Raw genomic sequence first — 72,089 nt, 5'->3', positions numbered from 1 at the left:
TTCTGTGGCACAAGTATTTTTCTTTACAAAGTCTTTTCCCACCAGTGTCTTGCTCAGCATTTGTTTCTGAGCTGACAGAAATCTGTAAGTCCCAAATATTCTGGGGAGGAAAGGGGATATTTTCAACCCCTCAAGTCTTCCAGCTGAAGGTTCTAGATGAAGCCAAACTGAAGATTTCTTATAACACAGCTAAGTCTTGAAATATTTCCTTGCTCTTCTTTACTTATGAGAATTTGGGTCTCCAGATGGGCTAGAGGTTCACCCTTGCAAAAATCCTCTTTGCAAAGCACAGGATGAGTGCCATGGCTCATTTCTTATTCTAAAAATGCCTCTGAGCTTCTTAATTAATAAACCTTTTGGGGTCTGTGTCATGGTACCCAAGCACAGCATGCAGAGCAAGTCTGGGGATGGTCACCAGGCTGAGCCAAGAGCCCAGGTCACTGTATGAGTCCATGGTGATAATGCAGGTCCACAGCTGAGCCAGGACTTCTAGCCAAGGAATCGGGGATAGGGATATACGAGGCTGAGCATGGATGTACTGGCAACACAGCTCAGGCAGAGACCGGGGTGGGAGCCTGAGCCTCAGTGCAGCTTAGGAAGGAAGGGGAGACCTGCGGAGGCTTTTCAGGGCCAGACCCCCAGGATGGAGAAATGCACCCAAGGCTCTAGCATGGATACAGTCAAGTTGTGGACAGGTGTTTGCAGTCCTAAACCCTGGAGAGTACTCTCAGTACTATAAATCATTCAGGTATTCGTGTTCCTCAGTGATAGCAATCAATATGAACAACTTCAACATTCATTGCTGGTGCTCGGGCAGGACTTCATCTAACCTTAACCCCAGTCAGGCGGGGGAAAATGCCATTCATTAAATATTAACTTAATGGCATAGTTGGAATAAACGTATTGTCCTGGTTTCAGCTGGGATAGAGTTAATTTTCTTCCTAGTAGCTGGTATAGTGCTGTGTTTTGGATTTAGTAGGAGAATAACACTGATAACACACCGACGTTTTAGTTGTTGCTAAGTAGTGTTTACCCTAAGTCAAGGACTTTTCAGCTTCCCATGCTCTGCCCGGTGCACAAGAAGCTGGGAGGGAGCACAGCCAGGACAGCTGGCCCAGACTGGCCAAAGGGCTATGCCATACCGTATGATGTCACGCTCAGTATATGAACTGGGGGGAGTTGGCCAGGGGGCAGTGACCGCTGCTCGGGGACTGGCTGGGCATCTGTTGGCAGGTGTGAACAATTGCACTGTACATCATTTGCTTTGTATATTCTAGTATTTTTTTTTTTACTTTATTTTATTTCAATTATTAAACTGTTCTTATCTCAACCCATGAGTTTTCTCACTTTTACTCTTTCGATTCTCTCCCCCATCCCACCAGGGCCAGGGGGAGTGAGCAAGGGGCTCTGTGGTGCTTAGTTGCTGGCTGGGGTTAAACCACGACAGTCCAAATGTAAAAACTGCAGCACTCAAGTGAAGTAGAAGACACCCCAAGGGGCAAGTATTCTTCAGTACAAGTGAGACAAAAATTGGATACTTCAGAAATGGTGAGAATGTTCTTGAGTGTACAATCCTTTTTGCAGTGTCACACAACTAAGACTTTTATCAAACCAGTCTAGTGATAAAAGCCTGGAATTGAGAAAATCAAATGGAAAAAATAAAAGTGGGAGGAGGGTGCTAATAAAGTTTAATGTGTAATGTGCTGTGTATTAGTTTTTAATCACGTTCTATATGTGGCCACAGTAAAGAAATATGACGAGATTCCTCTGCTAATACTTCACATTCTTATTGGTGGTCTTATTTATTCACGCTGTGTTTTTCTGAATAAAAACACTGGGGGTGGGCGAGAAGAGGTGGGAAAAGCAGTGAGGAAAAAGCAGAAACCATGCTGGAAAACAAAAAACTCCTCTGAGTATTCATCCTTTATGGAGCTCATTCTGCATTTCATTCCATGTGTGAAAACAAAATGCAATTCTCCTGTTCCCCAGAGTATCAGTGGACAAAATGGGTTTGACTCCTTTAAATATAATGGAATGTGATCATTCATTTTTTCTTCTCTTTCACTGAATTTTTCAGTTTACTTGTACCCAGGTTAATTTATGCCTCTGTTTAGTTGTAGACAATTTGGCCATTAAATTTTGATCATCATGTAAACCTTTGACCCTTAATCTGTTTTGATATGTTTAAAGGGATATGGTCTAGCAGCTAGAGAAGGTGTTATTTTAATGAACAGCTGTATAAAAAGTTCTGAACCTCCCTAGCACAACAGTTGCAGGATTTGGACCACTGCTTCGTGGTTAGCTCTGCCAGCTAGAGTGCAACGCATACAGAAGGATGCATTTCACTAGCTAGCTCAGGCAGAAAGGGTTAAGCTCTAAATTAAGAGGAAATCCTTATGCTGGGGATGATTTTTGCAGTCTTAAGGATAGCAGATGAGACAAGTTGCATGTAGTATCTCAGCAATTAGGCTCCACAGCTTTGATCAGATACAGAGAGTGAGTGCAAAAAGAGAGATTTTACACTTTTGTGTGTTTCTTTGAGTGAATTCTCTCCTGTCATGTTAGGTGCTTTCTTGCAAAGGTTTCAGTGATGGAGTTTTACTGGTACACAGGTTTAAAGGAGGCAATTTGGGAATGACTTTGACGTGACTAAAGGGAAAATCCCTTTATGAAACGCTAGATATGCTTGCAAGTTAATTGTTCTAATAAGCAAAGATGCTACCGTGTGGCTCACCTGAACAGATTAACCCAAAAGCTTGTAATTTCTTCCACTTACGTTTGTTGGTCTGACAAAGGATAATATCTCCTCCTACAAAGATTGCCAAGTTAGTACAGTTCAGACACTGAATATCAAACACTGGCAAAGGACTTTGTGTTAACTGAGAGATAACCTTCTGGAAATAAAGGCAGCAACACAAAAGGTTGTTAGATTTTTCTTAAAGGACAGGTATTTTGAAGGACACTATAAATAACTGGCAAAACTAAACAGTTTTTTTCCATATTTGTTTCATTTGGATTTATTTCTCTATTAATCTGTATGATGTTTTAAAGGAAGGACGTCAAAGAATAGAGTGGTCTATAATACCACCTATAGATAAAACCACAGAACAGCCCTTTTGCTGCTCTGTGACCCTGCTTCAGCCCGGACTATCGTCCAGCATGTTAAATGCCATGTCACGGGCATGAGATCGTTTGTGGCACAGGGCACTTAGCTGCAGCATTTTTTTTGCATACCCTATCTATAATTATCTTTTTTGAATTTGGGTGTGACATTGCACAGGTAGGATACTTCATCACTCACAAACAGATGAAAATTATTATTAAAAGGTCCAAGTATACATTATTTGTCATTTTATCTAAGGGTGAGTGAAACAAATTACACAGAAACTTAGAGAAGAGTCCCTCTCTCCTTAAAAGCAGTTTGCACAAACATCTATCTATCTCCTCAGTTTCCTGGGAGGTCATCCCTATCTCACTGTTTGGAGAGGTGAAATAAGTGCAGCTCTTTCAGAAGGAAGAAATAAAGTCAGATTTTTTGGTTCCACAGACAAGTGTCCTCAATTAACACTGACAGCTATTTAATTTCATTTAAAGTAGGTTCATTTAAAATATGATTCTTATCTCTCCACTGCAGGACGGACTAAGTCTCTCTTTCAGAGTCACCCAGCAATGGGTATTAGGGGAACTCGGTTACATTTCTTTCTACGGAAACCTGAGCTCCATTAGCAAAATATAGATTTGAGCAGATACAGACCCAGCATCTGGCCTTTTAGAAATAAGATAAAACAGTGAGGAGGGAATTAGAGAAGATCCAAAGCCTCTTTAAATCAATAGGGAGGCTCCATAACCTTCAGCAGGTTTTGGATCCCTCTCTGAGAGAACAGAAGAACTTGTTTATCATAAAGGAAGAAATCATTGTTGGTTCATCGAGGCTTTGATTTTGTTTTTCTCTAAAATCTCTTATTTCTCTCTCTAACAGTAACTGGCTGTCTTAAAGAAAATGGGCAGCAAGTGATGCCATGGTGGAGAGGAGCGGATATTGTCCCCACTACAAGGGATGTGCCTCATCTTTTAACGTACTGGTCCCACCCCAAACGCTGCTCAAATTTTAGTTAAACAACGTGCTGCTCATCTAGAGTTGGTAGCATAATAAAATCAATTACTGAAAAAAAAAAAGTATCTATTTTGAAAATGTCATTTCAAAGTAATGGACGCTGATGTGCAGTGTTTTTGGTTAGTTCAGTTTTGTGGGCTTCTCATTTCTCAAACAGATTTTTTTAATTCTTTTTTCTTTCGTTTCAGAAATTCACTGATGTTATTGGTGGAGACTTTTTGTTAAAACACAAAAAAAAAAAATCTGAGGAAGCATAGAACAGAAAGAATGAGAAATACCTTTCTCAGCCAGCTCTAGACAGACCATTAAAAAACTTTAATTTAATGAAGTGAGAACAGCTGATGCTGAACTGGTTGCTAAGAAGGTGTCATGTAGCATATTAGGTTATATAAACTCGTTGTTTGTGGTGATTACAAAATAGCTTCTTATCTCTGGGGATGTTTAATTCCTGAAACCTAAAGCTTGAGGGCACAGCTACTAAATTAATGTTTATTGAAGTCTCCTGGGCAGCTTTACTGAACTTTGCTCAGCCAAAAGAAATGCTTAGGTCCTAGGCCACTGGTCACTATATGTGGTGGCTTCACAGCAGGCCCCTAAGACACCAGGAAAGGTATGAGAAACACAGTCTCGGTTTCTACCAAGATCTGGGCACCACCAGAGAGGGTTCCAAGCAAAATCCACGCGATGGTCTCAATCTAGACCACAGTTTGCCATTTGACTAATCCAGTTCTAGGTAGCAAAGAGATTTTTTCTCTATCACCAGTGAGGATACAGAAGAACAGCTACAGTACTTCTTCAGCTCTTCCGGATAAAAGCACGTGGTGAAGCTGCCTGCCACCATTCATGAAGAGCACCTACACAGAGCTTAAAATCAGTACCTGGCATCCCTCCACCAGGTGTGGAGCTACCACACCTGTATACAAAGGCACACCTCCCTGCATAGGAGAGCATATCTGGGGTGAGGAACCTACTCAGGGCTCCCAGGTGCTCCTGGTTTCCTTCTAGGTACCCTTGGCCAGGTGTTGACCTTGCTAAAACCAGCAGGGAAGAGTAAAACAGTTGAGGGATGTGACTCTTTCCTGGTTAGTGAGTGGACTGTTTTGCTCCTGTCCATCTGGAGGTCCTTGGGCTGAGAAACATCTATGTTGTCCATGGGGTTAGTGGTACCAAAGAGAGAAGGGCCATGCAAAACTACCACTTGCTAGTTGGAGCTTGCACTGGTGGATGGGGAAGCAAGCAAATTTGTGGAACAACAGTGAAGGCGGGGTGGGGGGGAGTGTAGCACTAATAACTCAGTGAAATATCTAACTTTTCTGCAAGCAGTCGTCTACTTCTACATCTATGCTTCTTGTATGCAACAGGCACCAGCATACAGATACTGCCGCAACACAGGTGTACACACAGAGCATCTGCAAGGACAGTTAAAGGCAGGTAACCCTTTTTTGCTACACTGTTTTTTCAAGCTGTTGCTGTGTTGGTGCTCCTTTTCTAACACTGTCCTCTTATCCCATGAGGTGCTTGCAAGCAGTGATGTTATGGTTTCTACAGCTGTGGTTAACAGGCTGTCTGGTGCTCCTGAGAAATGTTGGTTAAAACTGAAGTCAGTGCTGTATGTTTTAATGCAGACTCCCGTTACTTTAATGGAATTGAGTTGTCATTAACTGGAAGAGTAATAGATTTTTCCGGACCTCAGCGTTACAACTTTAATTATATTACAATGATAAAGTCATGCACCATTTAAGGTGTCTCTGCTTTCTAGTCAGTGTTGGTGTTATCCAGTATACTCATCTTAGCACTGAATTCGTCTCAGTTTGCTTTCCTTCCTCAGCTTTTGTGGAGGGGACTGAATACCCTCCTCTTTTTGCAGTACCACAGAATGGTTTGGGTTGGAAGGGACCTTAAAGGTCACTTAGTTCCACCCTCCCTGCTGCGGGCAGGGAAAGGGGAAGCCGTCCCTGGGTGGGCTCGAACCACCAGCCTTTCGGTTAACAGCCGAACGCGCTAACCCATTGCGCCACAGAGACTCGCAGTTGTCCCCATTCCTTCCTCATATTTTTATTAGGATATGTTTTTGGGTGAAAGAAGTGCTGCTGGAGATAGTCTTAAAAAGAGATTACTCTTGGGTTTTGGTCTGGTTTTTTTTTTTAGTTGCCAAGTCTTAAATTTTAAAAAAATTAAAACCTAAAACTACTAGTAGGAGTAAATTATTTCCAACTAGAGTATTAAAAGAGACAGTGACAAACACAAATGCTAAAGGACTGCAGCTGAATTGATATGCTGCAGAATTACTCTATGTGTCTAGTTTTAAAGGCTTTCCTTGTAATTGGTTTTATATCTATTTTTCATGCATTTAGTAATTATTAATATAGACAGTAGGGCACTACTTACAGGCTTTTTGTAGAATTATATTTAAACAGCTAGGTGGGGATGAAGAAATCAAAAAAATATATTGGTGAATAAGGGGTATAAAAGTGGTTTTTTTTTTTTTTTTTCGGACTCCTATAAGTATAAATACTGCTACAGTGAACCAGAACAGAAGATCCATGTAGGCCAATACTCTGTTCTGCTATCAGCTGGCTGAACAAATCGAGAGGGATCCTTTTTTTTCTGGTATATTTTTCCCAACTTGCAAGCGTTGAAGATTTAAGAACCGTTGTTTCTTTAAGGTGCACTGATAGATTTATCCTCTATGGAGTTGCCTAATTCCTCTCTGAACCTCTTTTCATGCTTCTGGCCTTCACAGCCTTCTGTGACAATAAGTCCCAGAATTTAACTATTTGTGTGGAAAAGTACTTCCTTTACTTCTAAGGCTGCTGCAGGATAACTTCATCAGGTGCTTCTTGGATTGTTTTGTGAAAAGCAAATACCATCACCCACTTGTTTTTGCTGTGATATCCACCATTTTTAGGCACAGTTACTCTCAGACATTATTTAAAATTCCTACTTTGTTGAAGAAAACTTTGTTTGATGCATCTCCGATAAGTGATTTTATAGGACTTAGTTTTACCTGTCTTTGTATGTGCTTAAAGTCAAATTGCAACCACACAGTTTTTCAAGTAAATTCTGCCTGGTTTGTTCCCAATATCATTGTTATTATTTTACTCAGTTTTCTGTTTATGCTGTGCTCTTCTACCTTACACCTTTTTTGAAACTTACCTTTGTATTAATGTTCCACATTTGTGAAAAATAGGACAATTTTGTGATGGAGACGGTGTCATTTGCCTTAGGACGCTACTTTATGGGAGGTCTGACTTAATAAGGCTGAAGGTAAAACTATTGTAGATCATAGCAGCAAATGAGCTGGCTCCCAGTACTTTATCTTTGGGGGGAGAAAAAACTATGAAAACTAATGAAATTTAGTTTTTGCACTTACAGAGATGAAATATCCTAGCTACCTCTACGTAAATTATTCCACTTGTTCCTTACTTGGGCCCCACCATAAATTATATTTAATGAATGCACGTTCCCAGTCTGTTACTTTTGTGGGGCAGCAATGCGTTCAGGGGGTATGAGGTTTTTTCGAGAGCTCGTTTGGAGCAGTTGTCATGTCGCACAGAGACTCACATAACACTGTGGTGCTGGGTTTAAAGGTGAACAGTGAAGAAATCTCTGCCTCTCTGAGACTTCTTCGTGAGCTCTGCACTGTACCAGGTGTCCCTCCACCTGCCCCAGCACCATCTCCAAAGCCAGTCACAGCCTGAGTTGAGGTAACCCACAGCCATTAGTTAGCACAGATTGTGCTGAAGCTCCCCAATCCCCTTTTCGCAGTGCGTTGCAACCTGTGTGTACCAGGGAGCCCCAGGATGGGCCTGGGGTTGTGGGGTGGCTCCTTGAGACCACAAGGGATGGGAGTGGGTGAAAATGAGTGTTCATCAGCACTTGCCTCATCACCAGCACTTGAAAACCCTTTTCTGCACTTGTTTAAAAAATAGTTCCTTGCATTTACTTTATGCTAGTCTTTACAATGTAAGGATGGCAGAAACGAGCCTTTACAAATAAATGATTTTGTACTTTCATGAACTACTTTGCCTTTTCCTACATGGAGATGTTCAGAAGGTCCTAAGGGCCTTGAGCATATTAAGTGGGAAATGTGAAGTGGCTTATTCTGATGTCACAGTAGTTGTTTGTGCTAGTGGAAGGTGGGGACCAAAAGAAACAAACAGAAAGCTAAGCAAAGCCCCAAAAAGTACTCCAGAAATTATTTTAATGATAGCCAGCACTGTTCTCAGGATTAAGTCATTAGTCCTTAATATGAAACAGCCAAAGAAGCTCTTTGACAAGACAGAGAGCACAACATGTTTAGGAAATTCTGACAGGTCTATCCTATGGCCAAGAGAGGTTGGAAAGGTTAGGGTATTTCCAGCTTGTTAGAGAGGGAGAGTGTCCCGGTAGTCCAGTGCAAGAAAAAACTAGATGGAGTTCTGTGTATCCTGGACTCCTAATGAGGGTCTCCTTATCACTATCTAAAGATAATACCATCTCCTCCTGATTTAGCATGAGAGACTGGGTGATGGGAACTCATAATCTTCTACTTCTCAACCCTCCTGTCCTAGAGTTCAAATACCCCCAGTGCTTCTAAGTTCTCTGACACTTTTCCAGCACATCGCTCCCATTCTTCAAGCTCCTTCCCCATTCCCAAACTGTTCCTTCCCTCAGAACTACAACGTTTCATCACCAGCTACCCCAAAGTCCCCTCAATCCTCCCAGCTCCCTTTTCTCACCATGCCTATTTCTTATTGTGGCAACTTTTGAATAAAATTGTGGGTAGCGCTGTGTATGGTGAGCTCTCCCGGTCTCTCCCACCCCCCAGCCCCCCCCAGTGATTATATCTGATGACTAGGTTTTCAAGTATTCACTCCCAGCTGTCTACAATGGGAGCTGTTATATGTTGAAATATTCCTATAAACCTAGTCCAAACAGGATCCTAGTCTAATGAACAAAGGAAAATGGTGTGAACGTCATAATAGACAAGAGATTGTGAGTTTGGGTGTGTGTACTCGTGAACATCTGGTAAAATGCGATTTGGTGATGAAAGCTTCCTTCATGTGGTCAAGTCCCAACAATATCACCCACTGTTTAGTCTAAACTTTTATTTCACCAAGTGCTACACTTTTGCTTTCAGTGACCTTGTACATCAGTCAGAGGGCATGCCCCACACACTGCTGTTTCCACTCTGAACAGGCAGGCTGAAGTTGAAAATTGCAGGTTGGAGACTCTACCACCCCGATGCTCTGTCCCCATAGTTGTGGCTAAGCTTGTTATTGTGGAATAATTATTGTTATGTTGACAAAACAAGCACTGGGACAACGACCTCTGCAATATCAAGAGCGCTATTTTCATGAGAATCATTTCAACAGACATTTGCAAGTGACCTCGAACTGCAGCAAAGATATCCTGCTGTTCTTTTGTGTTTTAGATGGTCTACATCTCACATGTGTGATGCTGAAATAGAGTCCTTCCACAATGATCTCTGGGAAACCTTGATTGTTGTGCATGTTCTGATGTGGCCTTAATGATGGGACCTAAACTGTTCTTCTCAAAGTGGTGTCAGAATTGTGCTTTATTTCCCCTTGCCTTGTTTTGTTTCATGTATGTGAAAGAGGAAGAAGCGGAGTGAGGCAGGGAAATACCATGCCACCTATACTCTGGTGTTTTTGTTTTAACTGTAATCTTGAACACTGGTACATGGAGAGTTGTTATTACAGATGTAGGAACTCTAAGGAGGATATCAGCATCCAGCACTCTGTCTTTTTGCATGTATGCTTGTGTGTTTCTGATCACTTGATGCAACAGGAGCTTTTACAACAACACAGTTGTAGCTGCACTCAAGTTAGCTGTACTATTCAATACATGCTGCTGGAACATTATCCAAACATATAAGAATAGGATGCAAGCAACTGTTCCTTCATAGATGGGTAGGACATTACCACTGTCTCTTAAAACTGCTTCAGAAGACTAAAAAACCCCACATTATTTGGTATTTAAAAGGAAAAGTTGAAGGGCCAAGACATAACACCTGATTCAAGGCTCCATAAGGGCTCCCTTTGACAGGCTTTGGAATAAGGTCTTTGATATGAATGCAGACTTGATGTAGGACAGTGTCTTCTGGCATTCTGCAAGTCCCCTCTTCTGTTAGCAAGCACTTCTTGAGGATATGTAGGGACAGATGTCACGGCTGAACAGGGGAGCCCGCTGCTTTGGTTTTGAAAGATTGCACGCCTAGAGGGAATAGGTACACCAGGCATGACACTTTGTGACCTCTACTTTGCGCCTAATAGTTTGGGGGTTTTTTTTAAATAATTTTCTGAAATATATTGCTAATGCAATAAAGTTCTGCAAGAAAGTATCTTGCCAGTTTGTACTGATGTGAATGTGAAGGAAGGTGTTGATGAGATAATATCCACCTATTTAGACAAAGTCTACACCACAGAAGGTTGAGAACCCATCATTTAGATGAAAACAGGGCCTACTGCAGGTGCAGTCAGTGAGAATGAGGCTGTTTTGCTGCTAATGTGCTAAAATAGAAACCCTGTGCTGTCGAAGTATGAAAGCGAGGATGTTTTGTTACTTCCAGTGTCATGTATGAAAGGTGCCTGAGGTGAATTTTCACTTGCGCTATTCCTTTTCATCGAATCATAGCATTGTTAAGGTTGGAAAAGACCCTTAAGATCATCGAGTCCAACTGTTAACTTATCGCTGCCAAGTCTACCACTAAACCACTGAACTTTTGTTCCAGACCAGACAATCATCCACAGCAGAGCTAGAGATGGTAGAAGGAGAAGGATTATACGATCTGCTACATGGCAGTCCTTAATATATATGCCCATAGCAAGTTTGAAAGAGTCTGCCATTACCTTGAATCCCCAAAGGTTGAAAGACGGATGACATTTTTCTCGTGCGGTATTGCAAGAAACCAGGACTGGAGTAGACAGTTACCATCTATTGCAGTGGTAGGCTATTAAAACCGCGATGCAAAATTCTTTTGAACTGCTCTAGAGAAGTATTAAGAAATGTTTGAGTTTTTTTTAATACACGTTAGCTTCTACCTATGTCACAGTTTTTAAATTGGTTTGGACCCGTGACAGTGCTTTGCTTGTCTGGACTCTCTCCTTTCTCTGGTTTCTCCCACCTGTTTGTGGAGGGCACTCTTTCTTTCTTCCTTACATGGACAATCTCACTGAGCAGTGAAGCATATCCTAAGCAGAAATTTTTTTTAAATGTCATATCTTGAAAGAAAACTTGAAAATCACATTATGAGTGCTGTGTAAAGCCCTAAACCCCTTGTAATTTAGTAGTGACTTTTATCAGAAAGCTGACGTTTAGCATACTGTACTGATTAGTACATGTTCTCCGTGTATCTCAAAGGCATTTCAAAGGCTGGAGTTTTATAGATCTTCAATAATTGCTTAGTTCTTGTCCAGCCAGTTGAACTTCTGCAGAATTAATTTCTTTGGAGGTTGAAATGCTCTATCTGTATCCCTCCCACTTGCTTGTATTTCCATGCCATAAGGTAGACAGAAATATTATCTGTGCTGTGTCCAGAAATAAGCTTTCCAGTTGCCCAAATTCTACTGAGCAGCAAATTAAGAACTGGAAGATATATAGGTGTGTGCATATGTACCTATGTAGAACATATATAATTGAAGGATGTTGGAGAAAGGGAGCTGAGCAGATGACAATCACTACTGAACGTTTCCTGTGAAGATCATTGCTTGGGTTTCTTTTCTTCTTGCTGTTAACATCACAGAGCCAGGTCTTGTTCACTCTTTATTTCTAAGATGCATTGGAGAGTTGAAGTCCTCCTGAGACCCATCGGGCCTGAAATCAGACCAAGAGAGTCCTCACTTGGCTGAAAACTCTCCTGTTTCCCTCAGATGTCTATGTACAGTGTGGAGGAAAATCTGTTAGTTAAAGTTACACAACGCCAGCTTTTTCAAGTCAGGTTCTGAGGATGCTCGTATACACACAGTGATTTCCAAGCTGTCTTCCCTTGAAATCGGAAAGCTATGGCTTTGCACTCCTGAACTCTTTAACTGAAATTAAAAGCATCAGAAAGAAAAGGGGAAAAAGCTCAAGCAGCAAAATCAAAATCCTTCTTCCCTCTTTTGCGGAGTTGTCATGCCTTGATTGTAAATTAGAATTTTAGGACTTTAGAGGGGAATGGAGCATTTGGCTGCCTCATTTCATGCTAAATCAGAAATAGCATAAGAGAGCATTTATTTTGCAAGGAACAGAATGGGGACTACTGCCCAGAAAACTACCACTTTTCTTCTGCCTTTGCAGCCAAGCCCTTGGGCCCCTTTCATCTCAGACCTGGCTATAATTGTAACACCTGCTCTGGAGCTACACTGAGAGCTGAGCCGATAAAGGTAGCAGTTTGCAGACCTGAGCATGCTGGAGCGCCTTAGCTTTTTGGAAGGCCCTGCTTTCTCTGGCCCAGATCCAATACACCACTTAGACATCTGCTTAACTTTAAGCATGTGAGTATCCCCTTTGAAGTCCTATGTATATTGTTTTGTTGGACTGAGGTCAATGAGCTCAGTACCTTGCAGGATTGAGCTCCTGAATGTCAGATTTGATTAAACGCTCCCCCTTTCTTCCCTCCTCCCCTCTCCTACCATGAAAGCCTGACCAGAGCTGAAACAGCCTCAGCAAGGAAAAAAAAAAAAAAAAAAAAAGCAGCTGGTGGGAAGTGAGCCTGGCTCAGCTGTGGTAGCTTGGTCTTGCAGATCTAACCAGAAGAAAAGCAGAGCAAAAAATCCAATTGGCAACCTAGTTAAAAATTAAACCATCTACACTTTCCTGAGGGAGCTGCAGAATCTCAGCTAGAAGTGACTGCTTATCGATCATGCTGACTCTTCCTTCTCAAACTCTTTGTGCTGTTGCTTCAGGGGTACGACCGCCTGTTTTATCTAACTGCTCCCAGTTAATTGTCCTCCTGCTTCTTTCTTCCTGCGACTCCAAACCATGCTCTCCGCAAACATGAACCCCGCTCTCTCTCCCAGTCTGTTCCTTGTCAATTCGCATCAGTTTAAGGTCAGGAAAGCTAACGGGGAACAAGGCACTGCAGCATTTGAACTCAACCTTGCTTTCCCAAGAAACAAACTGACAATTAGTACAGGGATCGGCATCAAAAAAGAGCAACCCAGCATGAAGCCTGTCTAATTAGTCATATGAACGGAGGGCTTCCCCTCCACTTCCTCGGGAACACATGCCTGTCAGATCTGATACAAAGAGACTTCTCTCCCTAACATAATACTGAAATTAGGTTGAGAACAGGTAGCCCTGGCTGAAACCTTGTTTAAGCAATGGGAGGCTTAACTGCAACATCTAGTTGCATGCCTGTATCCGCAGTTGCAGCGTGCTTATGAACATGTGCTTTGCAAGTGATTGCAGGATATTTCTTTCCTTGCAAAACACAGGAGAGAGAGAGAAAGAAAAAAAAAACGTTGATCTTGTTGCTAATCTTCTCGATTTAATAACAGTTCTTGTTTAGATGGAAAAATGAGCAAAGGGAAAAATTAAAGATGAAAGGTGAATGACAGTTTCCTAATCTCAGAGAATTGTGCTGGTTGAGAGACTCCATGTGTCTGACTTATCTTTTTTTTTCCTTCTTTTTTTTTTGCTTTATGAACCAAAACTTTCATTTATCTCCTACAATCTGCAAGACAAAATAAGTAGCAGTAAAACTTTGTAATTACTGTTAATTTTGCTGTAGTATCTGGATAGCAGCTAACACCTTGAGCTGAAATTAAGCTCCTGTTGCATTCACTCTGAACGAAGAAGATGACCAAAGCTCATGCAGTCTAACAGCTTGTCTATACAGGGACACACAGAAAAAAACAAGCCAAATGAACTAAAAGTGTATATTTTACGATTAGTTAAACTCCATTTAAATTCCTGAGGCAAACTCCTAATTTAGAGTTTGAAAGTCCTTAATCTGATTTTGTTGAATTTACTTTGGAAGTGAAGCAAATGAATTAAATAAAAGCCACTTTAAATGTGTACTGGAACTTTTCTGATGTGGGCTGCAGAATATATGTGGCATGCTAGCAATTCTAAATTTTCATTTTGTTCTTGAACATAAGGTATGTTTTATACTGGCATGGCTTATTTCTGGAAGGACAAAGGAATAAACTACTTAGACATGACAGGCTTTTGCATGAAGGTAAAGAAACATCTGTATAGGGGCTGCATGCATATAATAAGCAAAGAAAAAAGCCACTGCTGCCACTGCAACAGTTTTATCAGTGCATCTGATGGGTCTTCATGATGGTGACGTGTTGCAACAAGTCCCTCAGCACTGGTTTCCATATGGATCATAGCCTAGATTGGGTGCTTTTTTCTTTTTTTCTTTTTTTCTTTTTTTTCTTTTTTTTTTTTTTTTAAATTTTCTTACTGTAGCCTGAGTGCTGTATGCCTTGGTTTCACTGACATGACTGTCCCGTCAGACAGAAACTCTCTGCTCCTTCTCTAAGGGCTGCCAAACAGCCATCAGAGAAGCTTTGCTCCTGCAAGGTACCTCAGGCTGTTTGTTTCCGACAGGAGACTGACAGCTACATCTCCAGATGGTGGGAGAACACCGGTACCAGTCCAAGCATCTGTATTCAGGTAGCTCCTTTGTTTGTATACCAAAAAGGAGCGTAGATGTTTTCTGTTTGATATAGCACTGGGCTGAGTCTCAGGAGACATGCACGCACTTCTTACTGCGGCATTTACCTTCTGATACTTCAGAGGACAAAACTGAAACAATTTGTGTAGTTCTTCCTTTCCTACCTGTCACGATAATACCTTTATTTGCAAAGCGCTTGAGTTGTACCACTGAAAAGTGTGATAAAAGGCCTTTTCATCATTATTTATTGTTATTACTATTAATGCAGAAGCACTGGCAACTGTAGCTTGAGCTAAGCATGTGCTTACGAGGAGCACCACTGCACCGAAGCAGAAATGCTCAGGAACTGAGAATGTGCAACCGAGCTTTTTGTTTCCTCGCGTACCAGAAAGAGAAGAAAAAAAGAATTATTCTTCTGCTGTATACTGAGTGGTACAGAAGAAATGCCACGTGCTTGCTAGTGAAGCTGCATCTCTCTGGTACTCAGATGAGCGCGCTCTGCTTCCTTCATGCAGATTCTCCATGTATTAATTAACTGAAATCAGATGCTTGGTGCTTTTAGTAGCTTGTGTTTGAATAGACACTTGGTGGCACACTTTCTCTGAAGAGAGCTGTGGGATAATGTAGCTGTTTTGCTGGAGTCCCTTTTTGTTATCTTCCCTTGTCCTTGGCATGGTGTGTTCTTACAGGCTGCCAGCCTTGTCCTCTGGGTTTTGCAGCTTACCTGGAGAGCACAGGTTTTTAAGAAACAAACAAAACACTTCCCCACAGATCTCTCTTCAGCTCCCAAGAAAAAGAAGAGAATCAACAGCTACAATATTCTGCAGGTTTCAATGACCATCTGTGTGGTCCAAGCTCAGATGAATTTCCCTGTGTTCTGGGGGTGCTGGAAACAAAGTCCTTCTCTCATGGACTTCTTGGGCCTCCCTTCCTGCTCCTGCATGGCTGCTTTCTAGAAGACACAATACTATTCCGTATTTGCATATACTCAACTGAACACTATCAGCTTTTGCATCAACTAGTCCTGGTAATACATATTTCAGCTACACTCACAGGTAGGGAAGAATCTCACTGTATTTTTTTAAAAAAAAAGTATTTGTACAAGTAGTAAGGAGATAGTGTGCTTTATGACTTTTTCCTCAGGCTAATATTCATGGCTCATGAATGGTATTTACCCTGCTGCCCTTGTTATATGAATACTTGCCTAATACTATTGCTCGACCATAAAGCTTACATTTGCTTCCAGCGGAGTTCAGTGTTGAGAGCTGGCTAATACCGGCACCATCTCTCTGTGAACCTGCATTAATGTATCATTAAAAGAAGAATTGTGCGTACATTGCCCTGAAATTTTACAAGGCACGCCATTGCCTTCCTGAGCTGGTTGAAGACGTTGTTTGTAATGTGGAAAAAATATGTGCGGTACCCAATGTCTGTTCAGCTTATAGCCCTGATCGTCTTTTCTTCTTGCTGCTTCTACTAGCTGGTGCTCCAACAATGCAATGGATTGCACGAGACGGCACGGGGCTGTTATCAGCACTAACGAACACTGCCAAAATCTACTGCCATTAGAGCACAAATGTAGAGAAATGGCCACGGTGTTAACTCTTTCATATACTTAGCCATGGACAAGAACTGAGGGGTAAGGGAGGAGAGAACAGTGGGACAGCAGCGTGTTACATGTCAAAGATGCGTGTTGAGTGATGATGAACTGGTAACTGGTTCCCTGGTACTTTTTTGGCAGTTCCCTAGCCCTGCAAGCAGTACTTTAATTAACAGGCTAGTTATCCAAAGCCATCTTTACTTTTCTGCTCACTCTCCTTAGTCAGTGTATTACAGCATTTGCTGCTCCACAAAGCTCTGAGGACTTCTGTGAAGAGGAAAAGAAACAGCAGATTTTGTTCCCAAATGCTCTAAAGCTCCATTTGAAACCAGAGAACAAGTCGAGCCTTCCCATCATTTGCATGGGAAGGTTTCAGATGCTATAATAGTGTCTTTTTCATCCTTTACAGCTTTGGTTCAGGTCTGTTAGCCATTTCAGCAGTGTCCCTCTGAGGGAACACTAGCGATGCTGCTGCTGCTGACTCACAAAAGGCCCCACTTCCTTGACACATCACAGCGACTGCAAAGCAAGCCTTTCTCCATGTGAGCCATGCTGCCGCTCAGCCTGGTTCTCATTATGTCCCTCTCCGTACCATTATGCTTCTGCATAGGCGCAGTACCCACCCAACTGGGGTCATGTCTGCTGCTAACAATCTGCTGACATATTAGATAAGTTATATGGGTTTCCTCACTGCTGCCAAGGGCAAAATATTCCCACATCTACAGTATTTCATTATCTTTTTTTGGTGGTTTTTTTGTGTGTGTTTTTTTTTTTTTTTAACCAGATGCTGGTCAAGCTGCAAAAGCAGGGAAAGTTCCTGAAGTATTGTGCTCTTACCTTATTCATGCTGTCTGGTTTCCTCCCCAGAAGAGTAGGATACAAAACACCTGGGAAATAGCAGCCAGGATTTTTCCACTTGACCTGTCTGAGGGATCTTTTGCTTTTTGCTTCTTCCTACACTCACTTGATGTGGGTGCTGTGCAATTTGCTTTCAGTATCTCTTTTAATTGAAGGAGGTCTAATCTAATGAGTCATCTGCAGGAACTTCATCTTCAACACTGAACATAGGGGCAGTCTGCAAGGCAACTTAATGTCTCTCCCAGAGTTTTTGACCCAGAAACACTGTCTTTGTTTATATAACACAAAATAGATATGCTTCGTTGTTGTGATATTACCATGAGGGAACTATGCTTGTTGACTGTTTCTTGAAACTGGCTTCCTTAAGGAAACAAGGCTGAAACAATTCTGTCTGTCCATCCCACCCCTCCTCCAACAAAACTTCTGAACTACTTGGCTAATTTCAATTTAATTTGAAAATAAGGACAGGATGTCAATGATATTAAATGTATACTTGTTTTGTGACTATAGACAGACTAATATAGGAGGCAGAGATTCTCTTTATGCCTCCATTGACAGAAGAATTACAGCATGACTTGGTTCTCTTTATTATTAGATAATTATTGACACAGCAAACTTTATTACAAGACATAAATTCATAGGTGACCAGCGTTCATAGATTCTGCTACTTTAGGCAAAGTGTTTCTTTATGTCCCCTTCAGTAGCTGCTCCTGAGAAATTGTACCTAAATTTGCACATACTGCCTGCTCCACTGCATCATAGAAGAACAGCCTGGTCCATAGTAAACCCAGTATGGGGTAGATGTAGTAGTAGACTTGTTCCTCAAGCCTAGGAAGTGGGTCTTGTTTCCCAACATGAAGAGTTTTGTGAGATCTGACGTGTTCTTCCTTGCATTGATTACACAGGTTTATGCAATCGTTTCATTTGTTATAAGCTTCTGGAAAAAAAAAAAAAAAAATTTGGTAAATTCAAACTATACTAGAGGGGGTAAAATTAACCTTAGCTGTGTTGCATGTGCTACTATCTCATATAACGGTTTAAACCTCTTCCAGTCCCTAGCACTTGGATGACTAAACAAGCTTGTTAGGAGCTTCACCATAAGCCTTCAAACAGGACCACACCTAGACACGTCTAAAGCTATTTGGTATCAGTGTGGCATGTTAATATAAAGTCTGCTGAACAGATAGTAAATCTGGTTTCTGTCTTTCTTCTTAAGAAGATAACCCAGCTTTTGTAAAATCTGGGTTCCATATGCAGAGCCAGCTATGAAGTCTTTCCTTTCACAGGAAAAGCCTGCACCAGTGTCCTCAAGTTTCATCAGCTCTGTCATGTCTCTCATGTCCCTTCCTTCCCCCCAGGAGATTCAAAGTACCAGTGCTTTGGTCAGGCCTGCCTCTTCTTTACTAGAGACAGATGACAATAAGTAGGTTTCATGTCCCCCCTACCTGTTAATAAACAGAGGCTCAGGGATAAAAGCGATGGGCTTGTTGCAAGGACCTAGGTAAACAGCCTAGTGAGGAACCACAGCTTCTGGTGTCAGTCGTATGAGTCAATGAAGAAAGTGCGACTGGGTTGTGGACAGCCTACTAGTATAATTCACTCTTAGTTTGGCTGCAAAAGAGTTTGTTGCAATCCTTCCCCCTTGATTTATGGCTCTGAGGAGAGGTTATTTTAAGATACCAAGAACTCAGTTCAGGAATATGGTTAACTGCTGAAATGACCCCATCTTTGCTAGATTATGTACGGCATGCTTCCTGCGGATAGCTGAGCTAAGTTCACCAGTAACTCTGGGTGTTAGCAAAGCTGCAGCTAAATAGCAGCTTAAGAATATAAAATGGTGACACACCGCAGGAAGAATATTGCAGAATGATCACTGTTTATGAACTCCTCTGGATCTGGGGTTGAACGTGACGATGTTTCAGCTTTACCTCAAAGCTTATGTGCTCTGAGAGAGAGCTGGCATTTCACAGCAGAAACTGCTTTTCTTTAAAAAAAAATTAGAAGTAAAATGAGAACCAAAGTGAGTTACAGATGTCGAGGACTGTAGGCTGCCAGTGATGGCTATGAGATAGCACGCAGATGACCTAGGCAGTGCTTGAATAAACTGAGAATTCTTTTGTTTAAAAAAAAAAAAAAAAAAGACACAAAAGATAAAAGATGGCTTTCAAAAGGGGCTAACCCTTCCTTTCTCTCTCTGCCTGTGCGACCTCCCTTCTCTACCCCTGTAGCCCATGCAGTTCTCATTTATGTGCTTCAGATGCACTCAAAAGTTGGTTCTGTTTGGTTCTCGATTTTTTGTGAAAGCCCTCTCATTCCCATGACAGCTGGTTCTCCAGCCTCCAGCATGATGCAGCTTTAATAACACACACTTCTGTCAACAGAAAAACAACAGGGTAAGTGACAGGGATACATTAGAAATCCCACTCCGTGCAGTGTCTCCTTCTCCAGCCCCCATCACTGCCACCTACACCACTGTCAGTGGGACAAATGCATTCTGCTCCTCTAATTCCACCATTGCCACCATTGAAAGCACCAACCTGTAACAGACACAAATTTTCAGGCAAAAAAAACACAGTCTAGAGACTGACAAGAAATACCAAGGTTAATATGTTATTCAAAGCTGTATATACTCAGCTTTTAGTGGAGAAGATCAGCAAAATAACGGTGACCATTGTATTCTGCTTGTGACTGCAGTCTGTACCCATTCAGTCTTCCAGTGCTCAGGTCACACATTAGCGAGGGATCAGTCACTGTAGATTAGCACGTGTCATCCATTTTAGTGACAGCAGAACTAAGTAATACTCCCTTTCCTGCAGCAGTCGGTGGCTTCTCTAAAGACATTTCCAAATTCAATTGTTGTTGGGTTAATTCCTCTTCTCTTATATCATACTGCAAACTGGACAGCTGCCTCAGCTGGTGTCTGAATCTTCAATAGAGAAGAGGTCAGCGAAACTATTTTTCAACATTTAGCAGAAATCTACTGAAACTGTCAATTTTAGAAAGCTGATGGCAAGTTGTTTGACAGATGCCAAGTGGTAAGAGCCCAAATATACTATTGGGAATGTTTATTTGTGGGCATAATCTCCCCTGTCAAACTGAAGAAAAGGATGCCACGCAGGTTGCAAATATTAAGTGACAGATTTCATATGGCCTTTCTTTTGCTGAAAACACGAGTGCATGTTAAACGTAGAAGCGCTCTTCCCAATCCCTAGGAACACGTCAGTGCAAAAGGCTCACAACTCTTTGAAACTGAACTTAGGAAAGCAAGGGTTCAAATATTGGTTGCTTTGATAACAAAAATATTTAAAAAGCTCTCTGAAATCTGACCTAATTGAATACGATAGTGTCACTGGCTGTTAGTGAGTAGCAACACCAACTTTAAGAATAGGCTCTACCTTCTCCTTTGTGAAAGCTCAGACAGAGTCTACAAATCAAGCTGTCTTCCAAATGCCCTGTTTTATAAGCAGTACTAATACCAGCTCTCTGTGTGGCGCTTTTAATCAGCAGACTCTAAGGCCTCTTATACAGCAGGCTGGTATTGTTGCACTCGTTTGTGGGCAAAGCAAAATGCAGGAATGTAGAGCAGCTGCAATTCTAGGCTAGAGTCTAAGACTAGTAAATCCCAGTCTCATGTTCTAGTTACCACCTTGTTCTGATTGAGAGCAAACGCGGTGTTGCCAAGGACGGGTGGCGGCATCACCTGAGGTACAAAGCTGTCATTACGGCTGTAAAAGTTTAGCCACGCTTAAGCCACTTCTTTTTCCCAGCAAGTATTTCCACCCCTGGGACTTAGCACCACATCTTCTCTCACTCAACCCTTTGGTCTTAATTTTCTTTCCATTACCAAGTGTCAGATATGTCTGTTTATTTTGCCAGAATTAACCTTGGTTTTCCCTTTTTGATATAAAATACATGTTTCAAAGTACTCACTAAATTATGTCCAGGTTTTCCCCCCCGCACCTCTGCTACAGCCTACTGTATGCCATTATCTTTCTTTTACAGTGCCAGTCTCAGTTTTACTATCTGCTTAGTAAATCCATATAATTTATTCTGGTAGGCTAAAGGGAATTCTCTTTTCGATTCTCATTTATTCCAGACCTTGTTAGGATATCCACACTAATCACAGTGAATAGTTTTAGTATTTTGTGCACTATATAAAGGTAAATGTCACTTTCCACAGGATCACTTACATGCAAGTGTTTCAAACCTGAGAGACGAGGGTTGTCTTAGCACCGGCACTCATAGCATTCCTGGTGCTAGAAAGAAAAATTTATTAAAACATTATTTCTTGTGCTGTACTTTGGCAGCTGTCTTTGAAATTGAAAGATGCATGACAAGGTTCTGTACTACATACTTGCTGAAGCATTTCTGTAAAAGAAAGAGGAATATAGACTTAGGTATATAAAAAGGGACTATACCATGAACTTTTAAAGAGAACTCACTCGTTTCAACTTGCATGAGACCTAAGCTCTCGGTCAAATCTTTAACTTGCCAAAAAGTGACAATGTAAAATATGTTTTTAACTGGAAGTATATTATTCCAACATATTTTTAAAAATAATTTTTATTACTGGGAAATGTTTCAGTTAATGAAAGATTTATTATTCGATTCCCCCCGCCCCCTAACTTTGACTCCATATACTGCTGGAATTACAGCATATGGCTTCAGGCTGATTTTCATCAATCCCTTCATCAAAGAAAGATCTCGGGGGGGGGGGGGGGGAAGAAGAGAGAAAGCGTCTCACCCTAAATTTAAGAGGCTACTGTGGAGACAAAGAAGTGAGTCACTGGATTAACTGGGCTAGGCTCAGCCCAGACCTCAGCAGTGGGTAGGGTTGAAAGCGTACCCTGTGCTCTCCTGACTGACAGATGGGGAAGACAATCAAGAGTAGTAAGTCAGGGCAGCTTTGCTACTAATCATCAACTACACTGTGGTGGGATTTGGCTGTATTGGGTAACTAGAGCCATACAGAAAGGCCAATTCCTGCTCCGAAGACCTTGTAGCCTCATCAGACGTGGGGGCAGGCCAGTGGTGGAGGGTCGGGTCCGCTGCCTTTCTCCCCTGATGGTGTCCTTGCACAGGAGTCCCTTCTGCCTGGCAATCTTTAAAAAGCTCCCCATTTACCTTCCTAATGCTGGGCCAAAAGAGCACACTGGACTGCAAATGTAGTTCAATCCTTGTGTAACAAGGAACCATCAAAATAAAAGCCTAGGAACAGTGATGTCTCTGCCATGGAAAAAATCAGATGCATGATAGGTAGTAAGCGGTGTCTCTTTTTTAGTGGGAAGGAGCTGTTTTCACACTTTTTACTTCCCATTGTTTTTATCCCTAAAATATCTAATTTACATGACTTACAAGCATTTGTAAACTGTATCTATGTTTTTTACTGGTTATTTACTCAACATGTACAGCAAGATATTATTCCCTTGGTTGAGTTACGTTTGTTTCATTTGTGTTTCACAGTAACAGCAGTCATAATTGTGTTAAATTTTATAAACCTTTCCTGTATCTCAAAAAAACCAGCCCAACTTTGTATGCTGTAAGAATACTTGAAGCTAACATCTTATTTACTCTTATTTAGCCATATTTTAAATTAACAGGTGCAGGCACTACGAGATTATAAATGTTCGTCATTAGCAAAAATACACATTCATTTATATTGAATATAAACCATCGTAATCTCATGTCTATTGATGGGAAATGTTTTTACAGCACGCAGAAGCCTAATTGATTTGTATTTTCATTGCCACAATCGTTATTGCTGAAAGCTTTAGCGTCCACCACGAATGCTGTACTACAGTCCCCAAATTAAGCTCTAAAACCAGCCTAAAAATCTGTGAGAAGCTTTGTAAGGTTGAACTGAAGTATCGGTTCAAGTTCTTCTCTGATCCACGCAAAATGAACTGTTAGCTTTAAAGGGGCCAGATTTTCACCTCTGATCGCCTGAAAGCTGGTGGCAACCTACCTGGCTTTTAGCCACGTTTTATGGTGCAAATTCCAGGTTGATTGGCTACCTCGCTTTGATATAAATAATGGAAGCAAGCTGGCCGCCGCTGCAAACCCGCGCGGGCAGGGCAGGAAGCGCTTAGCTCATGCAGTTGTCTTCGCGCTGCTGAAATGAAAACCCTTTCGGTGCCAGCCTTCCAGCAAGGCGTACGCTGGGAATTACACAAACTTGTGAATTGCTTTCCCCCCGTGTTATTTACGACCACGTTATTTCAAATAAGCTTAGTTTCCCTCTGCAAGCTTAGCTGTTGCCAGATAAATCAGCGGTATGTTATGGGTACTGAAATATGTTTTCCAAGCCCTAATCGTGAATATTTTCGAAATTGAAGGCTTAAAAAAAACAAAACAAAAAAAACAACAACAAAAAAAAACCAACACCACAACAACCTCCTTTTCATGCCAGAACACCCCCAATCCTGTTCCCCATACTGTTAAAATAAGCAAAAGCGACGCCTTTCACCGCACCGTGGTGTGGGAATGCTTCTCCCTCTGTCCTTACAGTGTGGAAATAAGCCAGAAATATCTGGCAGCCCCATCTGCGGTGCCTGATGGATCCGGCAGCGCGGCCCTATCTGCACGCGCTAGGTTTCTGCCATCGTGGCTGCAAGGTTTCAGACAGCAGAAGGCTGCTAGAGCAGTTTCTTGGTGACAGCAGTGCTGCTCCCAGACCATATAACACACTTTATTACAAGCTGCTCTGTATGATCTGGGAGAGTTGTAAATCACGACGTTTCTTCTCACTTTGAGTTCACTAGGCCAGAAATTAAATCTTCTTTGTTCTACGTTCACCTGACGTCTCCTTGTTTTCTCACCTTTTTTCGCTTTTTTTTGTTTTTGTTTTTGTTTTTTTTAACTACCATTTTTCTTTACATCTGCCAGGGGATATGTGGGACACAAAATGTAGATGCCTCACAGGGCAAAAACAGAAAAGCTTCCGCTACTGAAGTTTTTGGAAAATGGCTGATAGTCTTTTTTTTTTTTTAATTCTTTCTACTACTGGCCCTCAAAGCAAAACTCGTTGTCTTTGGGCGTATTCCTACTGCTGTATGTTCACAGAGGGAAAATATGCAGAGGTCAGCAGTTTCAAAGGCAGTCTCTAATTTTAGGTTCTTAGCTTTGGATATTTTGGGACAAAACTTTGGACACAACAAAAGAAGTGTCAAGGAACTATAAATCTAGATGAAGTAAGTAACACCCAAGACATCTCGAAATGGAGACCCAAAACCAGAGACTCTTCTATTTAAAAAAAAAAAAAAAAAGATTTAGCATTTTCCAGAAAATGTTTTTCTTAGTTCTTGAGGTTTCTATCCTTCCCCACACTTCCCGCTATTCCTATTTTCAAATCGCCATTACAGGCAACTCTGAAATTCTCGTACCAATCCAAGGCCTGCAAAAGTTGAGGGAAAAAATTGCCCTTTCTTTTAATGCACATGTGATCATCTTAAGATTGAGTGCTGTGTAAAGTCTGATTTTTTTTTTTTAACCCAAAAAATGCTCCTTGAGATTTTTTTATTTAGCTGAATTTGTTTTAAATTCTTTTTATTGGCAATGTATTGTTTATTTGTGTCTTTTAAATACACAATGATCAAAAATGTTTAAATTGCAAACAAAAGACCAATTTAAATTACAATTATGTAATAAAGCTCAAAAGTGCTGATTTATTGAATAATTCTTTGAAAATCAAATATGAAATATGAAAAAAGTCAAGAAGGCTTGAAAGAAAATGAAATTAAAACATTTTCACATAAAATACCTGTCCCCCATACAAAAAAAAAAAAAAAAATCAATATCATTCCAAGAGCTCGAATACATTTTCCAAGCAGTCCCACTGCACAGTCACATCACTCAGTAGCCAGAGATTTGCTTCAACTAGCAAACAATTGCAGGGGCAGCTCTTCTGGGAACTGCAAACCCCAAATTTCGAAGGACCACAGTACCTGATCAAAGGAGAGGGAACCATCACAAGCTTACAGTCTGCCAGGGACTGCTGCTCCGTCTTCAAGTTGAAAGTCAAGAACGAGCTCAGTCCTATCTCTAGCACAGACAAATAGACAGACATACGTATGCCTGTCAGGACATAACAACTTCAGTGAGACTTCAAAAGTCATGAACTAGAAGAGATTTTTCAGGTGCTCTGGCAAACAGCTTCCACATCACTGACATACATTTTTACGTCTTTAAAATCAGCACTGAAATACAGAAGTCTTGTTTTGCACTAAAATTTTGGTCCAAAGCAGTGGTTTCAGCTTACAGTAAATCTCGCGCTGCGGCAGATTGCGGGTTGCTCGTATTGATTCATGGAAGGCAACTAAGAAAAGCACCACTGGGCAAGTTTAAATCTATGGTGCTGCAGACATATGTGCGTAGATATGTATACCTACGCACACATTTTTCATGTTGAAAAATATTCCCATCCACTAAGTAAGCAAGTCATGTTTTATGATTTATGAAATTTTGAAGAGTGTTCTGAAATGCTTTATGTGTAAAGAAATTAAGAATGCTTTTTGTGTAAAGAAAGCAGGCAAACAGATCCTTTTGCAAGCCATTGAAACACAGTCCCATACGATGAAGTAACTGGACCGTAAATAGAAAATTTTGTATTCTCTGATTTTTTATTTTTTTTTTTTAAGACCTGTGAAGGAGCTTTTCTGAACCTATCCATCCCTCCAACATGCCAGCCTTTCTGCTTCGTTCTGCCAGTTAATTCAATGCATGTTTCCTCTGACTCTGCAAAACAGGTGGAAGGGCTCTTAAGGACCTTGGTTTGAAATTGAGCATGAAATGGGTGGGTAAAAATAGAGCGATAAAGATCATGTGGCTTTTTGTAACACCGCTGACTATTGCTTTAAACCCCAAAATCCAAAGCGGGTGCTTGGGCACTGCGGATGCACGGTGTGTTGTGCAGGTCTTGGCTGTCCCGAGTGCTGTTGGGGATGACTTGTTTTCCTTTGGTTTTTCAATTAAATGAAGTTGGGAAAGCTGAGCAAGACGAACTTATGTGTTAATTTTTTTTTAAAAGGTAGTAAAAAAGGTTCATGACTTCTGGTACATGTGATGTGAAAGGGGGCAGAGGTACTGCATGGAGGCAGAAAGGCCCTGCTGCCTCTCCCCACCCCATCTCGCCATGGGGGGAGCCCAAATTTGCCCTGGATCCCCTCTCCTGTCCAGGGCAGACCCCCCTGACCCACTGGCGCTGGAGGAGATGCTGGCCGGCCGCCTTGGAGCATCCCCTTCCCGGGGGTGCAAGCGCCTGCCCTCGCCGGGGGGGAGGAAGGCTCCAGGAGCCTTCCTGCCCCCCGGCGAGGGCAGGCAGCCGCAAACTCCTCAGCCCCTGCCTGTTCGCTGCCTGCACTCGGGGAAACCAGCCCGGCTGGCTAAAACGTGCTGCCTGCCAGAGGGAGAAGTAATTGCATTGGATAACGACCTCGGTGGCTAGTCGGGGTGCTAATAAGCTCAGGCCAGAAAAAAAAAAACTTTCTGCTGCAGCTTTCTCGGTGGCTAATCTTAAAACCTAAGGAGATTTTGCAATATTTGAATTAAATGATCGCGTCCGTATCTTGCACCGTTCGGCGATGCTTCAACTTATAGCTGCAGAGCGTTAAGAGTACAAACCCTTAGCGAAAATTTCGTCAGCTTTTAGTGACTGTTTTAAACAGGAAAAAAAAAAAAAAAATCTGTGGAGTATCCAAACTCGGATTTTTTTTTTTTAAATAAAAATATCATCCCTTCCATTAAGCGTAAACTTTAGGTTTATATGGAAAATACAGTGTATTTTCTGCACGTGAAAGGGGCGTAGAAGTCTAACCGCACCCAGCCGACGTGTGTACACACAGCGTATATTTACGTTTGAATAGGTGTTTACACGCCTGTGGATGCGCAGGCTTGTGTGCGGGCGCTCGCAAGCTTGCACCAGAAGCAGGTTTGCTGGTACGGCTTTTGATCAGGACGGATGTGTGTCCGGGTGTCCGTGTGTCCGGGCGTGCGTTCAGCTCTGCCCGGCCGGCCGCGCTCTCGGTGGACAAAGACGTCTCCCGTTCAGGGGTGCGGTAGCCTGCAAAGTGTGAATAATTTTCAGCGAGGAGTTACACTAAGCGGGAAAGCTTTTAGCACATTATCCACTGGCAATTGGACTATAATCTAATTGTCAGCCCTCGGGTCTTAATAGAGCCTTTCTCTTTCCACCATTGGATTTGCATCTGGGAGATGCCTAATGGGTTTAAAATGCCTCGCATTTTGCTCCAATAAGCCACCTTCTCGGTGTAGGTGACATTGAGATGTTTTTGTTGTGAAATTGGATCTCGGGTACCTGGGCTTCTGCCTCGATGGCGGCGGCGAAGGGGGAGATGCCCCCGCCCCAGAGATAGCGCTGGGAACGGGGTTTGCTCCGAAAGCGGGGAGAGGAAAGAGAGGGTGAAGCCGGCGGAGAGAGCAATGTCATTATGTGCGGCGGCGGAGGAAAAAATAATAATAAAAAAAAAAGCCTGGAAGGAGAGCTGATAACCGCGTAAGCTTGCCGAGGAGCAGAGCCGGAGCCGGCAGCCCTGTAGCCATCGCTCTGTAAAGCAGCGATGCTCTCGCAAGGCATGAACGGGCGCTCTTGCGACTCTGCCCGAGCGAACAAACACGATTCTTTACATAGGACAAGCTGTTTTCATCTACAAGGGAGGGAAAAAAAAAAAAAGGAGAAAGAAAAGATTTTAACTCCTCCCCTCCCGAGGCGGGGATGCCAGAAGCGGCACGGCGGGTTACCTTGCAGCGGGCTGAAGGGTCGGGCGCCGGCTCCGGGCAGCTCCGGGCGATGGGAAGGCGGCACCCCGCACCCCTCGGCTCCTAATTAAAGGGGGCGGGGGGTTGTGGGGTGGTCTCGCCCTCTGCACAGGCGACGGCTCCGGAGGGGAGACGGGGAAGTAACGGAGGAGGAGGGATGGGATGGGATGCAAATGCCAGGTTATCCCAAGGGGCGGCCGGTGTCAGCTCAGCTGGGTGCTCTGCAGGGCAACAGCAGCCGGGGCCGGTTTCGGGGCACAGCCCCACAGGTACCGCCGCGGGGCTGCCTACAGATTTGTGGCGTGGGGGCTTTTGCGAGAAAAAGAAAAAAAAAGAAAAAAAAAAAAAAGCGGTAGCCCCTCTCATCACTGCGCGAAACAGTTGCCTAAAAACTGAGCGTGGTCCGCCCCCGCCCGGTCTGCGCCCCTTTCCGCACACCTCGCCCGCCGGCGGGGCTGCGCGGCCGCGCAAAAAGCGCGCAGGGTCGGAGCTGATGTCACCCAAGCAAAGACGCACCTGAAATCATCCCTCCTGCTCGGCAGGACGCTAGGATTCCTGGCGGGTTTCTGCAGGTTTCTGTCCCTCCTGTCTCGTTCCCCTTGTGATTTTGGCTAGGTGAGCAAAGGGCCGGGAAGAAGCGGTGTTCATCGTTTTCACGGGATCAGGTTTTTCGCCTTTGCTTTTCAGGGATCAGAGAGACGTTTTGGAGGGGGGCTGCAAGCGCCCTGTTTGAAACCCGACGGTGAAACTGAGCTCTCATGCAGGTTAAAGCTGGTAACTGACCGAGCGCAACGCGGTACGCAGCAGCTACCCGCAGCGATCACCCGCACGCTGGTTTTTGCCAGAGCACAAGGCAGCAAGGAGCTTTTTACGCAAAGGGGGGGGGGGGGGGGGGGGGGGAAGGTACTTTGAAAGCATACCGAAGCCTAATGAAATGGCTCTGCCATCGCAGACTGACACTAGCGACAAACACCTGGATTTCCTAGATGGAAAACCAACTCTGCGGTGTAGACGGCGTGTTCTTTATACACGGATAAAGAAATAACGAAGGGTTTCATTTAAACGGGTTCATACCAGGCAACCGCCCTGCTCGGGTGCAGCGGGGTTTGTAACCCTGCTCTGGGGAGCGGGGTCGGCACAGCGGGGGTGGGCGCTGCGGGGGGCGGCGGGGACCGGCCGCTCCCGCTCGCGTCCGGAAAACAGAGGGGGACCAACGGCACTGGGGTAGCGGTGTGTCCCTCCGACACCCCCTGTCTCTGAAAGCCAACCCCCATCCCCGGAGAGGGCCATGAGCAGGGGCGGCGGAGCAGCCCAGAGGAGCTGGGCTCTCTCCCCTTCCCCACTCGCGTCCCCGGACCCGCGTGTCTCCCCGGCTCGGCCCCGGCGGGGGAGGGAGCCGCAGCGAGGATTAGGCGGCCGAGCCGAGCCCCAGTCATTGCCCCCGGGGAGGAGGGGGTGCTCTGGGCGTCTAGACAAGGCTCGTTTCCTTATCGGAGGCGGAGCGAGGGGAAAAACTAAGAAAATAAAGATTCTCGTGGGACAGAGCGAAAGCTTGCACGGCTTAACTGAGCAAACGAGAGCCATCCCGTGTGGAGGGACCCCCTTTAAAATAAAATAAAACGAAGCCCCCGGTTTCTTTCCACCCTGGTATTTGATCTCCGAGGTACGAGCAGGGACCCGCACGTCCCCAGGGCCGGTCCTTCTCCCCGGGGAGCAACCCCCTGCCCGCAGGCGATCGCCAGCCCCGTCCCCGCTCCACGGCCGCGCCGCGGCCTCGGTGCCCCCCTCGCCCGGCCGCGCCGTGCCCCTCTCCCCGCTGCCCCCCGCCGGGGCCGAGTCCTTCTCCCCCGGCCAAAGGCAGTGACCGGTCACCCGGCGGGGCTGGAAATCCCGCGGCGAGGAAAAGCAGAAAGGGGTCCGGGCGCTGCCGCAGGTCCCGGGGCTGAGCCGGTCCCCGCAGGTCGGTGTTTTCCAACCAGGCGCGGGCAGCACCGAAATATTCACCGCCCGCCGCCGCCCCCTCCCCTGAGCCCCGACGGGCCGGGCACGCCGGCAGCAGCCCCTGCTAGGGACAGGTATGGCGCGACCTGGCTGCTCGGGGACGGAGATAAGCAGGGGGAAAGGGAGAGCTGGTGTGTTTTGTTTGGTTTGTTTTTTTTCAGGGTCTGCGCTGTTACTTCGACGGGGGATTGGCTTTTTTATTATCCTTATTTGCGCGGCGCATCGATGAAACCAAAGGGGACTTAGGCATCACCACAGGAAGGGTGAAGAGAATAATTCCCCAGGCTATTTGTACCCTCCCTTGCCTTTCTTTTCAGGCAGGCCGGACCCTGCTTTTCAGGCCGGGCCAAGGGAGCGCAGGTCCGGGACCCCGGGACCCCCGTCCCGCTGCCGCCGCCCCTCGCACGCCGGGAGCGGCCTCAGGAGCGGGGCTGTCCCGCAGGCAAGCCGCGCTGTTAAAAGGAGGGATCTCCCTCGGGGTAAAGCGGTCAAGCGATGTGGGGACTCTTTTTTATTTCGTTTGCTTTCTTGGGATTGGTGTCGGGAGAATCGTTCGCCTCGTTTTCTCCGCGGCAAGAGGCGATGCTTCGTGAGCTGACCTTGCCGCCGCCGGGGCTCCTGGCTCCCCGGCCCGGGGGGCTGGCGGGGCTCTTGCTCTGCGCCCCTCTCCCCCAGCTCACGCCTCGGGCAAGACCGGGCCCCCCGGACTACTGTGGGCCACACCGAAGTCCTCAGCCCTCTGCCAAACGCTACAGGCGCTTCTAAATACGGGTCTTGTTCGCGATAGAACATACATATATATATTTATTCTATTCTTTCTATTCTATCTATATATTCTATTGGCAAATTCAGCCAACAAAAGGGTAAAGCGCGGTTGGTTCTCGCTCATTTCAAAGCGATAAGGCACTAATTTGTGTCGCCCACTCCCCTGGCTGTGATTGCAACGGGCGGCCAGGGTGACTCGAATAATTGTTCCTTCGCATTAATTAATTAAGCAGGAGCAGGCGTGGCACAGATCTGTACCTGGCCGGGGGCAGTCCTTCCAGCGGTATGCCTCTCGGCACAAGCCGGCGTATTAAAAGCTTCTCGGATTCTGTTTTGGGTTTAGGAATTGGCACTTCAGTAACAAAAATTGCGTGTCCTCTTGAGTCGTTTTAGCAAGCAAATCTTTTCAGCCCTCTTTTTATTTAAAGAACTTTAGTTAGATTGCCCGCTTTTTTATTTACGGGAGGATGCTTACGTGATGCGTTCAAAAGCGCACTGGTGAGCAACTGACTTAAATCACTGTTTTGGGATAATCTGCTCGTTGGCACCATCGCCCCGTCCTGGTTTTCTCTCTGTCTTACGTGCTTGATCAATACCATCTAGTTTGGTGGAGCCGATGAAACGGAGTTGAAGACAACTGCCGCCAGTGGCCCACGCACTGGCTTGGCTGGGACGGGAACCCAGCAAGGGTCTCACCTGCAGTCGGTCGGGGCGAGTACATCTGATTGGGATGAGAATATTTGGGATGCGGTGCAGGCAGACCAAGTACACGGTCAGCCTTAAGGAACCTTCTGTCCCAGCAGAAGGCACACAACGACGAAACGGCTGCTTGAAAAGTTGTGGTCGTTTAAAATTTGAATTTAAAATAGAAAATTGACACACACACACGCACAAGAAAAAAAAAAAAAAAGAGAACAGTTTCTTTTCCTCCTCTCGACCACCTCTCCACTGATTCTTGCCTCGACAAAGCGAATTGTCTGGGGAGTTCTCGGGAGCATCCCCGCCCGTGTGGCCTCCCCCCGGGGCTCAGAGGAGCGGGGGGCGCACCCCGAACCGCTGCCGCAGCCGGGGCCTCGGCGGGCAGCGGGGCTGGGTTGCCCGGAGGGGGGGGAGCAGCGGCGGTGGCGGGGAACCCACCCGAGGGCCGGCCGCCCCCTGCCCACCCCGCGGGCGGGCAGAGCCCTCCCTCTTCTTCTTCTTCTTCTTCTTTTTCTTCTTCTTCCTCCTCCTCCTCCTCCTGCTGCCCGCCTCCGCCCCCTCCTCCGCGGCCGGGCCGGGCCGGGGCCCTTGACGTGTCCCGCCGCCGATTGGCCGCCGGCCGATAGGATCTCGGCGGCCCCGCGTTAAGGCGGGGGAGCGCCCAGCGCCGGGCCCAGAGCGCTTCCCTCCCGCCCGGTAGCCCCGCTCCGCTCCCCCCCGCCGCCCGGTGCTCTCGCCCCAGCCCGGCCGAGCCCGGCCGCCTGCCCGCCGGCCGGCCATGGAGTACACGCCGCCCCCCAAGCCGCAGCTCTCCTCCCGGGCCAACGCCTTCTCCATCGCCGCCCTCATGTCGAGCGGCAGCTCCAAGGACAAGGAGTCCCCCGAAAGCACCATCAAGCCGCTGGGTGAGTGGGGACGGGGGTTGCCCGCGGGCGTGCGCGGGGCGCGGAGATCCCGTCCGTCCGTCTGTCCGTCCGTCCCCGGCGCTGCCCGCTCTCCGCTCGGGCTCAGCCGCCTGGAAGCCGCGGCAGCCGGGTCGGGCAGCGGCGGGTCTCCCCCTGCCCACAGCCTTCCCTGGCAGAAGGAAAACCCGCACCGCGACAGCCAGTTAAGCCTCCTCGTTACCCCCCGCCGTTTGCAGGCGAGGCTGTTCCTAGCACAAACCATTTCCTAAATTCCTCCAGCTTAAATTACGCCGTTTATTTCTCCAGCTTCGCCACTCGTAGAATAATCTCACGCCCTAAGGTAGTTGCATTTCTCTTCGCTGGTGTGAAATGAACCTCTTAAATATCTATTGCAAATCATCTATGTTTTTGGAGTCAAATAAGAGAATCTCCGCTATCGTGCCCAGGCTTACAAGGGGTAGTAAAACTTGTGCGTAGACCTGAAAATCCCTTCGCTCCACAGCTACTCGATGTAGGCTCATACAGACTGTTTTACTCTACATCGACTGGGAGGATTGTTATAGTAATTCCCCGCGATTTTCGGGTAAGCCATTTCGCTTCTATTCGGTCGCCTCGATGCAGATTCCCGAAGCTTTTAAAAACCATCATCATCTTTCCCTTTTCCCCCCTCAATTTCTGCGGCTTGTAGTGCTTGCATAAACCCAAGAGTTCGCAGAAAACTACTAAAAAAAAGTGTATTAAGCTTTCAGGGTGCCAATGAACAACACTACAGTCAAGCTTAAAGGAATTTAGAAAAGGCAGCTGCGTCTGCTCCATCTAATCAACTGACTCAATAGATTTCTCATAGTCCAGGGATTCATTGTAAACTTTATTTTTTACTCTAGGCGATAACGTAGGCCGGGAATGTTGTAGTATTCCCGTTTGACATATTTACACGGTCTTGTGTTAAACGTAGCTAATTTTCTTCTTTTTTTTTTTTCCTGAAAACGCTCGCTTATTTATATTCACAATTTCTTTTAACTCATTGCCCTACGCCATTCAATTAGAAATCGAAGGGAAACGACTGCTTGTACCTCGGCTTTTATTAGCCCGAGATTTGGGCGAAATCTTTCTCGGTAGGGGCAGGGCGCATTTGGGCGCATCCCGTTTCTTGCCGGGCGGCGGGGCCGGGGCAGAGGCCCCCGGGGCAGAGCCCCCGCAGCCCCGCTCCCTCCTCTCCTCTCCTTCGGCCGAAACTCCCGGTTTGAAGCCTCCGAAGCTCCCGGGGCTTGCAGCGGGGGGAGCGCCGGCGGGAGCCAGCCGCGGCGGGCGGCCAGCGCCGGCGGCAGCTACCGCACCCGCGCAGGTTTAGCCTGGGCAAACCGGCCGGGAGGCTGGGCAGACTCGGCTTTCCGGGCGGGTAAGCCCGCGCCTAGCGTTGAGTTTAGTATCAGGAGCTGCCTTCCCCGCGGAGGAAGCGCGGAGCCTGCGCGGCCGCGCTCCGGCTCCTTCTTGCCTTACGCAGCGCCATTTAGGAGCCGCCGCCCGCGCTCCCCCAGCGTGACCCCGGCCCTCAGCACCCCCCGGAGCCCAGCGCTCCCGTTTTCATGAGAATTAGTGACCTTTCCGTGCAAAGCCTCGGTTAGCGGGGGGCAGCGGGTAACAGCCGGGCGGGGATGGGGCCGGGGCCGGGGCCGCACTGCTCCCCGCCGCCCCCCGGGCATCTCCCCCCGTGCGCCTTCGGGGAGAGGCACCGCTCCGGGCTCCTCCCGGAGGAAGGAAAATCACCACCCCTGCCTTCGAATGACGAGCTGACGCCTAAGAAACAGCGCGGATCTGGGGGTGTGCTGGACCGGAGGGGGGGCAGCTGAACGATAAATGCCTTTTTTTTTTTTTTTTTTTTTTTTAAATTATTTTTTGGTAAATAGTTTTTCTCGTAGGTCGCCCCGTCCTGGCTGAATCCCCTCTCTCTTTTTTCCCCCCCTTAAATCCTGCAGAACAATTCGTTGAGAAATCCTCTTGCGCCCAGCCTTTGAGTGACTTGTCCAGCCTGGACCCTCACGGGGATTTTAGCACCAGCCCTTCGTCCCTGTGCACCGAGCCCCTCATCCCCACCACCCCCATCATCCCCAGCGAGGAGATGGCCAAAATCTCCTGCAGCCTGGAGACCAAAGAGCTCTGGGACAAGTTTCACGAACTGGGTACCGAGATGATCATCACCAAATCCGGGAGGTAAGGCTGAGCAGCCCCGCGTCGCCTCGGGGCAGCTTCCTAAAAGTGGCTTGGGGGGGGCGGAAAAAAGGGAAAACAAAGAAAAGCCCATAGTTTTTATTTTGGGAGAGCCGCGGGGATGGGCTAAGCGGAGGAGGAGGGTGAAGCCCCTTAGTTGTCGGGGCTGCGGGGCGCGGTGCGGGGCGCGGAGCCCCGCGGGGGGCAGCGGGAGAGGGGCGGCAGCGGGGCGCGGCGCGGCCGGAATCAAAGCGGGGGGCTCCCGGCGGCTGGGCAGAAATGTCCCGAAGCCCTTGGTCTGTGGCTAACAGCTCCGTCGTGGGGCGCGGGGATTTTGCGGGGCTGGGTTGGTACGGACACGGGGACTTGCGGGGTGGTGGGGAAGTAACACCGCCGGGGCTTGGCTTGGTTTGGTTTTCTCTCGGTTGCAAAAAATGTGCAAAAGAATCCCAGGCTTTCTCGTCACCTCAAATCAGGCCGTTTCTTCAGTAAGGCTTCGGGTCGCTCAAACGCGTTTCGGAGGAGCCAAATGTCTTGTCGGGTTTTGTAATCCCCGAAGTTACTTGTTATTAAAGTAGGTCCCTGATGGTTTGTTTTTTTTTTTTTCCTAATTAGCGAGCTCTACCAGGATGTGTTAAAAAAAAAAAAGACATACAAAATCTGCAATTTGAAGTTCAAATTTGTAATGCGTTTAAAGTTTTTTAACTTTATTTCTGGTCTACGGCAAAACCTTACACTTTAAAGTTGCATTTTGTCAAAATTTAAGTGAAGAAAGGAAAGTTTAGTTTTGAAGATTCCTCTCAGAAACATCGTGAGCAGGCTTAAAAGAACATGCATCTAAAATATGTGAGAATATCAACGGAAATAATTTCTGCAATATTTCCCTAATGCTAGTATGGATCCCATTAAAAAAAAAAAAAAAAAATCCATGTTTCTAAGGACTTATGTACCTTAGGTACAACTATTTCCTGAAATCGTTGTGTACTTTTAACTAACAGGCAAAAGTACATTTCTCCTTTTTACTTTTACCCGTTTTTCTTTTTGGTTCCAAAAAATCGTTCTGACTTCAAGCTGCACTTTCTGTGTGTATTAGAGATACTCAGGCTTTAACTTCTGTCATGCTGAAGCAGAATTAATAGATGCTTTAATGTTTTTCAGGTGGTGTAAATACAATTCTTAATTTTAGCAGCTTTTCAGAAGCTCTATTACTTCTGTTCTCCATCCACGTGTTTATTTTCTGATTTGCCTTTATTTCAGGAGAATGTTTCCTACGATCAGGGTTTCCTTCTCGGGAGTGGATCCTGAAGCCAAGTACATTGTGTTAATGGATATAGTTCCTGTGGACAATAAAAGATATAGATATGCCTACCACAGGTCTTCCTGGTTAGTGGCTGGAAAAGCTGACCCTCCGCTCCCTGCAAGGTTTGTAGATTTTACTGCTGGTCTTTCTTTTATTTTCTTTACTGTACATTTTCTTTTCCTTCAAGAAATACCTGCTGTTAATCTTTTTTCACGCTGTTTGCAAACACTGCTCTGAGACTTTGAGTCCGTACTCAACAAAGCTGACAGCAAAATTCTGTTCTGTGATGCAGAATCGGGCCTCAAATCTCTGCCTGAGGTTTGATTTATGCTGAATGTTCCAGGGCATGCAGGATTTGGCTGAAGGCTCTTATATACATATATATATTTTATTTTTTTTTTTTTTTAACGAAGTTTGCCTCAATTCAGATAAGAAAGCTTAAAAAAAAAAAAAAAAGATACTGATTTTTCTCTTGGGCTTGCCCTCCCCCGGTATTTGACCTCATAATTTAAAGCTATCCAAGCACCACCAGCTAAGTCCAAGTAGAAATACTACATTACAGTTCAGCGCTGTTTATGCTTGAAATGATATTATTTGTTGATAACATATCCAGCGTTTGCTAACCAATAACTTTATTCTTGCTTTTAGTTGTTTCTTAGACAGCAGGCAAAGTACGGATCAGTTCTACAGCACAGAGGATTTTTTTTTTTAATTAAGAAATCATGCCATTTTCTGAGACATTAGGAAAAAATCAAGTAAATTCCCACCCTTTTCTACACAGAAACAAAATACTGTGGAAAATCAATTTCTAAAATCATTCTGTTAATGTAAAGAATAACTGACTCCTTTCAGCATTGGGAAACTGAGGCTACAGCACTAGGCTGTACGGTGGGAGGGCACTTCAGCGGAGACCCACACTTCATCGTATTCAGCCCAGCACTTCAGTGCCTACTTAAGTCCCCAAGTCCCGTAAGGCTGAAGCACATGTCGAACGGCTTTGCTGAGTCAGAGCCGGAGATCTGGAAATAACCTGGATGCCTCTCTGGCTTCAAAGAAACTTTTTGGTGGAGGGCTCTGCGCAGGCACACAGATCCGCTCCAGGTGGCTTAGCCTGGGGTTAAGAACTTGCTTATTACAGAGTCAGAAATTAGAAGTGAAACACGAGAAATGGAAGCACATTTTTTTTGTGTGTGTGAGTATAGGGACCAAATCCTGCATGCTTTCCTCATATAAATACTTTGACTGAAATCTTGCTGACTGCTGATCTCTGGAAGGCGGCTCAGGGAAGTAAACAAACAAAAAGTGCATGCAGAGAAGCTGTGATTAAAGACAGCAACCTAGGAGTTATGTCGACTTTGTTTTCATGGCCAAAAACTCCTTCTTGCAATGTGGTTAACGTCCGAGGGCTTCATTTGACGTATTGTAATGGGCACTGATCAAAACCCAAAGAAAAAAACACAGATCCTGCTCCAAAAGAGTCAGCATCAAAAGAAGAAATAAGGGAATGACAGAAATAGTTTTAAGGCAGGGTTGTCCCCTTCTTATTTTTCTGTTCAAGTGCCTTTTGGGATACCTTTAAATAGATGGCCAATTCACACTATCTGGCATAGACTAGTTCAATGAGGAAACACAAGAGTATAAGACAAGAGACTGATCCTTGGAATAATTAGCAACTGCCCCACTGACTGTTTTAGAGCTGGGGGTCAAACTTTCTTGGACTTTAATATTAATTATCATCATACTGTGGTAGCTCTTTAAGGTGTTCATCAAGTCCGTGCCCCTATGTGCAAACGTATACCTGTGCTCTTTCATTTTCAGGCTGTTTTCAGCACGTTTTGCCCCTGTGTGCAAACATGTACTTTTCCCGTTTCATTTTCAGGATGCTTAACCGAAAGACCATTGATCATAGCACAGGCACAGATCGCTTTTTCTTTGTATGAACAGTAGGTGCATATACATTTATGCACTTTTTGCTTCTTTTGCTCCTGTTTGGTGAGAAAAAGGATGGCAAGAGGTTCAGCGTACCAATGTTTGCGTTACTAGTGCTTTTTCTGGAGTGTTAATGCATCTTTTGAGGTGGGAAGCCTCAGTCTTGCTCAAACAGATTAAAAGTAGTACCCCTCCCATCGCAAAACGGCTTTGGTCCTGCTCTAGTAACAGGAGCCCTTAATGAAGTTATCGCTCGTGATTTCTTGTCCTCCAAACACATGGTTTTAGCTCTCCTTTCCTGAGGAGTGTCAGCGAGGAGCATAGGCATGCTTAGCACCTGTGTGCTAGCAGCAAGGTGCTGACTCCCCACGCACATCGCTGCCTGCATCTGCATAGGCACAGCAGCATCGGGGGAATTATTCAGGAGTCACGTTATGCATGGGTATAAGACTTTGCAGGATTGAATCCGTTAGGTGTTTTGCTCTTTCCATCATCAAAGTAACTTTCAACGCTAAGACAGCTTTTTTCAAAATTAATAACTGTTCTGTGATTCCGTTTGAATGATTTGCCCTTCAGGGAACTTTCTACAAAAAACAGTTTTATCCCTGTCTTCCTGCTGTCAATGTTTAAGACAAGTTTATGTTGCAACGAACACTTAAATAAAAATACTTCTCAGAGAGTCTTCTGTAAATCTTCTGAAGTGCTCTCTGGGGATAGAATTCCTATATGATATTTTATGTTTCTTCTTCTAAATTGCTAAGACTGTGTGAAACATCAGTTTAATAAGTTTCAGCATTTAGCTTTATTTGCTCTCCTTCCTTTTTCACCTCCTTTCTTTCACTTAGAAGTCCGTCTCTTTTTTTATATTTTTTATTGTATTTGGCTACAATCATTTGTATAATGAAGTTATAGCGTTTACACACTTACAGAGAACTCTAGGTAGGAAATCTTTAAAAGGTATTATATTTTGCAAATTGTTTGAGACATTAAGGTAATTAAAAGCGGCATGCACAGGGCTTGTAGAACCAGACCAACTGTTAAACTAAATAGGAGAGCAGTGTCGCATTCCAAAATATGCAAGAAGGAAGCAGTACCCAAACCTTGCATCTATCATGAAGCATTATATCCTGTGGAGCAAATTCACATCCAAATATGGCTCTTGAAGCCTTTGTGAATTGAAGCGAGCAGCCCCTCGCATCTGGCTGGCCTTAGGCAGCAGAGCCCGCGTGAACTTCTCGGGGAGCCTCGTGTGCCGCGCTGGAATGCGCACGTTTATTTCTCTAACCCGTTTGCTTGTGCGCACTTGCGATCTCGTCGACTTCTACTTCAGAGGGCGATACGCCTAGTTTTCAACCCTCTTCTCCAGGGTGTACAAGCTCAGACTGTAGAAGTGTGTGGATAGGTGTAGTTCACCAGGGGGAACCACGTGTTGCAGTGGGTTCAATGGCGTGTAGCAAATCAATAAAGAAAAACAAGGTCTATTAATACATTTATGTAACTGATATTCAGGTACCCATCCTTCAGTGACTTTCCCGTTAGTGCTCTCCTAACATCCAGGCACTTTGTAGTTTGAAAGCAGTGCCAAGCATTAACTGGCTATGGTGTAAAACAATTGTGCTCAGCTTTTAGACACATGAAGAGCTTTACTCATTCCCCAGCACATATTTGAAATAGTTTGGCTTTTTGGTCCCGATTAGCCAAACCTTGCTGAGCCTGACACTCCGTGATCACAGTAAACATTATTAGCTACCCAGACATTCAAAATTAGGAGTCAGGCTCCAAAAAAAAAAAAAAAAACACAAGACTGGCTGAAAAGTTGCAGGACATGTTTGGGGCTCTTTTTGTTTTGTCTTCTCTAATTCAGGGCTCTAAAGATTGAGATTTTCACAGTTTTTTACAGGAAGGCAAAGCTCATTTTCATGAGAGGTAAAATTCTTTTGACATAACAGGATTCCAGGTCTTGGGTTTTCAGATACATCATAATTTTTCATGAGCCTTGCAGTGCAATCAGCAGAGTTGATATCAGTGAGGACACCTGTATGCTAGGAATATTCTATTATGATAGGAATCCTGGCTCAGCATCCCTCCAGTGGACATAGCTATACCAGCCAAGCTGTGCTTTGGATGAACGTAAGGAAAACATCTTGCACATCTGAAGCGAGCTGTGCTGGTAAAACTTTAGTTTCACTGCATCTTGGGGATTTTGCTGGCAAAAACGGAGAGTGCAGGATCAAATCTTCTTCCTCTTTGAGCAACAGAGCTGCACTCCCCGGAGTCTGTAGTACGGGCATTTCTTGATTAGGGATCAGGGTAGTCTATCAGAGTTACGCCCCATCGTTTAGTGGTTTTTCCATTCTCCTCTTGCCTAACCAAAATCATAGCTCCACAACAACAAAAAATGTTTATCTTTCTAACCCGGCATCTCAGCGCTGCCCCACCCATCTAATGGAAGAAATCCATCCGTGTGGCCAAAGACATCACCCAAAATGTGAGTCAGGCCTTCAGCGAGTGATAACCAACACCAAGAGAAGCAGAACAGGTCTGGTTTGCGCTAGCTGAAGGTCTAGTTCAGCTCTTAATTCACTATCGCAATAGAACGTTTGAGTTAAATAATTTTCAGGAATACATTATTCCTATAAAATCATTGGTTTTTAAATAGCCTGGCACTTGTAATTAGTCTAGTCATAATATACACATATCATTGTACCTACATGTCTTCTGTGCTTCCTTTTCTTCTGCTTAATTTCCCAAGTGGTGGATTGTTAATTACAGAGCTGCAATTAATTTTTCCATGTCAGACCACTGTGCTGGACTGCAGTCTTCAACCTCTTATAAACAGACGTCACCACAGCAAATGTGTGATCGAGTGCAGGTTAAAATCATTATCACGGCTTAATGTTACATATAAAGAAAAATGCATTTTTATCTACATTCCCCCGTAATCTCTCTAATGACACCATGTTTTTTCTCTCTGAGCTGTAGTCATTGTTATTTTAAGTGCTTGTTAGTACAGCTGTGGGGAAAGACATGATCAATTTTTCATTTGGGAAAAGACACAACAGCGAATGTTAGTTAATGTCTCCATTTCAGATAACAAGATAAAGTAATAGGTATGGTTAGAGAGCAATCTAGCACTTGGACATGGGATTCTTCATTATGTTCCAGTGAATTAAACAGCTCAAGTCATCTGCTTTACTGTCTTTCGTTAATGGTTTTATTTCAGGCATTCATTAATTTGGGGGAGATTGTGTGTGTCTTGTTCAAGTAGCAGTTCTGTATTACCTGAAGCTCTCAGGAAATCCACGTCCATGAAACCATCCCATATCCCAAAACCAAGATATTACGGGCTTTTTAATTTCATATGGAAATGGTGCCCATGCACAGGCCAAGAGGTGAGAGGTTTTTTTATGAGCAGGCCTTTTCCCCATGTTTTTTAGGTTGTACGTGCACCCTGACTCCCCGTTCACAGGAGAGCAACTGCTGAAGCAGATGGTGTCCTTTGAAAAAGTCAAACTTACCAACAACGAGCTGGATCAGCACGGCCACGTGAGTAGCCCTCCTTGCGGGAAAGGGTAAAGGAACCGCCATAGGGGAATCGCTCGCGGGACATCCACTGAGAACAAGCTCAGGGTGGAGTTGAGCATCAAAGCAAGGGGGAGAAGGGAGGCAGGTGAGCTTTTTGTTGTGCTTCTGCCTGCGTTTTGCTGTGACTTGGCAGCATGCTCTGCCATGTGCACTGGCTAGCAAGCTCACACCCTCTTCCATGTGTGCTTGCAAGCTCCTTCTCATTACAGGCAACCTGTTAGGGTTGGGTCCATCAATAAGAGCTCTTGTACTTCCAGAGTCAATGCAGCATGGGCACAGAGTCAGCAGAAAATACTGATGTGACAGCAAAGCAAGGGCTATCAAATTATAAAACTAAGTGTGCCTCAGTTGCCCTTGAAATAACTGTAGGCTATCTGCAAGTCAAGGTGCCACAAGGTGGACTTTAGTCTCTAAAGGAAACAGGTCCCAGCTCTGATTGGTACCAATTTGTTGTCACAAGCCCTGAGGCTGGAAGCTGGTAAATTAGGATGCAGAGCTGTTGGCCATGAGCTCCTGCTATGCTCCATCAGTGGGGACAACTGCTTTAGCTACGTGACTGTCTAATGGTAGGTGGTAAGAAAAAGTGTCGTCTATCCTGTCCCTTCCCCAGAAGTGCTTGTAAAGTGTAGGAACGGCTTGGTAGCATCTCCAAATTGCAAAGGAAGAGCTAAAAGTGTTGTCTCTGGGCTTGGTGGTTCCCCAGGAGAAGGCTGAAGGAGCAGAGGGACGGATTTGAAAGGGTTGTTGGCTGAGAAAAGGGCAGTTAAGAAGAATAAGCGTAAAGGCAGTGTTAGTGAACGAGGTGTTGGGAAGAGAGGAGCGATTTTGAACTCTGAAGCATGTGTAGGGGTAACTAACCTGTAAAGCTGAATAATTGAGGCATATGTGGTGCCAGAAATCCCTCCCCTAGTGTGCTATTTATTGCCTTTTCGGACTGTGTGAGACAGTGGCATTTTGTCTGAGCTGTGTTCTGTGCAAATATGTCTCATCTGAAAGAATTTTCACTCATTTCAAGACCTAAAAATTGAACTACAGCCATGATAATTTAAAATACATCCTCGAAACAACAACAACAAAAGTAGTGGAAAAAAAAAACCAAACCCAAACCAAACAAAAGAAAGGCCAGATAGATGGGCTGCGCTGTTGTTCTGTAAAGATCCGTCTGTGGGTATATTGTTCTTGAATCTGGTTCCCACCGTTATTCCCTTCCTGACTAGTGGAGAATGTTTCCCCCCCCCCCCCCCGTTTTTATTTCATAATCTGTAGAAAGGCAAAGCTGAAGATTTGTGGGCTCTATCACTGAGTGATGATAGAGCAGTATACGTGCACGTTTAAAAAGAAGCATTTTTCATCATAACAGGGGCCATGTGTGCCTCTAATAAAGGGCTTGCAGCAGTATATTGCAAACTAGTTAGGAGCAGTGCAGTTCCCAGAAGCCCAGATGAGTATAAAAAAGAAGTAGGTCTGAGAAGCTGTCGGGAACAGAGGCATGTGACAGAGCAAGAAGACGTAATCGTCTCAAATACAGGCAGTGGGAGAAAATGGTCCATAGCGTTTGAGATGCGGCCTCCTGATTAACTTCCCAAGAAGCAGCAGAGGTGGATCCCATTCTTTACGCAAAGGCTTTGCACAGCCAAAGTTGATGGAAAGTTTTGCATGTTCTGTTAAGAATAAGCCCCGAAGGCTTGATCCTGTGTTGCGATTTGCGTGACAGGTGTTATGCTTTCATGGAGCACTCCCTTTTTAATATTTGGTGGTTTTTTGTGTTCCAAATCAGAGTGTCAAGTTTTATGTGCTGTCTTACTGAAGCTATGTAAACACGATCATTGGATGCTCAGCAGAATTAAGGAAGAAATTAATTCTCTGGAGCCTTTAAGGAGGGCTCACTGTGCTATGGCCAATGACATTTCTGAGCTCCCGTGTAGTAAGAGAAGGGGAGAACTGAAATGCCTCCTGAAACCTCTCCCTTCAGTTTGAAAGAGCCCTTCTTCACTGATGAGATCTTTTTAATCGACCTGGTAAAATCTTAATTATGCTTGATAAGGCATGCTGGATCCTGAGGGAGTTTTAATGACCTAAAAGATGCGTTTAAATACTAGTTATAGGTAGAGAAGCTGGATCCAACTTGATTCCAGTTTGTTCTAGTTGCTTGCTTTCTCCATCCTCCAGAAGATGGTTTTGGTTGTTAAGGTAATTGTGGTGGTTTATTTGTAGGGTGGTTCATTTCCTGAAAAGGAATCTGAAGAGAGGAGAGGCATTTGTTTGTTTTCTTTTATTCCGAGACTTTTGGAGTTGGCAAGCATCTCTGCTTGTGTATCTTCAGCAGCGCGTATAACCCCATAGCTATGTACATATTCTCCCTAAGCATCAGGCAGAAGTCTTATCTCTGTGTGCATGACATACAGCTTGCTCCATGGAAACACTTTCAGATATCCTTACCAGAGGAAGGAAATGGCTCCTGTCTCTGGATTTTTACAGCCAAGTGAGTAAGTCCCATTTTTCTGGTTGTGGAACACTTATGAATGTGATTTTTTTTTTTTTTTTTTTTTTTGAGATTTCTGGTGATGTTTTTCACACAGACTGCTTCTTTTAGGACTTTTGATTGCACTTAGTTGGGGTGGCATCGTTTCTGGGTTACGGTGAGGTGAACCATGCATGTATACATTATCGTAATTGCTTTTCTGGCATTTATGATAGCAAAACTCAAACACATTAATGTTTGCAAAAGCAAACACAGAGGTGTGAACATGGCCAACAAGCAACTGTGAAAGCAGGGGTTTCAGAATAGCCACAGGGAGCTATGCCCAGGTGTGTTTTTTTTAAAGTCAACCCGGCAAAAGTTAGGAACCTCCATGCTTTTAGAAAGCAAGCTTTGCCTGGAAGCTGCATTCACAACGTAGCTCCTGAATTCAAAGTCACTTTGGGGATTTCGCAGCTGGCATCCAGATTGGCTACAGACTGGTCACCAGAGGCAGTGGGAGCCAGATGCCTACAAACCTGCCTGACCTGACAGCAAGCAGGATCCTGTAAGGATGGATCCTGGTCATGTCCCCTGCCGCAGGCTGTTAGCATGAAGGCAAACGGGATGGCTGGGGGCCTGTGGCCACGCTGTATTGCCAGTAAGCGTGTGCCAGGGGGCTGCCGTAAGTATACGTGCACCTGATATTTCTCTCGGGGCACACCAGCGTGAGTACCACAGAGCTGGCATCAGGGACTTTCTGATAGCTAGACCATGCAGGTAGGGGACTGCCTGGACTTTGAGACCACCCTTAGGGGCTACTCTGTGAGATGCACCCTGTCTATCTCCTTTAGGCTGTTTTGATGGTCCTAGCATAAGAAGTTGCATGGATATTAAGGGGTATCTTTGTGCAGTATCCTACTGACTTTAATATCAGCGAGTACTACAACATGCAGATGGAGCACTACATACACAGACCCTCACGAAAAGGAAATAGTGACCTTAACCTGGGCCATGGGTCTTTTGTGACCTCCTAGCTACATTCGGTACTTGTTTTGTACCTGAGTAACCCAACCTGCCTCTGGTGGGAAGGCGCAGGTAGAGCATCGTGGCAGGGGATGTCATCCATGTGCACTTTTGGTTTCAGAAAACTTCCGTAAAGGATTACTTGGTCTTGTTTGAGAAATGGAGTTTCTTTATCACAATTTGCATTCACGGAGGAGTGAAAGGAAAGTACATGCATGGGAGCTGCTCTGTCGCAGTTTTTTCCTCCTTCCGCTCGGCTGCTGCTCAGGTGTAATGCCTTGGTGTGGATATAGCAGCCACGAAAGGCAATAGGAAGCACCGAGCTCTGTGGGCCACCCCCTCAGTAAGCTCATCACCGTCCATGCACCATCCTTTAAAGTGTCTTTTCCAGCTACTTAGAGCAGCTCAAATGACTAGGCTGGTAAGACAAAATTTTACAAAGAGATGGAAAGGTGCTGAGGATATTAATGGTAAGGTCAATGGCCACTGTGTGTGTGCATATATAAAATGGCGAAGTGATCTGAGAAAGGGCCTGAGCTGACGAAAGCAGACATGCAACACTTTCAGGACGATGGTTCCCCATCACTGTAATGCCTTTCTTGTCGCTGTGTGCACCCCCCAAAGTCACAATGTGAATCATAGCAATATTTGGTCAAGAAGGAGCAGCAAAGAAAATGCTGATGGGAATTTTAGCCATGACAAAGCTGTGTCTAAGCTCCCTGCTCCAATGCAATGTGCAACCTTTCTCACTGACTGAGTTAGCATGGAATACTGCACCACTTCTGCTGTGTTTCAGCTGAAGTTAATGCTTCCCGAGGAATGCACATTAGCTATTCCAGATGTACAGAGCTGGCTGGAACGTCGTTATGGCCCCTGCAAAATAGAACCACCCACACCATTGCCAATTTCGTCTTGTGACTGTGATTATATCCAAAACAAGGACTGGTGCAAGCCGAGCTCTGTATTTAATTCTTATATTGTAATACTGTGGTTAGAGGCAGCCAAACAGGCCTCCAGCCAGTGGTAACTGAAGCAAGTGGGACTCTCAGTTTGACTCCAGTGAACGTTGAAATTGGTTAGTTGGTACATTAGGTTTAGAATTATTTTGGGAGCTTGTAAACAGTTATTAATGAGGATAAAATGGCAAAACCTGGTCATTTGGGGGTTCTGTACTGGTTTCCCTCCTTGCTCTTATTTTCGGTAGTCTGCGGTGAAGAGCATCTACGAAGTAATTTGCTTTAAAGGTTTGCCACAGTAAAAGGATCTGGGGAGTTTTATTTTTTGGTCAGCTGGTTTGTGCTGGTGGTGGATTTTTTGGTTGCGTTTTGTTTTTTGGTTTTTTTGGGTTTTTTTGTGTGGTGTTTTTTTTTTTTTTTTTTTTTTTTTGAGGGGTTCCTGGCTATTTTCATTCTGCACCTGCATATTTTTGCAAGTGTGGCTTCTCCGTCATGAGCTTTCAAGAGTTACATATTTACACTTGCAGCTGACGCCTGCAAACTGGGGCACATGCTAGCAATAACAAATTCTGTGTGTAAAACACCTCACCTGTAGGAACAGGTATTTATGCTTCAAAAACACATGTTCACCAGCGGCTTAGGAGTGAGAGGAAACCAGCTCCTGGGGTGCCTGCTTTTCCACCTTCATTTTCTGGAACTGCCCAAAGCAGCTGGAGAGTTTGCTCTGAAAATCAGCCCCTGGCTAGTTAGATTTCACTGCCTCCCCTGCAGTTTTAATTGGATCTTTTTTTTGTTCCCCTGTGGTTTTATAGCCTTCAAGGCTCCTGTTAACCTTCCTCTCGGGACAGTGCTCTCAGGACCTTGCCACTCTTTCTTGCAGATCATTTTGAACTCCATGCACAAGTACCAGCCAAGGGTCCACATTATTAAGAAGAAGGATCACACGGCTTCTTTGCTAAATCTGAAGTCGGAAGAGTTCAGGACATTTATCTTTCCAGAGACAGTTTTTACAGCTGTTACTGCCTACCAGAATCAATTGGTGAGTACAGTTGCTAATTTCCATGGATTTAACTAAATCCCACCCTGCTGAAAACTCACTTTTCCCCAATCTAAACTAGGAAACTTTCTGATGTAACCTACCTTTCCATACCAATGTCTGTAGTGACATTGCCCAACCTAATTCATATTCAGGAGTAATTCTTTACTTATACAGGTAATATTACTAATGTCAAAGGGCCATAAGGATTACTCATGGGAGTAAAGATGACATGAAAGAGGCTTTAATTTGTCTTCCCCTCTGCCTGTAGAAAGCTGTTTGCATATTATCATTTAGTCCTTTTCTAATTACAGCTCATTAAGGAACTGTTCTTATTTGCAGTGATCTTTCATGCCACGAGCTATTAGCTGAGAGATATTCTGGTTTGCACATGATGATTTCATGGGCTTAAAAAGTTGACTAATTAAGCTGTAAGGCTCAAATGTAAGGGAAATCACTCAGAGATACGCTTTTCAGAGGCTGCCCAGATTACATCCAGATGTTTGAATTTCAATTTGCATGCCAGTGAATAATATATACAAAATGGAGGAGATCATAACAATGGATTGCTAATGAGTAATTTTAGGAAGTATATAAACAATCGGAGAGCAGAGGGTTTGCTTGACAGTGGATAGGGCTTTAATATTTAAGTCGGTGGAAATATGTTGTTGGCTTCAGTGCGATTCAGAGTGTGCTTTAAGGGCTTAAGGACTATGGCACTTCAAAAAAAAAAACCTCTTTCCCTCTCTAATTCCCCCAAGTTAAGAAAAATATAAGTAGTGTCCAAACACGTAGGCAGGCAGCATCACAGAGTCAATGCACCTGCTGGATTATTTAAAGAAGTCTGCATTTCTTAATATGAAGCAAAAGTAATTAATTCCTAAATGCTATGAATAACATGAAACTACTGCATAGGGAGCCAAAGAAGCTCTGAAGATAACAGTAGTAGTACTAAGTCAGTCCTTATGACAGACCCCACATCCCGCTTTAAGGCTTTAATATCAGAAATGTATTGATTTCAAAATCAGGTTTGTATCTGAATACTGCAGAAAATGCATTCAGCACCTGGCAATCTCAAGAACATAATGTTTGGACAGGCGGTTACATTTTTCCACTTAACTTTCTGTAGAAACCAGCAAAATAGTAACAGGCACAAAACCAGCTAAACCTGGAATTTATTTCTGTAGGATGGATTTGTGCTTACTGATGATGTTTACACCAGAGATGTTTCTAAACAACCTTCCCAAAGCACATACATTGAGTCCTGGAAAATTTCTCAATGGAACATCTCCGGAACCCCTAGAGGTTGATGCTGTCATTTTATTTATGACTAATGAAAATGGAGCCTTTTTTCATTTTTGCCATTTCTTTCAGAACTGTTTTAAGGAGGGGTTGATTACATTTCTGGAGGTTATTAGATAAAAGCTAAATACATTACACTTTCAACAAACTATCTCATAATTTAAGATTTAAAGGGCATGCATTTATTTAAACAGTCAAACCACTGCCACAGAGTTGAATTGTAGGTCAGATTTCATTTTAAAATGCTTTCTAGCAGATGTTCTCTGATTGTTTGTGAGGCAGTCTCTCCGGAAAAATATGGCCATAAATGATTGTGAGTCTCATCTGGCTTTGGTGGATACAAAAAGTTTCTCTTGTGATGTCATACCAAATCTTTAATATTAGGAAAATGGAAGTTTGATTGGTGAAAATATGCTCAAGAGATGAATAGATGTCCTTATTATTCTGCAGCGCAGTTGGCTTGGTGTGTTGGTGATCTAAGTCAATGGAACTAGTTAGAGCTTGTCTTTTTTCAAGGTAGTTTTCAAAATGCTGCCATAAAAATGCTCACTGGACGTGAGGCACTAACCTGCCATTCTCTGCTACATCACCACGAGTCAAGGGCTTATGGATATCTTGGGAGTAGGATGAGACTGTAACTAACTGACTGAGCTGTTGCAAGGTCATAGAATGGTTTGGGTTGGAAGGGACATTAAAGATCATCTAGTTCCAATTTTCCTGCCATGGGCAGGGATACCTTCCACTTGACCAAGTTGCTTAAAGCCTTATCCGACTTGGCCTTAACAAGGTCCTGTGACAAGGCTAGTGTTTAGGGTAGTTTCCACCAGTTGGAAGATGATGAGTCAGCCTTAAACCCTCAGCCAGCACTGAGGTCCCATGCTGTTTGACCAGCCCATAGGAACAACCAGTGAGCTGCAGCACCTCCTACATAGTGCCTCAGAGCAAGGACCTTCCCCAGAGAGCTTGCCCCTGTATGGACCTGAAATGCTGGGCAGGGAAAGCAGCAGCCCAGGGGTGCAGTGGGTTTTCCAAGGTGGCAGAGCAGGTGGGTGGCAGCTGCAGGAGCAGCCGCTCAGCACATCGTTCATATACTGCAGACCAGTAACTAAATGCTCCGGTTTTGTCTTTGTAAGCCTGTCCTTCCCTCTCTGTGTTTCCCTCCCAGAAGATTTCTTTCTTCAGAATGAAAAGTTGGGTTCAGTTGTCCTCTTTTTTTTTTTTTTTTTTTTTAATTTTGGAGGAGAAGCCACCCTATTTTGAAATACCTTTGTCTGATGAGAGCATCTGATCATTTGAGGATTTGGAATAGAACCCGTTTCTGAGTCTTGAGGGCCAGGTATTAAAAATGAGGTTGTGGCCTCTGCAATACAGGCTTTTTTTGAGGAAAGCCAGGCTGACATAGCCGCTCAGTATGAAATGCTAAGAGCTGTTGATTTTCATGGGCTTGAACTAGAGGTGGTGGCATTCATTGCCTCGCAGGACACGTCCTGTGTGCCCCTCGTCAAGCTCCAACTCCCACTTAAGAGTTTTATTTTTAATTCTTGGAAGAAGTATGGCTGGAAAATCTGAATATTATGATGATGTCTCAAGTTTTATTCATCAAATCTCATTTGGTTGGACAGCTAGAAAATTTCACAAGGGCAATGGTGTATTTTTTTCCTGCTCCCAAAAAACCACAGTGGAAACTACCACCTATGCCTGAAAAGTCTGACTGCAAAGTTAAGGGGAATCCTGATGCTTTGGAGCAGTCACAGAGCGACTCCTGATCAGTGGGTTACTCTGGCTGAACGCAAAGGCTGACAGGATGCGCTGGGTGGGTTTGTAGCTGCATTTGAAGAAGGGAGGAGAGTTTTGGTTGTAAGACCTCTGTTTTTCCATGACTGTGATGGTTTTAATGGGGTTACTCCTTTAACCCAGGCTTTGTTACCTTAAATCTGAGTTCTCCTCACATTTTTCCTCCCTCCTTCCCTTCCTCAGCCTCTTTCCATGCAAAAACAGTTAAATTGCCCCTATGTGATGGCTGGTAGGTCTGGCTGAGAACATTTGCATTGCAGTAAAAAAAAACAAACAAAAAAAAAAAACCCCACAAACAAAAAAAACCAACAACAACAAAAAAAAGAGATGGGGATGAACTGAAGCACTGCCTTCAGGTTTGCAGGCAGTGGCTCCTAGTTTGGGCTCAGACTAGCTGATGTGCAGCTCCACCACCAAGTCTCAGATATTAGCAGGGTGCTGAGTGCTGCTCGTGGAAAAGACAACCCAATTCATGCTGTTAAAGTATTTGGAAGCAGTAATGTTGTATGTGGGTGGGTTCCTCCTGCTCTGGGTAACACGAAGGCTGAGCCCACTGTGCCCTTCAGTCTTTCCATTGACATATGTGTAATACACCCTGGTTTGCCTCCCTAGCTTTGCAGCATCTCAAGAGTAGCGTGCACACACACACACAAGGAGCATGGATAAAATTAGCAGTGCAGTCCGGAGGATGGATTGGTTAACACTTTGTACGCTGCAATACCTTAACACTATATTCATGTTGCGTTGCTCTTTTCTGTGTTTCCAGATAACCAAGTTGAAAATTGACAGCAACCCTTTTGCTAAAGGATTCCGGGACTCTTCCAGACTCACTGATATCGAGAGGTAATGGGGACTTTCTGTTTACTTTCCATGCAGATAAGATAAAGAGAAGAGAGAGTTTGTAGGAAAAGCATCCTTTCAGCTCCTGAGAAGCTGTGCATTTTAATGTTATCTTGTTGCATATAGTAAGCCTCCTCCACCTCCTTTAAAAATACTTATAAACATTACGAAGAAAGAGCTGTTTTGAGTTTTGACATCTGTTCCAGTTGGGGCCGATATATTCATCTTCCTGAGGGGGCTTCTTGAAGGGGGGAGAGGGTCAGTGTTACAACTTCAGAATGAAAAGCTTTTTTCTTATCATGACATTTAATCCTATTGAGAGCTGTGAATTGGGTCACTGGGAAACAAGGGCAGTGGTCCTGTGAAAAACATCTTTATAGCTCCCCACTGCTCCACACAGTGGAAAAGAGAGAGCGGACCTTCCCAAAATACACTTCAGCAGTCCCAGACACTGAAGTCAGCAATTGCTGCCATCAGGACAAATCCCGTAACTCCCACTCTGACGACAAAGATACCATTTTTGTTTCACCGAAATTGTACTGCAGGCTGCATCAGGGGAAAGCTTTATCTGGAAACTGTTGAGTTTTGTGTGTGTACAGCTCATTATAAGCAACTGCTGCCATAGGGACAGAAGCATTAACCCACAGTTGAGTAGGAAATAAACTTCAATCTCTTGGTAGCTCTCCAGCACATCACATTTTTATGATATCGTGTCAAATAGTTTGGCAAATGAAGCAAATTAAGCTGCCTGCGTCCTTTAGACTGGAAGAGAACTCGATGGAGATGGATATAGCACATCCAAATTTTCCTATGAGCACACAATCATGAAGGAAAGTTTGGAGAGGTCAAAACCCTCTAGGCTCCTATGTGGGGATATCCAGGTGTATCTGTGAATCGTCTTTCACGGGTGCATATAGGGGACAAACTGCTCAATGAAGTCGTATCCATACAGCTAGAGAAAGTCTTTACAGCATTTCAAAAGTACATCAATCTAAGCAGGCCCATAGCTGGGAAATAGTGGTATATTTTATAACTTACTAGTTACTGGATCATTAGTGATCCATTGAATAACCAGGTGAAAGAATGGTAATTTGGGAAAGCAAGACTGCAGTGCACACTTGCAAAGTTGTTAAAAGTTGCTTCCTAACTGAAAGTCTTAGTTGAAAATCAGAAAAAAAACAAAGCAGATTTAATTAAAATAGCATAGCCTGCTTGCCTTGATTTTTCACATTTCAGTTTCCTTGTTTTACAGACAGGCGATATCTAATGACACAGCTTTGCAAGGGCTGAGAGAGTCTGAATAGATAAGCTGGGAGAAAAACTTAGTTACCTCTGTGCAGATGAACCAACTATCGTGGTGCTGGATATGAAGGGAATTTTTCCAGAGGACATCTTATTATAACAGCACATGGCATGGAGTCAGAAATGCTGAGCATAAACCGCAGTGCCCTTTTGTTTATTGATAAGTGTAAGAATAGAGACTGAGACAGGCAGCTTAGCCCAGGCATGAACGTTGCCGTGAAAGATAAGGTAGCCAAATGTGAAACCTACAATAAATACAAGAAACAGAATGTGATAAGTATTGAAATCACATTAAAACTCTGGATTTGAGAGTCCAAGTTTGGGTAAGGTCTTATTTTGACTTAAATGGGAAAGCTTAGCCCTGATCAGGGAACAACAGTATTTAAAAAAAACAAAACCTGCTGCACAACACATCAGGTAACGAGATAGTAAAAGTGTAACAGACAAGAGGGCTGGTAAGAGACTTTGAGAATTTCTTAAGTTATCTGATATGGTCTAGAAATACCAAGGTTTTTTTTTTTTCAGTTCCAGCATCAAAATATTCAGGCAGATGAGAAGGTCATTCTGAGTGCCCACTGGTTCTATAGATTTCATTTTAGCACCAGCAAAATTGCTTAAAGAAATCTGATACAAAGCAAAAGAAACAGCCAAGTGAGATACAACAACAGGAAGAATTTCTTGCTTGATGTCCATCGGGGCATGCATTACAAGATGTAGGTGACACATTGAATAGTACAGCCTGACTCTTGCTTGGTCTAGTTGGAAACTTAGTTATTCCTATAATATCACTGTCTGAGAAAAATATTTATTTGCTAGGGAAAAGACTATGCAGGCCAAACACACATTTGCACAGTTCTTGAAAATTAAATATTTATCTAGAAGCGGTGAAAATACCTTCCATGCACTGCTTCCTAAGCAGGCCTCCGTACAGCGCATGCATGCATAATCCGCAGTGCTGTGCGGTGATGCTGATGGTCTCCCGTAAAGCATCCCATGATGTTCGGGCCAAGAGAGCACTCATTTATCGTGAGTTCCAGTTTTTCCGAATGACCCAAGTAGTGTGAAAGTGTACAGAGCTTTGTATTTTATTTCCAGGTATTTAAGTCTGCTTTTTCCTAAACAGCCTTTGGGGAGGGAAACAAATCAGATCAATTGATCTTTAGAGACCTAAAGAAATTAAATTAGTCTGGAGTCAGTTACTGCACTAAACCATCCAGTAATTGGATTGCTCCTTGTAACTGATTGAAAACAGCCTCTATCTGTAACAATATAGGGAGCTTTTCTTTATAGTAGATCTGAGAGAAAAACACATCTTTTTATGACATGATGACAGAAATTGCACTTTTTTAACCTAATTGAATATGATTTTATAAATACGTGACTTTAACGATTTCAGGCTTCCCTTTCTAGATTTACGATCCCTATGTAGGAAATTCAAGCTGCAAATGCCTTTAGGATTAAATCTGTTTGCATTATATGTGTTGGAGTTAAAATAATATATGCAAAGGCAGTGAAATATGGAAAACAGTAGAGGGGGTAGGCAACAGCAAAGCTATGGAAGTGCCTGTATTTTCTTTTGTTCCTGTCTAAATACCTTACAATGGTTTCCTTGTACTCACAGCTATATATGCAAAGCTTTTAACCATTGAAAAAAATCTTTGGTGAGTTTGGTATATATCGAATTTTCAGTAGGATGTGAGATTCCTTCCACAATCAACTCTTACCATACATTACTTGCGGTAATCTGTTTACGGCAACGCGGCAGACTTTATCTGGGGCTACTGTGATTCAGATAAGTTGCTGACTCATCTTTTGATCTTTTTACATGGTATTTAAATTTCCTCTATTATAAAAAGGCTCCCACAGTGGTTGTGATTGAAAAACTGAACATTTAGCAGCAATTGTCAGAATGTAGAGCTTAATATACTGTGGTCTTGATTCTGGGATGCCAAATGTGGATGCACGTGATCTTTTTTTAATGGTAACCTTTGTGAAAAAGACTAACGCAGGTTTTACAATGAGCAATTCACTCTGGAGATAGGCTCTAAGGGAATATCTTTATGCTTCTCCTTAAGAAAAAACTGCCAAAGCCATAAAGGATGCAAAATCACAACCTAATAGATTAATTTTTTTATCTTGAACCTGAATTTATCTTTTAAGTTGCTGTGAAGAATTAGCCTTTTAAAAATAAATAGATAAATAAATAAAACCATCGCAATTAAATATCATGCAAACAATCCAGTGAAAAAGGTGATCATTTCGAGAGTGAGTCAACAGAACTACTGAATCGTAAAATAATGATCAAACAAGAATTGACAGATCATAATCATGATCTGAATGTTGCTTGTCTCTTTGATCCAGTACGTGATAGGCAAGTTCAGGGTGTGGACTTATGAGACCTAAGGGAGTATACCCATCTGCACAAGTCCAGTAATGCTTCTGGGAGGTAGATATATACATGGGAGGCAATATGGAAAAGTATGGCTGCACATCCAAGTAATTTTTAGGCAGAGAAAGGAAGGATTGGGGGATGGGGGAAGTAAGTAAGAGAGCTGCATCCCAGCTGGATTTGCATGGTAATCAGATTCTGAATTTTCCCCTGAGGAACTTCATGTCTGAGATGTGGAAATACATTGTACCGGCTTACAAGGCTGTAAGCGAAATGGTTGCTAATGCCCGGATATGGGCACTGCCCTGTTGAAGCAGCAGTCAAAGCCATGTGCTTAACGGTGTGCTGTCTGCAGCAGCTCTCTCTTCCATCCCTTCCCTGCTCACCCCACAGAGCTGCCCTCCTCCCCATTCCTACTTACTGTTGGTCTAGAACTTCCCCGACCCTTGAAAGCCCCCTACCAACAGCCAGAAATGTATTCTCTCTACGACCTACTCCCATGTCCATGGTTAAGTAGGGCTTTGTCACAATTCTTCAACAAGTCAAACTCACCAGCTGACCTTTTATCCTCAGCTAGTTCTCAGTCTGTGAATGTCAGTAACCAGCCATGGGAGATCATCTCCTATGTTTAGGTCAGGAGAAGAAATGAAGTTCTGAGTTTAGGGAGAAACACCAGGGACTCCAGTGTCTAAATGCCTGTTATCTGCTGCTATTCCAGATGTGCTGAGGTTACTCCAGCCTCCAGATGCTGCTCCAGAGGGTTAGATGGATTGTCTATATTTTTCTGTATCATCCCTTACGTTGCAGACGGCTTGGATGTCTTAAGACATCTAGAAAACACTACCTGCCTACATTTAGACACCTGAAGCATTCCCTTAAAATCTGGTTCCTCCAACTCTGCTTACTGTTAGCCAGGCAACTGTTCCTTTTCCCCTGTAGAAAGCCCCCCATGCCAGCTAAAACCTTTTCAGTTCCCAAGCTTTTAAGTACTCATACCCTGGCTCGTTTTCCACTTAGGTATTCTGTTATCTTTTCACTTGTGCAAAACAGTATAAAAATGTTTCATTTTGCTAGTGTTTTCTACTCACCTCGTGCAGGTGTAGTGCGTGCATAAGGGGAGGGGATGATGCCAGATCAGACCCCTGGTTTTTACCCTAGAAGAAGTTTTCCAGGGACTTCCCCCAGTCGCACTTCCACAGCACTGCTCTGTCCTCACCTCTCATCCTCTGCCTGGCAGTCAGAAAGAAATGGTTGCAGTCACTGGCTGAAGTGGAGCTCCATGGGGCTGTCTATTGTTAAGAGTCAAGTGTGTCACTATATTTGGGAAAAAAAGATACAGAGAAAGAGCTTTGACATACATTTGCAAGTGTGTGCTTTTTTCCAAGTCAGAGAAGAGAAATGTAATTTTCTCTCTCTCCTGTTTTTTCATTCCCTGTATAAAGACTAGCTGTTTTTCTCATTTTTATTTGCAGTTGAGAGAAGTGGGACGGCCATATTTAATAACTTCATGCTCCTTCTTCATAAGTGTCATTACTTCTCCCATGTTATGGCTTTAGCCAGGCTATTATAGCTCTTCCAGAATTGCCATCAGTAGCCAGATGTTTATTGTGAGGGCACCAGTAAACACCACTTCGGAGATACACTTGTTCTTTCTCCTGCAATCATTGAAACCTAGATTCTTCATAATATAATACTCGTTTCACTTCTTTCTTTAAATTGCATGTATTCTTGGAGTATTGCATTCATCCAACACTTGCCCAATAGTTTTGACTTCGTGTGAAAGTGTGTGGTGGCTCTGTATTAGCTTTTGGGCCAAATTAAACTTCAGCTCACATGAGCCAATATAGTTTGATGAGCCCTGGTTCTTCCCCGGTTGGAATTGGTCCAGCTTTAACCCAACCAGTGGAACGGAGCTACTTTGTTCTGGTTGAGGATTTGGTCCATACTGTGTCAGAGCTCAATTAGGTTCCTAGGGTCAGTCTGTAATATTCACCTACCAGTATAAGAGCAACTATATGTAGCAAATTGATATGTCTGTATTTTTTTATGCACGTTTGCGCTTGTGTAAAATAGCAACTAAAAGCCACAGGAACGTGAAGGCTGACTGATATCTGACAGTGGTTCTGACAGTGTTTGTTGTTCACTCTTAGGTGCTGTTATAAAAATGTATTTGTTCCTCCTGCTGTGTTGGGTTTTTTGTTTTGGGTTTGTTTTTTGTTGTTTTGGTTTGGGTTTTTTTTTTTTTTACAGACTTGTTTTTAGCACTTGCGTCTTGGACAAATTAGTCATCTTTTCCCTTAAAAAAAAAAGTTCTACTACAGTGCGACTTCCGACAAGTTTATTTTTGTGCCTTCTCAGCCCATTTATTCCATCTGTCTTCACCTCACCTCACTTCTGATGTCTTCTGTTATCTGGGCTTTCTTCCAAACATACTAACTGGCAGCTACAAAAAAAGGAAACCTTTGAAATGCAGAACTAAAGAAGTCATTCAGGCTGCAAACTGATAATCCATACAGTTTATATCCTGCTCTGTATTTTTCTTTGTGCTGAACTGAATGGCCAAGCAAAACATGGTTGGCAGTTTTATTATTTTATTATTTTCCTTCTGTTAATTTTTTTTAGTAACATTGCCTTTTTCTTGTAAAGAAAAAGACAAAAAAAAAAAGAAAGTAAAAAAAAACACCCATGAAATCAGGAACAGGGAGTGGATTCTGAGGGTATCCTTACCTTTTTGCTTACCTAGCACTTGGATAGTAAGGGCAAAAAGAGAAAACACTAACAGGCTGCATAACTCTGCTCTGAAATTTGTACCTCTTGTAGCCATTCCTGAGACAGTAAGTTCTGCAGAAGATATGAGTTCAGAGTGCCTGGCTCTGCCACCTGCTCTTTCTCACCGCGGTCTGGCTTTTGCACATTGTCTTCAAAGGAGGTTGAACCTGGCTCCCAGTGGAATGGGTGGCTGCTAATTACATCAACTCCATCCTCTTTGGAGCCATGGTACAGATCTAAGATGGATACTAACCCAGGCCTGGCTCCAGCAAGCTAGTTCTAGACTACATTTTCTAGCACCTTCTGCCAAAACCAAATATATGGCCTCAAGCTTCCTCATCCCAAAGGGAGAAGGTAGGCTTCCTGTCTCCATCCCCTGGGTGCGCTTGCTGCCAAATTCAGGAAAATCCATAGCTTCAGGTGCATGCAGGCATGTAGCAGCATCAGTGTTGACAGTCCATTGTGGCCGGGTGAGCCCTCTTCCATATCAGCACGGCTCGTGGTCATGCGGTTCAGAATCGGGGTCATGGTGATCACCAGGCTGCTGTGAATGCACAGCTGAAGCAGAGTAACAGCAAAAGGAGCAGAAAAAAATGACATGAAGAAGCATCAAAGAGATGCCTGCTTCCACCTACAAAGAAGCACTGTTCTTTCATCTTGATTAAAGATCCTGCACAGGGTAATCTGGGACTTAACCATCTCCTGAGAGAATTTCTGTAATCTGGGTTGACAGCAAAAGGAAGTGAGCATCCTCATGCAGGGCCTCGCTCCTCAGCTGCTTCCCAAGTCAGCTCTGTTTTCTACCATCTCCCAGTTCATATCCATGGCAAGATCTTGGGTTTAGTCTGTAAAGTGTTAGTGAGTCATTTGTCAGCTACATCAGGATTTTCCTATGTACTTTTGATCCTCTGAGACTACTCTGTATGTACAGGGCAGTGTTAACTAAACAAGACCAAAGTCTCAGCTTGTAGCTGCAAGACATAAGGCATCCCTAGCTGGGAGTTTCATTTTGGAATCAGTTGCTAGCAGGGATAAGAGTGAAATGTTCAGTCAAGAGGTTAAAACCTGCAGAATGGCAAGATGCTCCCTGTGCACCCTAAAACCTTGCTAATCGATAAATTCTTCCAACCCTTCACTTCCTTCAATTCCTTGTTTAAAATTCATTGGTTTATTTCTTGCACAAAGGAGAGAAGTGCTTCATCAATAATAAGCAGAGGTTTATTGACAGGGCTGGGCTCAAGGTGAGCTTCTGTCAGAATGCAGATCATTGGGATCAGTCTGAGCTCCTTTTCCGTATTAACCTCTCCTTACCTTTGTCCTGCGTCAGCATCTTCTCTGTGAGTGTGCTAGCCAATACAAACTTAGTTTTTTCCTCTCCATTTGGCACACGGTTCCGTCTTTTTCTCAAACAGCTTCAGCCCCTAACTTGCTCTTCTCCAGCCTGTCATCTGCTACTATTATCCAGTTGTACACATAGCACAGCTTAATTATAGTAATATGTTATGCCTATGTGTGTGTTTTTCCCCTCCTCTGGGTATTTACAAGATATCCGTGAGTCGAAGAGCAGTCTGGAAGACTGAAAATCATTGGTAGACCACACAAAAGAATTTGACAGAAAGAGGACATCTTTCCTTTATTCAGCTGGCAGCTTGTGATCTCTCAAAATAAAGTTTATTGCTCATTTATTGCTAACAGAAGAAACTGTGGACTTCTAAGATACATTAAAAGGTAAAAACTGCTAGGTCCAAGCATTAGATAACAAGTGTCTGATCACATACTGAGTAACAGAAGTACAGAAGTTGAGCATTGAGTAATTGGAAGTCACTTTGTTCTTCAGCCAGTTCAGTGTGGATCAGCTCTGAAAAAAAACTAAAGGAAAGCTTTAAAAAAACTCCACCATACTCTTCACTGGCTATTTTTTTTATTGAGCGGAATTGTAAAATGGCAAATATTGATTTATCTTCCAGTAATTTATAAAATTATTTCCATAAATCCTTTGACCCACATTGAGATATCAGAAGATGTTGCACACAGAACTATAAATCCAGAGGTTTAAATTAATGTCTTTCCCTCTTAGTAGCAGTAGTATTATTATAATATTTTGGGACTTTAAAAAATTTATTTTATTGGTCCACTCTACAGAGCACCATATTCTGGATATCCTAAACAGTTCACACTTCCATAAACAGAATTTTCAGGAAGATTTTGAGATTTAAGTCCTTTTGGCCCCAGTTGACAAAAGGGTATAAGCAGGAACCCGTGTTCCAGATTGCTAGCTTTGTTCCTGCATTTTCAACTAGATTTCACAGGCACTTAAATCTTGTTAAAGTTTTGCTTCCTCCTACACATCTACTTTGGAGAATGTCCTAAAGTACCTGTGTTTTTAAAGGGTGGAGGAGGTTGGCCTCCTCTTTCCAACCTATGTGGGAAACTCCACATGTTTCCATAGATCAGATGAGTTGCAACTCCTTTCTTCTTCAAGAAGACTTGATTTCTGGGTGGTGTTCTCTGAGCATGAAATATTTGAGCATGGTGCAGAGGCCACCACCCCTTTCCTTTGAAACACAAAGGGAAGGAAAGATTATTGCTTAACTTAGGTCACTTGTCCAGGATGGGGGAGACCTAAGTGCAGACTTTAGCTCCTGTTTTTCTAGGTGGAAGAAACAGTGCTTGGTGGGATAACTCAGAGACACTCTTCATGAGTGGAGAAAAGACACCATTTCTTGCTTTTGTTTCCTTTTGCATGCTTAGGTGGTTTTCTGCTCAGCCTTTTGCATTTCGTAGGTCTGTGTGGAGGTTTATATGCAGCATGTGTTGTATGTGGAAAGAAGAGTGGCCACCTGAAGGCTGTGGGGGTCAGGTGCCTAAATTCTGGTGTGAATCTCAACTCTTTGCACTCATGATGTGAATCACAGCCTCAACCTCTAAAATGAAAAACCAGTAGGCGTGTTGTGATTACAGCATAAATCACCAACGTGGTTGGGCAAGATAAGCATATACAGTTCTGAATATTAAATCCCAGCTGCACAAAAGGAACTGCTTTTGTGAAATTAGTTGCTTTCCCTGATCCAAGTCTCCTCGTTAGACCGTTCACTCTGCCATAAAAACCTTTGCTTCTTGTGCCAATGAATAAGATTAATCTTCTAAAACCTTTCGCATACTACCTGCAACATTACAACATTAAAAATAAATAAATAAACCTACCACATAGTTCCCTGGTTTCAAACTTTGCAGATTCAGGGTTCACTAAGAAGTCATCTCTCTTTTTCCTTTAAAAGAAGACAACCATACGGAATAATAGAGTTCTCTGTCTAGCATACAAACCCATCTGGAAAGAATTTAGTCTGCAATAATTGTGGGCATTTGATTTAGCTTTAAATCCCTGTAGGTAATTCAAATGTAAATTTATTGGGGTGAGTTGATCCCCTAACCACCATTGGATCCAATGTTTTAGAAATTAATTTGGCCCATTGCACTAAAACTAGAGCCTGCATTGTTTCTGTTGCACCAGGATATTATTACCTGCTGTAATGTCTGTCATTATAAGCAGACCTTTACTAGAAATAAAGTTAATAGAGACAATACAGACAATCACCTGAATCACATTTATTTTTCAGACCTTTAAAGATTAGTAATTCTTTGGTTATGAATATGTTTATAGACTAGTATCTAAATCACTCAGACAGCACTGGTCTAATTCATTATTCTGTACTCATCTGAGATAGTCTTTTTGGTTAAGTAAAATTCTTTGCATTTCACATTCTGCTTCAGAAAAAAAAGTTTCAAGAGGCATTCAGCACATAATGTAAACAATGCCATCTGTCTTTTTCTTTGTAAAATCTTCTTCGAGATAGCCCTGATATGCCTACTGTTTTCAATCACTTAAAAGGCAGTAATTCAATTATATCATCCTCTATGTAGGAACTGCCATTGCTTTCAGTCCACTTCCAATCCTGACACAAGTAAATCACTTTGATAAGATCCCCTTTTTATTTATTTTTTTCCGAGGAGACTAGCATAAGTAATGATGCCAGTGATAGACCAAGGACAAAATGACCATAATGGGCTTTCTGTAGAAAAGGAAAATATGTGCCATTGTGATTTATTGTGTTACTTGGAAAATGTTTTTCCTTGGAATTGGTAAATTCAGACAAAACCTTCACCAAGCAGCAGATTTAAACAGCTATCGCTCCCTAGATTTCTTAAATGGGAACAGAAGGTCAAAGCCATTTTGGAAATACGTCTAGGTCATATTCATCTTTGGTATAATGCCACCTACTTACATGGAAATGCTCTGGGAGCATGTAAGCTTGGATCTTCCTTACAAACTGCTATAGCTTATCGTGCAGACATGCCTTTCTTCTATTTAAAAATTGTTTGGGTGACTTCAGTGCTTTGTGCCACCAGCGAGGCGGGGACCTGGCAAACACGTCTAACCTCCCAGAATAGATGCGGCACGGGATCGGTAGTATCTGTAGACTTCCTGCTACGAACTGGCATTGACTCTGATGCTGAGAGAGCATGGTTAGAGCTGAGCTGTCTCTGGACACATCTATCTCTTGCCCCTGATTTCAGAAAAATGGGACAGTTCCAGATGAGGTGCTCAGGTGTGATGTGAAAGCTTGTTTGAAAGGAGCTGGACCACAGGTGTCTCTTTGAACCCAGACTGGTCACTCAGCACAAATAACCCCACAGCCTGCATTTTCAAATTTGTGAAGAGTGCTGGTCTTGTATTCCCTGTCTGAGACCACATCTGGGAAACGCAGGGGGAAGTTCATTCTACTTTGTCTGCTGAAGAAGCAGAACCATGCACGTAAGAGGTGATCAGCAATGTTAAAACACCGCAGGTCAAGTTCGGCATTTCCAGTGACACGCTATGAGGTAACCCTTTTGTTAAGTAATTTTGGAGAGTCTGTGTGAGAAAGCTGTGATCTGGACAGGGAAAAGGCAGCATGTTCGTTGTATTTCACCTAATGAATTAGGAGGCTGTTTAGGATGTCATTGATATGGTATGTTGTTTCCTTTCACAGAGAAAGTGTGGAGAGCCTTATCCAAAAGCATTCCTATGCCCGATCCCCCATTCGAACCTACGGAGGAGAAGATGATCTCGGAGATGACAGCCAGGCAACACAAAGCAGAGGTAGGAATATGTGCTCACGAAGTAAACTGTGGTGACCTAGTTATGCTTGAGGAAAGGAGGACCACAGTCCTCCTTTGTGTTACACTGAAGCGTTTCTCTGGTGTGTCTCTCTGGCACGAAGTTCTATAACGAAGAAGAATACTTGTTACCTTATGGCTCTTCTGGACATCTGATATGCCCATGCACTGGTGTGGGTGGCTAGTTCAGGAGGCAGCTCTAGAGATGCCTATACAGCCTTTGCCAGCAGAAGAGAACTATCTCTGCCTCCTCTTCAAGATGGCTGAAAAACAGGCAACTTCCTTACCGTGGTGTTGAGAACAAGTTAACACTCCCCATCCCTTGGCAGGACTTATTAGCTGGGGCTCAGCACCATTTGTAAAGTACCTTGTAGACGTGCCATTTGCTGCCTCTCCAGCCTTCTGTGAACAGAGGACTTGGTTCCGACCATCTTCAACCAGCCCGTGGTTAACTTGCTTTGCCTCTACAGGAAGAAAAGTCCATAGCTCCCTGGAAAACTGATGTTTAGTTGTTATCTCTTGGTCTCTAAAAGGTACTTTTCCTGCTGAGGCAATTCACCTCAAATGCTTTATCAAATGGTTTGTCTACTTTAACAGTCACAAAAGTAGTAGCAAGGCAGAGCTGTTCTTTGTGGGGATACTCATCGGACAAATTGCATCTGTCATAATTTGCCACTGGAAATAGATCTCAGTCCTATCCTGTGGGATCTCTGACTAGCATAAACTTGTGTTGCATTATACTTTGCATGTTGACTTCGTGACCTGCCTGATATGCAACAGCCACTTGAGGTAAAGCAGTTCTATCTGCCTTCTGACTGGCAGTGCCCTTGTCTTGTCCTCTAACTTCATACAGTGTTGCTAAGATAAGAGCATTATTTCTGGTCATAAGCTCTTTGGACTTGTGCAGGGAAAACACACTTATTTTTAACCATGAGTTGCTCTTCAACAAAATGTGATTAGGTGGGCTTGTTCATACACGTCTATTCCAAGAGCAGTTCCTTAGATTGCGGAATTTCTGGAGCAACTCCTCAGCTGGTACGATGCCATCCTTTCACATACATCTGGGGGATTACCTCACTTCATGTCATCTTAGATCCTAGGCCAGTTATTGTTGAAGACAGTGTTAAACTTTCCCTTGCCAGAAGTGCTCAGAGCAAGGCACCTTCTCTCCAAGAATTACATTTCTCCCTGGTATGATGTCCTGCTTTGGGAGCGACAAAGTGAACAAGGTGAACCTCAGTATGAGAACTGGCCTTTAGAGTCTTTCTCTTCTGAAGAGAATCCCAAGGAAGGTGTCAGAGGATGAAGGAATAGTTTATTAAAATTAATTTTATGTATAATATATACAGGGTACAGTTCTGCATTTGCTTGCAATATGGCAAATGAGTAAGCGAGGAAGATGATGAGTTGTGGCAACCAGCTTTTTTCTTATCTGGGAGCCATATGCTAACATAGGACGTGATTGCTCTGGGCAACCAGAGGCATGCACAGAGGGTAAAACATACTGCTCTTGCAGATGAGTACCTTGCACTGCCTTCACTCTCTGTTTAGGTCTGGTGTCCTTAAATAAGGAAAAGTCCTCCAAGATATGAGGAGAGAAATAACGATCTTATTGAAACTCCATGGACATTTTTATTTCTTCTGATGCATTTGAAAACTACCTTGCATGCGAAATTGAGGAGTGTCCTTCCATACGTATGAGAGTTGACAGCCAAATATAAACCCGCTGCTGGGTGGTGTGTGTAATAAGCTGTCTGGGGCCTCGACTGCCTCAGATTTACTACAGCACATTTCCTTGGTGCTGGCAAATGTGGTATGTGAGACTTTTTGGAGTACTAAGTTGCAATTAGAGACCATTGCAGTTGGAGGAGGAAAGAGCCCTTATGGAGATTCCTCATGAGAAAGAATCACATGCTTTGTTCTGTGTAGAACAAAGAAAGTCTATCATTGCTATTTATTTCTAATTACATCCAGAGCATTCTCATCTCAGCCAATTTCAGCCATCTAAAGATGGAAGTGGCTAGCCTTCAGTAGTATATTTATCACAAGAAGTCTGTTTCCAAAGGAATTAACAGATATGAAATATATAAATCCAATTAAAACTCCTTAATGCATAATGTCTGGGTGCCTGTGCTCCAGCATCCACACACAGGATTAATGGCATCCACCTGGAACAGAGCCAAATGTAAACCTTCTCTTCAAATCCAGATTCGCATCCAGCTTTCCCTGTAGTGCAATAATGCCCAGGTATCCCCTGATTTGTAAAGGGTTTTGCTCTGGTCTGCGAGTATGGTGTTATCCTTGTAGTTTGGTTCTGGATCCTAACTTCCCAGCAGTTAGGATTTGGTTCATTAGTGGGGTCAGGATTTGGTTCAAGTCCATTTCTACTGCTGAACTGACACAATTCTCTTTCCTGTTACTGGACTATTTTACTTGTTTCATTAAGCAGAGGAGGAATTAATCAAGAGTAGATCTCTCTCTGATTTGAGAACATATCCCTAAAGAGATTTATGGTTCTTTTTTTTTTTTAAATAATAACTTGCATTTTTTCTTTCTGTTGTCATTTGCTCATAGTTTTGTTTTAAGTATGTGGCTATGATATACGTCATTCCAATAAGTTTACCTTGACAGATAGATGTCTTCATATTTTTTCTTTCACAATTTGGATGAACCTATTGTCTGGAATCAGATTTATGAAACCAGTATCTGTTGTAAAATTTGTTTTCTCAGAATGTTTTGTAATACTGGCTTGAAATTATACTTTGCCAAAAATTCTTGCCAGTAAATTTATTTCTTAAAGTAAGAAACATTTTCTCAATGGACAAAGTTAGACAAGAAGGAAAATACAGAAGGGACATAAGTTGAATTACTGTTTGAATAGGAATAAAAAATAAGAGTTATTTATAGGATTTTATTGTATTTCCCAATTCTAGAAATCAGACATCTGATGATGACCAGATGCATAGAGGAACTGCACAGGTGAAGGGCAACATCGTCACCACATTTTTTGAAAATGTTCATGTATAATTATCAAAACAAGTTATTCATTGGTTTCCCCAAAATTTTAGTGCCAAAATAAAATAAGAAATTTGTCCTAATTTAAAGACACCTTTTTCCTTTTTTCTGATTTCACAATCTTCAGAGAAAAAGTGTTTTAAAGAGGTGGAAGATTTGTGAAAAGAATTTTTGGAACTTTTCAGATTAAAAAAATGCCAAAGAAACCACCTCCATTTAATCAAAAGTAGATAATTACCCTGGGAGCAAGTTTTTAATATTTTTGTACATTTCACTTAAAACCCCACACCTTTTACTATGATGTAGCATTAGTATTGTTTCTTAGAGCACTGGACGCAGTTGGAAAAATAACAAACATTTTGACATTTTAGAATTTTTTGTTCTGTATTTTGGAAAAAGTTAAGTTGAGTGAAAAGATGCAGTGTTGACAAGTTTTACTGGGGTAAAAAAAAAGGAAAACTTGTAGTGCACATTACATTTTTCTGCATTTTTTGCCAAACAGAAATTTTAGGAAAATATAATCAGTTCTACTGAGGATCTGACGTAAAAAGATACAAGTATGTCTTCAAAGCAGGGATGTAATGCAGTGAGATTCCACGTCAGAGTAGATGCTTCAGTGTTTAGTGGTAGCATTGCAAGGCTCTTCAGTGTTTAATACCAAAAATGTCCAATGTGCAAAGCTGATTTTACTGTTCAAGCCACTGCAAACAGCTTCTTAAAATGGAAATTTGTCTAAGATGCAGTGATAAAGGACAGCAACTGCCAAATAATAATATAAAGAAAGACAGAAGGAGAAGTATTTGGGAAGTATTTCCAATGACAACTTGTCATTAAAATTAGCCTTGCTGTGAAAGACTTTTTCTCTCTTCTTGCTATTTTACCAGCTTTGTGTGTTGCAGTGCAATGTCAGGCATTCTTTCTTTTTGCTTGCAGGGTCAGCTTTTACAACATCTGATAACCTGTCCCTCAGTTCCTGGGTATCCTCCTCAACCAGTTTTCCTGGATTTCAGCATCCACAGTCTTTGAGTGCCCTGGGTACCAGCACTGCATCCATAGCTACACCCATTCCTCATCCAATCCAAGGATCTCTGCCTCCATACAGCCGCCTGGGAATGCCTCTTACACCCTCTGCTATAGCCAGCTCCATGCAAGGTAGTGGCCCCACTTTCCCTTCCTTCCACATGCCTAGGTACCACCATTATTTTCAGCAGGGTCCTTATGCAGCTATCCAGGGACTGCGTCACTCCTCTGCAGTGATGACACCATTTGTATGACTGATGTAAGACAAGAGAAACACGAGATTTTGAACATGCAAGTTTGGTATGAAAAACACAAGGGACCTTCCTGAAAGGCCTGTGGCAGGAGTGCTGAACTCGTAACAAACCGGCTAAGAAAATGCATTATGGATATAGATTCCTCCGTTGAGGGATCACGAGAGGCAAGCATGCAGCTTGGAGCTGCTCACAGATCAAGAAATGGATCCCAAAGTTCCCAGGATTTTTGGTTGCGTGCAGCTTGTTCCAAAGGTGCATTATACCTAGTGGAAAGAGATTATGTTTATGCAGCAGTGTACAAATTAATTGTGTATAGGTCTTTTTTCATACGCTAGAAGAATTTTGAAAAAGGCAATACTCTGACTCATCTTCATCTCTTCTTGTGACTGATGAGCATCTAAACAGAAAAAATGTATTGCTATAACTTTGAGCATGTTTTAGGCTGTCTCAGCATACATTTGCTGGGAACGGGACAAAGTGGAGAAGGCCACTGTCCTTTTTAAAAGACTGGCTTATATTCACCAAAAGCAGTGTTTCTTACTTGCTACTATAATCCCAAAGAGAAAATTATTAACAAGCCTTTCTTTCTTTCTTTCTTTCTTTCTTTCTTTCTTTCACAAAACACTATCAGTTCCAAAAAAGAACTGTGTTACAGGACTGTAGCAGTAATGATGTATTCTGTCCTTCAGTCTAAAAAAAAGTTTGTCCTATATCCTAGGAGGAGCAATTTAACTGTCTGTTAAGGTATGATGAAGGAAAATGTTGATTTGGGAAATTCTGTTACTTAAACTTAGAAACCCAAGATATCAAGTCAATGCTTGTTTGCTGCTGCGCTTGCCACTGAAGATCTGTTTCTAGCTGCAAATGTGTACCAAGATAACCGAATTTCAGGCTAGATCAGTCTATAGACTCTCTAGATCAAACTATAATCAATGGACTGGTATAAGATGAGTGGCATTGGAGTATCCTTCTACTTGTTCTGATTTTCTTGGGTTTGGTCATGGCTGTTATTATACAAGCTGTTTGGCCAGGAAAATGAGGGTTGTACCGTCTGTTTTTCCATGTCCCAGTAGAATGGTGGAGTTTCCTTGGGAAAATATCAGTGCAGAACTTCACATGTAATTTTTTTATTCATATCTGCCTTTTTGAGTTAGTAATTAGAGTTCTCATTCAAAGTACTGTCCACTTTTTCTAGTATGTTATGGCTGATGCAACAGAGGAACTGTAGAGGTATAAGAAAAATTGACCTCTCTGCAGAGAGCTAGCATGAATCCTTTGCGCTGCTGAAAACAGTACCAGTGCGACGCTGGTTTTCTGCATGGCGGGAGCTGGGATTTCACTGTAAATAAGAAGTCAACACAGAGTTTCTGTGTAGAGTTGCATCCAAGTTACAGATGATAACACATCTATTGATAAAAAAGAACTAACAATCTAATCTCATATGTTAAGGATCTGTGTAGAGCTGGAACACAGAATGGAAAACAGATTTTTTTGGCACCATTCTCCTCTACTTTTGACCAGCGTGTGTTGGTAGCATATGGTAAGAAGCGGAGTAGCAGTGCTCTGAGTCACCTATCTCCCATCTCAGTGAAGTGCAAGGCAAGTCACATGCCTTTTTTTTTGTCCCATTGCCTCATCTTAAATGCCCAATCACACAGAGCAATGACAACCTCCCAGGCTTCTCCCAGTTTCTACTGTAGGCCAGTACTTGCATCCCACAGATAAGGGGCATCTTTATGTATTTCCCAGTAGTTGAATTTAAAATCTTGTCAAATTGGCCATTTCAATTACCTCAGTTATCTGCAGTATCATCCTAATCACTGTTGGACCTCCTGGTAAAAAATGACCTGAGGCAATTTGCAACTTTTGTGCTCTGCATAGGAATGAAAATGAACTCTTACTTACAGTTTCTGGGTTCTGAGCTACTACAAGGAGTTTCATAAATGCATATAATAAGCTGAGCTCTGCAGTATTTAAACGGTTTAAAATCAGACATTGAATTTGGCTTGATGTATCCAAATATTTGATTTTGCTCCTGGCTATCAGATTCACCTGAATAGTGCACGTTGCAAGGTTGTGCCTATTCATGACCTGTTTTGATATAAAGCCCTTATTTTTCAGGAAATTAGATGATACTGGCTCCACAACAAAAAAAAACCTCTTCGAGTACATATATGATTCAACAGAAATGAGAATTTCAGGGGAGATTTGGCAAAAAATGTTAATCCCTCTCCTTCAGTTGCTTAACTTCTCTTAGAGTTGTATGAAGGTCCTATGACGACATGCACTAAAGCCTGTGGCAAAATTCTGTTTCTTTTACCTGTTTCCCTCTGCAGCTCCATTAACCTGTCTGCAGTTGCAAGGGATATGGTTAGGTTCAGAATTCAAGCCAGTAGCTTTAATGCTGATACTTCCATCAGGAAACGGTCAAGTAAGTGGGCAGCTTCCACATGACTCCAGAAATAAGTTTGGAACAGGCAGGCTAATTTAGGCATGCTTTACAAGTCACATAATGCCTGCTTATACATTGACCTGTCCTTCCTTCATGAAGCAAATTCAGAGAAATAAACTGTACAATTTCTTTAGCCCTATCCCAGTCCCTGTTCGGAAAACACCAATATTTGGCACGCAGAAATGCCCCTGATACTGTTTCAGGGAAAATTCTCCAGGCCCTTCCTGGAGAATGAAACCGGGTTTTAACAACATCATTTACACAAATATTAAATGAAAGACAAGTGCTTTTCACTACAAATAAAATGTGATTTATATCTGAAAAAATATGGCAGTAGACTGTCCCTATATAAAACATGATAAGGCCAACTCCTCATCCAAATTCTCTGTGATGAGTTTCATATTGTAGATGATGCAGAACTATCTGTTAAAAATCCACAGCTTGATTTTTCCAGTCTCTCTCAGTGTGCTCATCCCTGCCCACACTGCTCTCTGGCATATGCTGCTCTCCGATGGTTTAATTGCATCAGAAACCCACTGGGTTCCCCGCTAATGCAGAATCATGGGCAGATCCCAAGCAAGGGAACAAAGACAGCTTGTGAGAGCCTTCCCCAGGAATAAGGTCAATAGGTATGTCCACTTCTTACCTCCTCTTCTTTGCTCTCACAATCTTACCTCCAAAACCTGTTGCGTAGAGTTGAGGTGGAAGGGATTAAGTTCACAGAGACCACAAGATGCCCAATGAAAAGGTCTTGCCACCTCGCAAGGTTTCTTCTCCCTGTCTCTCTCACTGTCTTGTGGGCAAGGGGCAGCATGAGAGTGGTTCCAGGGATAAAATTCCTGCCCTGCTGAAGTCAGCTGCAAATTTCTTGACTGTAATGGAGATGAAACTTCAATCAACATTCCTACCTAAAAATAAAGTCTAACTGTAAGAACAGTGACCATAGTGACAGCAACAATATAGGAACTCTACAGAAAAGACTAAAAACCAACTTTAAATCAGCTTTACCATTGGTTTCACAATTGGAAGAAAATGAATGTAAATTCATAATCAGTTGGTTAAAGAGTGAAATCGCTTTTCCAAAAAAAACCCCAAAATATCTGTACTACTTTGACAATAACTCAGTAATTTATTTAAGGAGTTGCTGTACTGCTGTCAAAATTATATCACTTTCAGGACAGAACATCTGTTGCTGGTGGATGGTCTAGGAATGCCAAATACAATCTAGAGTTTATTTTCCAGTATAATTCACATTTCATATCCCATGAGAAGTGCTCTTCACCTTTATGAGCTCTCTTGGCTGAGCAAACTGGTGCTGGTTTTTTTTTTTGTTTTTTTTTTTTTTTAAGGGTGGAGAGAACATGCCTGAATATGCTTTTCAAACAGAATTATAAGATTATCCTCCAAAGTGTTACAAGTACTTTTGGGTGTTTTCTGGATTACCCTTTTATCCATAGATAGTCAACAGCCTCACGTCTTTAATCCAACAAAAGCATCCCAAAGACCAACAAAACTAACTTAGATGCATTTGTCTGAAGTTTTATTTTTCTTCTACTTTTGGAGGCCTGAGAGAAGCTAGACATAAAAAACATTTTAAATTTGGCTGTTTGGTTTACAGTATTGCTTTATATGGCCTGAGGCACTGTCAAAGATAGAAACACGATGCCACTGGTTTCAGTGGTACTCTTCTAGGTATAAACTGACAAACGAGCACAGACCAAGTGGATAAAGGTGCAGACTTTCTAGTGGGAATGTTTCTTCACAAGTTCAAAGATGGTATGTTGCATTATAGCTAACATACTTGGTAGTACAGTCTATGAAAGGCAATAACAAATTTTCTCCCAGAAGGCTTTATCCATGGAAGCCAGGACACTGCGTGAGCGTGTACACATAAGATGTAGCAGCTTCCAACATCCAGCAAAAACTAACCAGCAGTTGAAAATGAACCTCTTTTAAACTGAAAACATTTTGGCTGGCAACTTGGTGATGCACTACATCCTCTTCATGCCTGTGTACTATAGGGAAACAGAAATGTCAATGAAAATTATTGCAAAAACTCGGGGAGCTTTCCAAAAACTATAAGTTAATACAAATTGTGGTAATTTACCCCTAGATAAGGGGTAAAAGCAACAATGAGATCAGTGTAACACTTAGGGCTCCTTATCTGGGAGGAAGTTGTGGCCACAGCGCTTATACTCATCATCTGCAGAGGGACGACATTCACTTGCCGCAAGATTTTTTTTGGTTTTGGTGAGATCTTATTCTCACTGTTCCTTACAGAGTTTTTCTGCTGCAGGAGATGTGGTTTCTTTACTAACCACTTACTTGCTGGCCAGAGGACTTATGTATTACTCTGTGATAAATTGTCCTTGCATATAGTCTCTAGTTTATCAAATGACAACTTCTTTTTCTTTATTTTATCTTTTTAAAAGAAAATTAAGCAGTGATTTAAGTAAATTCTGAAATAACTTTTTATGATAGTTTAAGGACAAAAAATACAGTTTGCTGTATTTTACCTTTAGCACATTTAAACAATTTTTTTTTTTTTTAATTGTACCTTCAGAAACATGAGGAAAGATTTGGTTTAAAAAAAGGAAGGTAAAAAACTGGATGTAACCTCTTTAACAGAATGTACCACAGTTCTGCTGTTTGCTGTGTTGACTTTGTTGTTTATAATGCATTGCGTGAGCACATTCACCATGTACTGAAGTGTGTGTTTGTGTGTATGGGGTGGGGGTAGGGGGAAATCTTTTTATGGAAAAAGAAGTTATGAACATAAACTATGAAGCAACATCTAATGAAAAGTTTCTTTTTAAGTGCAATATATTTATTTCTGCTAGAAATATAATATCAACATTATGTAATATTTGAAGCATTAAATGTTATTTGTAAACAGCTTAAAATTATATATATATATCACAAAAGTTGTACAGAAGTGCAAATGTGTGGATATTCAGTTTCTTTCATTAA

At 43.1% G+C, this 72,089-nt stretch overlaps 1 protein-coding gene across 1 annotated transcript; it reads left to right on the top strand.

Annotated features, from left to right (window-relative positions):
* Positions 1–32,200: 32,200 nt before the first annotated feature.
* On the top strand, positions 32,201–66,667 carry TBX20 (T-box transcription factor 20; the record flags this gene model as incomplete). The annotated part of the gene is made up of 8 exons (XM_082311431.1): positions 32,201–32,327; positions 34,304–34,538; positions 35,793–35,957; positions 41,202–41,310; positions 46,670–46,828; positions 50,688–50,764; positions 62,252–62,361; positions 66,327–66,667. The coding sequence occupies 8 exons, from the start codon at positions 32,201–32,203 to the stop codon at positions 66,665–66,667; spliced, it is 1,323 nt and encodes a 440-aa protein (XP_082167557.1).
* Between the last annotated feature and the right edge of the window lie 5,422 nt (positions 66,668–72,089).

The sequence above is a fragment of the Platalea leucorodia genome (genome assembly GCF_965183815.1).
Source record: "Platalea leucorodia genome assembly, chromosome: 1".
NCBI lineage: Eukaryota > Metazoa > Chordata > Aves > Pelecaniformes > Threskiornithidae > Platalea > Platalea leucorodia.
This window is presented reverse-complemented; position numbering and strand designations above follow the sequence as displayed.